The sequence below is a fragment of the Oratosquilla oratoria genome, unplaced genomic scaffold, assembly GCF_046742065.1.
Source record: "Oratosquilla oratoria isolate Oo_2021 unplaced genomic scaffold, ASM4674206v1 SCAFFOLD62, whole genome shotgun sequence".
In the NCBI taxonomy this organism is placed as follows: domain Eukaryota; kingdom Metazoa; phylum Arthropoda; class Malacostraca; order Stomatopoda; family Squillidae; genus Oratosquilla; species Oratosquilla oratoria.
Genome location: NW_027467726.1, coordinates 228,969 through 290,000, shown reverse-complemented (window position 1 = coordinate 290,000; position 61,032 = coordinate 228,969). Strand labels below are relative to the sequence as shown.

Below are 61,032 nucleotides of genomic sequence, written 5' to 3'. Positions count from 1 at the left end.
TAACGAAGGCAAGGGGCCTAGTGAGGGGAGACTAATAACAGTGTGGAGGTAGAGGTCCGACAGTGGTGGTGACAGTGGCGACAGGGTGGTGAAACCATGGCTTAATGGCTCCACGGCTCTACGGCTCCACGGCTCCACGGCTCCACTGCTCCACGAGTCCATTACTCCACGGCTACACGGCTCCACTTATCCACGGTTCTACGGCTCTACGGCTCCACGGCTCCACGGCTCCACTGCTCCACGAGTCCATTACTCCACGGCTACACGGCTCCACGGCTACATGACTCCATGACTCCACGACTCCACTTCTCCACAGCTCGACGGGTCTACGGGTCTACGGGTCTTTAGGTCTACGGGTTCACGGGTCCACGGGTCCGCGGGTCCACGGGTCCACGGGTCCACGGGTCCACGGGTCCACGGGTCCACGGGTCCACGGGTCCACAGTTCCACGGGTCCACCGCTCCACGGCTCAACGGCTCTATGGCTCCACGACTCCACGGCTCCACGACTCCACTGCTCTACGACTCCACGGCTCCATGACTCCTCGACTTCACTTCTCCAGAGCTCCACGACTTCACTTTTCCACGGCTCCACGACTTCACTTTTCCACGGCTCCACGACTCCACTGCTCTACGACTCCACGGCTCCATGACTCCTCGACTTCACTTCTCCAGAGCTCCACGACTTCACTTTTCCACGGCTCCACGACTTCACTTTTCCACGGCTCCACGACTCCACTGTTCCACGGCTCCACTGCTCTACGGCTCCACGGGTCCACGGGTCCACGGGTCCTCGGGTCCACGGATCCACGGATCCACGGGTCCTCGGGTCCACGGGTCCACGTGTCCACGGATCCACGGATCCACGGGTCCACGGGTTCACGGGTCCACGGTTCCACGGCTCCACTGCTCTACGACTCCACGGCTCCACGGGTCCACGGGTCCTCGGGTCCACGGATCCACGGGTCCGCGGGTCCACGGGTCCACGGGTCCACGGTTCCACGGCTCCGCAGCTCCACGACTCCACGGTTCCACTTCTCCACTGCTCCCCCGCTCCCCGGCTCCAATGCTGCACGACTCCACTTCTCCACGGCTCCACGGCTTCACTTCTCCACGGCTCCACGACTCCACGGTTCCACGGGTCCACTGCTACACTTCTCCACTTCTCCACAGGTCCACAGGTCCACGGGTCCACGGCTCCACGGCTCCACGGCTCCACGGCTTCACTTCTCCACTTTACACGGCTCCACGGGTCTACGGCTTCATTACTCCACTTCTCCATGTCTTCACGGCTCCACGGCTCCACTGCTCCACGACTCCACTTCTACACGGGTCCATGGATCAACGGCTCCACTTATCCATGGCTCCACGAATCCACGGCTCCACGGCTTCACGGCTCCACGGCTCCACGGGTCCACGGCTCCACGGGTCCACGGGTCCACGGGTCCACGGGTCCACGGGTCCACGGGTCCACGGGTCCACGGGTCCACGGGTCCACGGGTCCACGGTTCCACGGCTCCACTGCTCTACGGCTCCACGGGTCCACGGGTCCTCGGGTCCACGGATCCACGGGTCCACGGGTCCACGGGTCCACGGGTCCACGGGTCCACGGTTCCACGGCTCCGCAGCTCCATGACTCCACGGTTCCACTTTTCCACTGCTCCCCCACTCCCCGGCTTCAATGCTCCACGACTCCACTTCTCCACGGCTCCACGACTTCACTTCTCCACGGGTCCACAGGTCCACAGGTCCACGGGTCCACGGGTCCACGGCTCCACTGCTCCACGACTCCACGGCTTCACTTCTCCACTTCACACGGCTCCACGGCTCTACGGCTTCATTACTCCACTTCTCCATGTCTTCACGGCTCCACGGCTCCACTGCTCCACGACTCCACTTCTACACGGGTCCATGGATCAACGGCTCCACTTACCCATGGCTTCACGGCTTCACGGCTCCACGGTGTGTGTGTGTGTGTGTGTGTGTGTGTGTGTGTGTGTGTGTGTGTGTGTGTGTGTGTGTGTGTGTGTGTGTGTGTGTGCGTGCGTGCGTGCGTGCGTGCGTGTGTGTGTGTGTGTGTGTGTGTGTGTGTGTGTGTTGTTTCTTCCTCTTCTTCTTCTTCTTCTTCTTCTTCTTCTTCTTCTTCTTCTTCTTCTTCTTCTTCTTCTTCTTCTTCTTCTTCTTCGTCTTCTTCGTCTTCTTCGTCTTCTTCGTCTTCTTCGTCTTCTTCGTCTTCTTCTTCTTCTTCTTCTTCTTCTTCTTCCTCTTCTTCTTCTTCTTCTTCTTCTTCGTCTTCTTCGTCTTCTTCGTCTTCTTCGTCTTCTTCTTCTCCTTCTTCTCCTTCTTCTTCTTCTTCTTCTTTTTCTTCTTCTCCTTCTTCTTGGCGTTCTTCACGTTCTTCTTCTTGGCGTTCTTGGCGTTTTTCTTTTTCTTCTTTTATTTTTGTTTTTCTTCTTGTTTTCGTTCTTTTTTCCCTTTATATATTGGTACAATGTTTTCCTCTTTCCAGTCTTGTGGTACTTTTCCTTCTTTAAGCGAGCTTTTGATTATAGTGTGTATATTACCTTTTAGTTCCTCCACGCATTCCCTCAGTATCCAATTTCCAATTCCATCCGACCATGCGATTTTCTAACATCTATTTTTTTTTTCACTGATTTCCTTTTTTGTTACGGTTATTTCCTTTATTTGGGGGGTATTTCTACTTCTCTTTTCTTTCACAGATAGGTGAGTTCTCAATTGTGAAAACCGATTAGAAGTGGTTAATCATAACTTCTACCATTTCTTGTTCTTCTGTGTATTTATGACTTCCTTGGCGTAGTTTTTCTATTTCTCGCTTGTTTTTCCGTTTACCATTCACATATCTGTAAAATAGCTTCGGCTGATCCTTACATATTTCTATAATTTCCTTTTCATAATTCCTCTTTTCCTCCCTGCCTATTTTTACATAATCGTTTCTTAGTTTGATGTATGTTTCCATTTGCTCTTTTTTATGTCTTTTTTCCATTTTTCCCAGGCTTTCACTCTTTTATCCTTGGCTTCACTACATTTTTTGTCGTACCGGTTTTTTATGTATATTCTTTCTAGCTTTTGTTGTGGAACATATTTGAACACACCCTCATTATAAATTTCCTTTAGTATATTCCATTTCTCTTCGATCCTTGTTTCTTCACTAAGGATTTTTTCCCAGTTTGTGTTTCAAAAAAAATCTTTAAGTTTCTCAAATTCGTTTTGCTATACATTGGTCTTGCTATTCTATGTTTCGCATTTCTTCTTAGGTCCATTTGCTCTTTTAATTCAAATTCTATTTGCACATGGTCACACTTTCCTAATGATGTTTTGTATTCTGTTCTGTCTACAATTTCGGGTTCCGATGTGAGTACTAGATCCAGTTTCGAAGGTTCCTCACTGTTTCTGTATCTGTTTTTCTTTTTCTTTTTCCTTTATCCATAGGTTCAATGTGTATGCAATGCCCCCTGTATGGGTGGGCTTCCTATAAACTGTGAACGATAAAGACTCCGCATTTCTAATTATTAAGATGTCTAAAAAAGGTAATTTATGATCTATTTCCCATTCCACCTTGAATTTGGTGTTGTTCGTTAGGTGATTGAGTTTGCTGTAGAATTCTTGGAAGGAACCCCATTCATTCAAGATGTCATCAACATATCTGTGCCAAAACACTGCGGGTGGTTTAATTCCCGGTAGTAGCACTGATTCAAAATAATCCATATATAAATTGGCTAGAACTGGCGTGAGATTAGAGCCCATGGAACATCCGAATTTCTTTTTAAAATAAAGATATTTGAAATGAATATATATATATATATATATATATATATATATATATATATATATATATATATATATACATACACATATATATATATTTTTATATATATATATATATATATATATATATATATATATATATATACAAGCATATTTAGATAAAGAAAATATAAGAAAAAGAGGAAAAGAGAGAGAGTGAAAGAGATGTAAATAGGCAAGATGGAGATGCATAGATACACACATAGAGACACTAGGAGAGAGATATAGAGAGGAGAGAGAGTGGGTGTGGGTTTTTTCCAGCATCTTCTCACTGCCGGACTGTACGACTTCAAGGCTCCACGGCTCAACGGCTCCACTACTCAACGGCTCCACGGCTCCACGGCTCCACTTCTCCATGGCTCCCCGGCTCCACGGCTCCAAGGCACCACGGCTCCACGGCTACATGATTCCACTGCTCCACGGCTTCACAGCTCCACGACTCCAAAGCTCCACGGCTGCAAGGCTCCACGGCCCCACTTCTCCAGTTCTCCAGGGCTCCACTTCTCCACGGCTCCAAGGCTCCACGGCTTCACGGCTCCACGGCTCCACGGCTCTACGACTCCAGTTCTACACGGCTCCACGGCTCCACGGGTCCACGGGTCCACGGGTCAACAGGTCCACGGGTCCACGGGTCCATGGGTCCACGGTTCCACGGCTCCATGGCTCCACGACTCCACGGCTCCACTTCTCCACAGCTCCATGGCTCCACTTTTCTATGGGTCTACGGGTGCATGGTCCACGGGTCCACGACTCCACGGCTTAACCTCTTCACGGCTCCACGGCTCCACGGCTCCACGGCTCCACGGCTCCACGGCTCCACGGCTCCACGGCTCCACGGCTCCACGGCTCCACGGCTCCACGGCTCCACGGCTTCACAGCTCCACTTCTCCATGGCTCCACAGCTCCACGGCTTCACGGCTCCACGGCTCCACTTCTCCTCGGCTCCACGGTACCACGCCTCCACGGCTCCACGGCTCCACGGCTCCACGACTCCATTCCTCCACGGCTCCACGGCTCCACGGCTGCACGGCTCCACGGCTCCACGACTCCAATTCTCCACAGCTCCACTGGTCCACGGGTCCACGGGTCCACGGGTCAACGGGATCACGGCTCTACTGGTCCACGGGTCCACGGTTACACGGCTCCACGCCTCCACGACTCTACGGCTCCACGGGTCCACTGCTCCACGGCTCCACGGCTCCCAGGCTCCGCGGCTCCACGGCTCCACGAGTCCACGGGTCCACGGCTTCAAGGCTCCACGGCTCCACGGCTCCACGGCTCCACGTGTCCAAGGCTCCACTGCTCCACGACTCAACTTCTCCACGGGTCCACGGCTCCACGGCTCCGCGGTACCACGGGTCCACGGCTCCACTGCTACACGGATCTACGGATCCACGGGTCCACGGATCCACGGGTCCACGGGTCCACGGGTCCATGGCTCCACGGGTACACGGTTCCACGGGTCATCGGGTCTATGGCTCCACGGCTCCACTTCTACACGGCTCCACGGCTCCACGGCTCCACGGCTCCACGGCTCCACGGCTCCACGGCTCCACGGCCCCACGGCTCTATGGTTCCACGGTTCCACGGCTCCACTTCTCCATGACTTCACTTCTTTACGGCTCTAAGGCTCCACTTCACGGCTTCACGGCTCCACGGCTCCAAGGCTGAACTTCTCCACGGCTCCACGGCTCCACGGCTCCACGGCTCCACTTCTCAACAGCTCCACGGCTTCACGGGTCCACGGCTCCACTGCTCAACAACTCCACTTCTCCACGGCTCCATGGCTCCACGGCTCCACGGCTCCACGGCTCCACGGCTCCACGGCTCCACTTCTCCACGGCTGCATGTCTCCACGGCTCCACGGCTCCACGACTCCACGGGTCCACGGCTCCACGGCTCTACGGGTCCACAGGTCCGAGGCTCCACGCCTCCACGGCTCAACGGCTCCACGACTCCACGGCTCCACGGCTCCACGACTCCACAGCTCCACGACTCCACGACTCCGCGACTCCACAGCTCCACTTGTCCACGGTTCTACGGCTCCACTGCTCCACGACTCCACTTCTCCACGGCTCCACGGCTTCACTTCTCCACGGGTCCAAAGCTCCACGGCTCCACGGCTCCACGGCTCCACGGCTCCACGGCTCCACGACTCGACGGCTCCACGCCTCCACGGCTCCACTGCTCCACGGCTCCACTGCTCCACGGCTCCACGGCTCCACGGCTCCATGGCTCCTCGACTCCACTTCTGCAGAGATCCACGACTTCACTTTTCCACGGCTCCACGGCTCCACGGCTCCACGACTCCACGACTCCACGGCTCCACGGCTCCACGGCTCCACGGCTCCACGGCTCCACGGCTCCACGGCTCCACGGCTCCACTGCTCCACGGCTCCATGGCTCCATGGCTCCTCGACTCAACTTCTCCAGAGATCCACGGCTCCACGGTTCCACGGCTCCATTTCTCTACGGCTCCACGGCTCCACGGGCCCTCGGGTCCACGGATCCACGGGTCCACGGGTCCAAGGGTCTCAATAAACTTCCGAGTAGTTCAGTGATGGATTCTTGCAATAAGTGAATAGTTGGCTCATTACTTTGAAACATTAAATTTATTTTCTTAAATTTAGGAAGAATATAATTTAAGAATGTAAGATACATTTTCACTGAGGGATCTCGCATCTTTTCAATTATATTTTGAATTGAAAGTAACCTTAGTTCTGATTCTTTTTCGATGAAGTAAAGCCTTAGAGGTTGCCACTGCTCCAAGATGCGAGCTACAGCTTCATGGTATGATAGCCAGCGTGTTTGATAGGGGTGCAGGATCTTATGTGGCTTGACATTGCAAAAATTTTGAAAAATCTTTAAACTCGTGCTTCCTTTTGGCACTATGAGAAAAAGGAATATATGTATCTCTTAGCAGCTCTTCACATTTACGAGGAAGTTGTTTAGCTGCCTCTGATGCTGCAAGGTGGATGGAATGACATATACAGCGAAATACTGTTATGCCAGGCAAACTATCTTTGAGGCGGTTGGTTAAAGTGTTATTTTCTCCCATTGTGTTTGAGGCACCGTCCGCTGTAAATCCAATAAAATTACTCCTTGGGATGTTATGACTATCTAGTGTTTCCATTAACTTTTCATATAAGTTCTCCACTGTTGATCCCACAGAACTACTGCTATAAAGGTTGATCAAAGAGAAGAAACACGTGTTTGTTTTGTGGCTAGTCAAGTCAAAATACCTTACGAGTACAGCACATGTTTTGGTGCAACTGACATCGGTTGTCTCATCTATTATGATTGAGAATTTGTATATCCTCAGCTTCTTCACGAGATCTTCTGTGATGACGTTGGCCAGTGACTTCATGGTCTCGGTACATTTTGTCTTATACATGTGAATCCCCTGGGCAATTGCAGAGTCAGGAAACATAACTTTTATTAACTCCACCATTTGGTCAATGATGGAGAATGAAAGATTTTGCTCTGCAATGAATGCCATCAGGAGAGCCACAACTACAGCAACGCTGGCACCAACCTGAAAAGGATTTCAACTATGTTATACACGTATTTTTTACTCATTATATGTATAATTTTTGAGTTAACATTTATCCTTAAACTTGCTCTCTATTCATATCAAACAGATAAGTAAATAGGAAATTATATATAACCCTACAGGAGATGATGAAGTCTCTTGCTTGGGTAGATCTTCGAATTTTTGCGCATTGAGGATATGCATCTTTGTCTCCTTGTGCCTTGTTATGGCTGTCAAATGGGCCCCAAACTGTCTCTTGCAGAATACGCAGCTTGCCTTCTCAGGGTCTTCTATTACGGAAGACAACCATGGTTAGAAAGCAGGGTCAGCCATCCAGACATCTCTAAATTTCCTCTTAGGAGCCATATCAATCTGAAAATTACGTAAAAATAATAATTAACTACAATACCCACCTAATATAGAGATTACGTCTAAAATGAACACGTTTTAATGCAACAAAGGTAGAGTTATTACTGAAAAGAAAACAAAGACTTACCTGGTCAGTGGACGTGGGTGTAATAACAGCCATGGTAGAGAATGGTGACGAAGAAAACAAAACCCCGCCAAAATATGACGTCATGTTTAATACGCCATCTGTCACGATAAATTGTTATATTCTTGAAATCTTAGAAAATAAAAAAAATAAAAATACAGACGAAATACATACATACGTATACCAATGCTTTTTCCCCCTTACAAGGGAGGCAGCCAAAAAGGGAAAGGCATAAAATCATTTCCACCCATTCCATCCCTGAATACACTCCACAACCCTCTACCCTCCCTCTCATCTGAGCACCTCCTGGATGACGGGTCATCCCTGCACTTTGTCCACTGCCCTGGGTCAGAAGCAGTGTCGCAAGACACAGCACATCCACAGCAAGGCCGCTTCATTAAATCGGCGACCCCCCCCTCTCCGTCCTCCCATTGCATAAAAGGAGAGGCCGGGGAGAAATCCCTTCGGGCTGCGTCAAATTTTCCTCACACATACTACCTCACCCCACACACCCCCGCCCATTCCACCTCATGCAATCACAACATCATCCATATACAGCCATTCTCCATTCACACCTGTCTTCTGTCCTCTCTCGTCCTTCCTCAACAGACATTCCCCTCTTCCCCAAAGCCCCCTTCACCCCATCCATCCACCTCATCCTAGGACGTCCCCTCATGTTCACTCCCTCCACATCTGCCTTCCATACCTCTTTTACTAGTCTTTCTTCATTCATTCTTTCCATGTGTCCAAACCATCCTAATATTCTTTCATCAACCCTATCTCCCAGCTCCTTTTCCACCCCTGTTCTCCTCCTCACCTCCTCATTTCTCACTCTATCTAGCCTAGTAACCCCCATCATACTTCTCAGACACCTCATCTCAAACACATTCAAACTCCTTCTCTCTTCTTCTCTTATGTTCCATGTTTCTGCCCCATACAGTGTTGTTGGCACAATCACTCCTTCATACAGTCTCCTCTTAGCATCCATTCCCAAATGTCTATTCCTCATTACACTCTTTAATCCACCAAGGCATTTACTCGCTTCTCTCAATCTACATTCTACCTCGACCTTCACTCCACCTTTTCCTGCCACATTTACACCCACGTATCTAAAACTATCCACTTCCTCCAGTCGCTCTCCCTTAATGCTTACTTCCAGTCTACTGCCACTTTCACCCCTTGTACATCTCATCACCTTACTTTTACCCACATTTATCTTAACTTTCATCTATCACATACTCTCCCAAACTCTGCCACCAGCTTCCTCAATCCCTCCTCCGATTCTGCCACAAGTGCAGTGTCGTTCGCAAACAACAGCTGGTTCACCTCCCACTTTTCTCCATTTTCTTTAACCATCTCCAATCCCTGACCCACTACCCTTGCATTTACCTCTCACACCACCCCATCCATGTATAAGTTGAACAGCCAGGGTGACATAACGCATCCTTGACGAAGTCCCACCTTTACCTCGAATCACTCACTCTCTCCATTTCTAATCCTGACACAAGCTCTACTACTCTCATAAAAACTCTTGACAGCTTCCAGAAGCTTTCCTCCTATCCCGTATATCTGCATAACCTCCCACAGTGCCTTTCTGTCTACCCTATCATAAGCCTTTTCCAGATCCATAAAAGCCCAAAAAACATCCTTCGCCTTTCCTATAGCTTTCTCACATATCTGTCTTACCACAAAGATCTGATCTACACAACCTCTTCCTGTCCTAAATCCACACTGTTCCTCACCAATTACTCCCTCTATTCCTCTCCTAATCCTCTCAATCAAGATCCTCCCATAAGCCTTCCCAACTACACTTAACAAGCTAATCCCTCTGAAACTACTACATTCACACTTGTCCCCTTTTCCCTTGTAAAGTGGAACTATACAGGTACTCCTCCAGTCCTCCGGCACTCTACCCTTTCTCCAGCAAACATTAAATAACCTCACCAGCCAGTCCACCATCACTGTACCTCCTTTTTTTAGACATTCTGCATGGCATCCATCCAGACCAGGTGCCTTACCTACTTTCATCATCTTAACAACTGCGTTCACTTCATCCTTCCTTATTTTTCCTCCATTTTCCTCACTTATCACTCTCATTTTCATAGCATTTCCCAGTGCAACTATCTTTCCCTCCCTATCCTCCTTCACATTTAGCAACTCCCTAAAATATTCTGCCCATCTTCCCCTCACTGCCTTCTCTTCCATTATCATATCTCCATCTGCACCTTTTACCTTTTCTTCTCTACTTGATTCGCCTCCTCTTCCTCTCCTAATTTCTTTCCAAAACATCTTTCTATTACTTTCAAAATTTTCTGTCATACTCTTACCCCATTTCACATCTGCTCTCCTCTTTGCCTCCTTTACCTTTTTGCTTTACTTCTCTTTTCTTTTCTTTGTACCTCTCATATGTCTCCCTCGTCCTATTTTGTAACCAATCTGTGTAAGCTCGCTTCTTCTCTTCTACAACCTTCTTTGTTTCCTCATCCCACCATTCACTACCCTTTCTTCTATTTCCCCCTGTCCTTCTTGTTCCACACACCATCCTTGCACACTTTATGACTCCCTCCTTGAACCATCCCCATTCGTCCTCCACACCCAGCTCTACTCTATCCTTTACTCCCTCCCACTCCTCCTTCAGCTTCTTCTTGTACTCCTTCTCCTTTTCCTTTCCATTCAAAGAGTTCACTCTAAGAACCTCCTTACCTTTTGTCCCTTTCCTCTTTCTCCATCTATCCTCCACTCTCAACTTACCTTCCACCAAAAAATGATCTGATATTCCCCCACCCTCTCCCCTTAGCACATGTACATCCTTAACTCTTCCTATCATAATCCTATTTACCACTACATAGTCCATTAGCGCTCTGTCTACCACCCTTCCATCCACCACCCTCTCCTATGTGTACGTATGCTTGACTTTCTTCCGAAACACTGTATTTGCTATCATCAACTCTCTTTCTAGACACATTTCCACCATCAACTCTCCACTACGATTCTTTCCTGGAACTCCACATTTCCCAACCACTCCATCGACTGGATCATTTCCTACCCTAGCATTAAGGTCTCCCAGTACTATTACATTGACATTTCTTCCTAAATCGTCTATGCACTCATTTAAATCTATCCAAAAGGCCTCCCTTTCTTCTACACTCTTCTCACTGCCAGGCCCATATGCACTTACAAAAACCCACATCTCCTTTCCCAGTTTCACCTTTATGCATATTATCCTTGAGGAAACCTCCTTCCGCTCCACTACCCGTTTACCTATCTCTTCACTTAGTAGAATAGCCACCCCTTCCCTCCCTCGCCCTCTCTTCACTCCTGATAACCTCCCACTTACACTCCCAAACTTACACTCACCCTTCCCTTTCAACTTAGTTTCACTCAAAGCCAACACATCCATCTTTCTTCTCACAAACATACTACCTATCTCTTCCCTTTTACTCTCATCTGTACCACATCCACGCACATTAAAAGACCCAAACCTTAGGGTGCTGGTTCGAGAACTTCCAGACCCTCTTATGCCTTCTCTTTTTTGTTTAGGAATATCCCCTGTGGGGCTACAAGGAGAAGGATGCCTAGTCCCAATCCCCGTCCCTTTCTTCTCGCCTCTTACGATCCAAGTGGGAATACTTGGTGGCAGTATTCTTTTCCCCCACCACAGGGAATTCCCCCGTCATAGAAAAATAATACTCAGAGAAATGGTACAGGACAGCAACAAGGGGTTGGGGGACAGCATAACGGAGGGACAGTCGTAGTATAAAAGTGTCATCATTTCTCTATGAACAGAGTTTTCCTCTATCATAGACAAAATTATGTGTGGCTCTGGTCCGTAGGGGCGCCCCATATAGACCCTAAAGTATCAACTGCATGCCACTTTGCCACAATAACAAGCAGCCAATATCGCAGACGGACAAAATATATATATGAATATTAGATTCCGTTCACTTCGAACTGATGCGCATAGTAAAGAACTCAATTATCTAAAGTTTTCATTGTCTATATACATATCAATAGTAATAATGCCTTTAATAGTCTATATTAATATTTATTATAAATTAATTTTCATTAAATTCATTAGAAAACAGAAGAAGAATAAAATTCTACATTTACTCTACATATTCTACGAATTGTCGACACAGCGTCATCAGTAACTTTTGTTTTCCACAATAGCAGACGAATTCTACAATTCAACAGCACAAATGATCACCTGTGGCTATGAACTCTGGACTTGTGCATCATAGATGGGTTAGTTTGGTAGATGGTTATGAACAAAGTTGACTTTGACAAACTAGTAATTAGTTGTGGAGTAGTTGGGTCAGTTTTTTTTTTGTATGGACTAGCCCATCAGTTTCATCAGTATTTCCACCACCTGAAAACTATTATAATTATGATCGTAATGGCTAATGCCCCTCACCACCACCTTTCATCCTGTTATTCTATGCTCTATTTTGTAAAGGACGTTTTGTTGATTTCTGGAAACCAGGGTGTGGAAATTTGCAGTTCTTAGTTGTTTGGAGATCGTGTAAAACACATGATAAGCCACATATCAAATTCGTTGGTTGGGTGAAACTATGAATTGACCGTTGTAATTAATTTCTTGTTTAAAGCTTGCAATTTATTTCAACTTTTTCATTTGCAGATGGGAATGATTGATGCACTCATTGCTGTTGCTGCAACAATGAGGTATGTAAGGTTAATAGTCACAATCTTTTATTAGTGGCAGGTGAGTTTTGATCTGCATTAGAAAGCTATTGCCTAGGCCCAAGGTCCATTGTAACATCAGTATTTCTTGCATTTTGTCAGCCATCTCTCCCCTCCACTTCTAGCTGTGATGGCATAGAAACCATTTCACACCAATACAATAGGGATAGAAATACTAATTTTATTCCACAGAAGTCTGGGAATGAGGACAAATACCACCTGAAGTGGGTTTTACAATGATACATGAGGCAACAGCTATGGTAGTGGCATTGCAAGTTTTCAAATTATTCAGTCTATTGTTAATTTTTTATTCTTACATAATTCTTGTCAAACATGGTGGGAGTGGATTTTGTGCCTTTGTTTTTGGCTACCTCCCTTGTAAGGAGGAAAAAGCTGTTGGTATGTATGTGTTCTCCCTTCATCACATCACCCTTTCCCCCACTTAAGGAGATGCATATTAATTTTTACTTCCTTTTTGTGCAGAAACTTTTTGATTGGCTATGTGCTTTTTTTTTTTTTTTTTTTCCCAGACATTTCTTCTCTCCTTGCTCTTGTGCTTACATTCTCTTTTCTCCAGATTGAGAAAGGCTTTCACATACCATCCACATGACATGCACGTCATGGGTCATGGGTCATAACGTAGTGTCTCAAATGGTTCAGCTAGAAAATGCTGGATCCAAATTTTATATGATGAGAATATTGACAAGCATATGTCTGATAACATGATGCTAAATTTTTAACCTGAGTTAAGTGTTAGATTAAATTATGTTTGCAAATGTGTAGGAAATTTGACATTTGTAATCTTTGCAGCTCTGAATAGAACCTGGGACTCCTACATGTCATCAAGGTAAGCATAACCCATAGTATTTATACTAAATGTAGATGTACTGAATATTGGTCTCTTGGCATGGAAGAGTAGTATACTCTAGACCGGTGTTTCTCAACCTTTTTACCCTTGCGTAACCTTTAAAATAAATTACGTCTCAAGGAACCCTTGCGCCCAGCCCCCCAAAAAAAGAGTATATCTTTCTAATTTTATTGTCATTGTGATAATAGGTTAGATAGGGTGATGTCTGTATTACATTATTACAATAACCAAGAATATGTTGTGCATGTTTAATTATATTACGCATATGCATACATATACTAAGGCTTTTTCCCCTTTACAAGGGAGGTAGCCAAAAAGGAAAAGGCATAAAATCATTCCCACCCATTCCATCCCTGAATACACTCCACACCCCTCCACCCTCCCTTTTATCTTAACACCTCCTGGATGACGGGTCATCCCTGCACCTTGTCCACTGCCCTGGATCAGAAGCAGTGTCGCAAGACACAGCACATCCACACCAAGCCCGCTTCATTAAATCAGCAACCCCCCCTCTCCGTCCCCCATGCATAAAAGGAGAAGACAGGGAGAAATCCCTTCGGGCTGCATCAAATTTTGCTCACACATACTACCTCACCCCCCATCCCCCTGCCCAATCCACCTCATGCATCACAACATCATCCATATACAACCATTCTCCATTCACCCGTCTTCTGTCCTCTCCCGTCCTTTCTCAACAGACATTCCCCTCTTCCCCAAAGCCCCCTTTGCATTACGTATATGAAATTAAATAAAAAAAATAAAAAGTGCATTAGCTTATCTCGCTTGTTCTTGCGGAACCCTTAGGGTTCTGGGGAACCCTGGTTGAGAAACACTGCTCTAGACAACCAAAATCAAATGTGCCATGATCAGAGATTGAGACATTGATGGATGAAATGATGGTCTTGCTGCATTGCTTGTGATCTGGGGACAAGAATGGCCCTCCATCCACAAGATGTAATAAGTCATTCTTTTACCCTGTATGTTGATAACCCCAGAAAATGCGATCAAGCTTGTTCATGGAATATGGGGGTCCCTCAGATACAACTACAAATATAAAGAGGATGCTTGCATCCTTGTATACTTGGACCTTGTTATGCTAACGTCAGCATCATCATGTACTAGTTGATGTAAGATAAGGTTGTAAGAATGGTTGTAGTTGGGAGATGCTAGGAGTGTCGAGTTCCACAGGGAACTGGCCAGCAAGAATAAAGTGGGTGAGGAGGGTTTTGCTGTGGAGTTGCCCTTTTGATGCATTGTCTTAAACCCAAGTAGTGATGGGAGCAGGATAACTTTATCTGTAAGCATTGGTAAATGGTGCTTAACCCATCGCCCCTAATTCTAAAGAGGGAAAGTACCTTTGGTGCAAGTTATGCATATGTGAAGGTTGTGGAATATTGAGCCAATTTGATCTTAAATAAGGAGAGTATTGACAAGCATATGTCTGACCATATGATGCCAAGCATAGTCCAAGTTTAGCATTTAGTAAGATTGTGGAAGTGGATGTGTAAAAGTTTTAACAGAATGAAATCTGCAGGTTTGGAGTGATGAGAATGGGAAGCAATCTGTAGTTTACACAATACAAGTATACTAGAATCCACTAACTTTACTTGAAATAGTCTTGAGGCATGGAATAGAAATCTCGCTGCCAATATTTTTTTTCCCCACATAAGGGAGGTAGCCAAATCAAAGGCGTGTACCCGCTTTCATCCACCACCCTTTCCCCTCCTCACATAATAGCTCATGAGTAAATAAAGAGTTTCATAAATCTTCCAGATCTCCCAAAACCGTTCAGTTCATTATCCCACAATTTGTTGGTTGTAGTCCCAAAGCAGCTGGCAGTGGGTCCTTGGTACCTCCATTGATTATATACTAGAGAGAAGCGTGTTACATTAGTCGCTAATTGGAGGAGGCCTCTTGATACCTGTCAGCTCTTGCATTCAAAGGTAGAAGAAATGCAGAGCAAATTGATGAGATCTTGGGACAAGTCTGAAGAAGTTGAAGATAGCAGGGAAGTGACTCTTAGGTCCTTGTAGGCCATTGTTGACCCCACACCTATTGATACCACTGAACAAATCCTAAATTGTAATAGTTACATGATGTGTGTAGGTTGCAATACTAGGCCATTTGCTTTTTATACCAAAGTTGCACTCAAATTTCACTAGCATATTTTTTCCTTTCAGAATGTGGGTAGTCTTCAGTCTGCAATAAGGTTTGTACTTGTGCTGTGGTTTAATTTTATTGCATCTCTAATAATAATGATAATTGAAATCCTTTGATTTCACTGAGAGTAAGTCAAAAGGATTCTGACAAGATTACATAATGTATTATGTGAAGTATTAGTACTGTGGCCTCAATTTGTCATTGGTTTGTTTCAGGTTGCTTGGAGAAACAAAAGAGTGCTGGTGAGCAACTAAGGGAAAAATACCAGACAAACCACAAGAGAAATATGGGAAGCTGTGAAGGATAAGAGAAGCTAGACGAAGAATGGGTACGTTTCAAGATAGTACAGTACACTAAAATGGGTTGAAAGTGGGAGGGAGCAGTTGGTGGGATTAAGTTTGATGGCAGAGTAGAACTAAGATAACATACAAGATGTACAGATGAGGGAAGTGAAACTAGAGGACAGGGAGGCTGAGAATGAAGTAGGGTGGGCCATTGGTGAGGAATTTGAATTGTTTTTGGAAAGGAGGGAAGAATGAACAGGGGTAAGTTGGGTTGAGAGAAGGTAAAGGATGCTGTTGGACAGGTATGACGGTGAAGAGAGATGGATAGAGTATTGTGGGGTTCTTAGATTTAGAAGGGGATAAGGTGGTTTAGTGGCAGTAGTTGGTAGGAAAGGAGGGTAGCACTGTAGAAGGTGGGAGAGGAGAAAAAGCATTGATAGCTGCAAAGTTGTCAGTTAGGTGTCTGAGGAAGGGTGTAGTTGTGTAATGGGTGGTGAGGACTTGTACTTAGGGTAGAGAAGTGTGGAGTAATGGATGTAGTTCCCCTGCACAAAGAAAATGGGAAATGTGTTGACTTGTTGGTGGTAAGGTGTGCAATTGAATGTTTACTAGGGAGAATAGTTAGCAATTGGGGGGGGGGTAGGAAAGGGTGTGTGTAAAAGTTAATGCAAGTTTTTGTAATAATGATTTTTACCACAGACCTGTTCTGAAAAAAGTGTGGAATAATATTGGTATCTGACATTTTGATCATTGAAGATTGGTAATTTATAGAAAGTTTTTTTTTTTTTTTTTTAACATTACCATTTTCTTAATTTCAGAGATAGAACAGTCTCTGCATTAATATTTTTGGCTTGGAGATCAAAGTGAAGTGGATTTGTTTCCATTTTGCTCATCTTGGACAACCATGGCCAAAAGGTAAGTTTGTGTGAAAGTGGAATGCTGTAAGAGAGTTGGTCTGTGGTAGTTGGAAGCAAACTTGAGAACTGCATGGAGAAATGTAGGTGGAAGCAATGAAAGGAATGGACAATGTATTGGTATTGATTTTGTATAGAATTGAGGATTAATAACTAGTAAATGCGAGGATTAGTAATGGACAGATTGAATGGTCTCGGATGGATGTGGGGATGCACCAAGGTCGTGATTTTGCCCTCCATGTTGCACTTGATGTGGCTTAATGTCTTGATGGATTGCTTAGAATTTAGGTGAAGACTGGATTGATATATTGATAAGATGCTTGAAAGCTATTTGTATTGCATTGTAGGTTCTGCAGAAAATTTATCCTTTGAGTGGAGGTGTGGATTATGTGATGCATTGGAGTGGTTAAATGTGAATGGTGTTTTTATGCAGCCCATAGGGCATGAGGGGACAGTGGTGGGGGGGGTGTTGCAGAGTAAATGAAACAGCCTTGCTGTTGATGTGCTGTCTTACAGCATTGTTTATGACCCAGGGCAATAGGCGAGATGCATCGATAACCTATAATATATATACAGGTAGTCGTCGACTTATGACCTATGCGACTTACGACTGATCGACTTTACGACTTACGACTGATCGACTTTACGACCACGAGATAGTGCAATAATATTTAACATTTAATAGAGTAATAGAATTGCAATGTTATGCCTGGCAGTGCAGTACAATTACTTTGCATGCCGCGAGACGCGAGTACGATAGTTTTGGCAGGTTACCGGCAGCGTCAGCTTCCCTCTCATTCAGGAGCATGTGGTATTTCTGACTTCATTATGACAAGAATTATATCTTTAATTTTTTTTGTGCTTCAAACCCCCATGAAGATGTCTAAAAGAAAATTATCTTTCAATATTTCCAAGCCTGCCAAGAAACAAAGAAAGGTTATTGATCTTGACACGAAAATGAAAGTGATAAAACATTATGAAGGAGGGAAGAAAGTTAATGTGATAGCACGTGAACTTCAATTATCACATTCTACAGTGTCACTAATTTTAAAAGACTAAGAGAGGATCTCAATTTTGCCTTGGATTTTATATTTTAATATGTTTTGCAATTAATAAAATGTAACAGTAAAACTTTTTTATGCCTAGTCTGTTGTCGATAACAATATGTTCGGTACAGCATTTTGTATTTTTATGTTTTGCAATATTTTCGGTACAGTACGTAAACGAAAAGAATGTTTTGAAATATTTTTTTCCTAATTTTGCCATGCATTATGTATTTTTATGTTTTGCAATTAATAAAATGTAACAGTAAACTTTGTTTAAGCCTAGTCTGTTGTCAATAACAATATTTTTGGTACAGTATGTAAACGAAAAGAATGTGTTTTGAAATAATTTTTTTCTCTTAATTTTGCCTTGCATTTAGTATTTTTAATGTTTTGCAATTAATAAGATGTAAATTATACAGTACAATGATTTTAATTTAACCAACAAAAAAGTATTAGTAGGTCAAAGATGACAGGACTTTATTCAGTATGCGTAGGCCTAGGCTATGTTTCCTAACGACAATTATAAAAAGAATAATGAATATTAAACAACGTAGCTCAAAGATAAGATTTTATTCAGTATGCATACGTTTCCTAAAGAAAGTCTGATGATAGAATAATAAAAACGTTAAAAAATACAGTATTAAATATCATAGGTCAAAGATGATAGGATTTTATTCAGTATGCTACGTTTCTCAAAGAAAATCAGATAAAATTATAAAAAAAAAAGGTTTAAAAAATACTATACAACATAGTTCAAAGATGCTAAGATTATTTCAGTATGCTAAATATAATATAGAATATACATGTATACAGTAACAAAAATAATATTTAAAGGGTAATATATACTGTATATATATAAAGTCCAATTTGCGTCCAGATCGACTTACGACCTGTCTGTCGGAACCGAACTCGGTCATAAGTCGACGACTACCTGTATATATTTGTAATGATGATTTTTACCACAGACCTATTCTGAAAGAAATGTAGAAATATATAGGTATCTGCTAAATTGGTTGTAGAAAACTAGTACTTGTTAGTGATATTTTTTTACTGAAAGTTTTCTTAATTGCAGTAATCGAACATCAGCATTGTTGGTTTGAAGTTCAGATTGAGTGGATTTCTTTCCTTGGCCCATCTTCTGCACACCTGAAGACCCCCAAGATAAAATTGTCCAGGATTTGAAGAAGATTACTTGGAGGTGAGGAAAGTGGGGTTGGAAGAGCAGATAGGGATGATGTAAGTATTGGGATGGTTTGGACATGTGGAAAGAATGGGTGTAGAAAGCTGTGGATGGAGTGAACTTGTGGGGATGATGGAGGATGAGGTAAATGGGGGCAAGGAAGGGAGAGGCAGGAGATAGGGGTGAGTGGAGAATGGCTGTGTATAGTTGAAACTTGGATGGGAGGAGGGGGGGTTGAGTAGGGAATATTTGAATGTTTTGACACAGCCTGAGGGGATCCCTGTCTTTATGTGCTGCATGATGAGATGGAGAGGATGTTGCCAGTTGAAGCAGCCTTGCTGTGGATGTACCGCATTGTTGCTGCTGAACCAGGGTGGTGGGTGGGGGACAAAGGTATAGTTAGCTCTGCCTGAATGTAGGGGATGGTAATGTCGCTTATGATGAGCCTATCAGGTATGCATGAGGGGTTGTTCACATCTGCAGTGGATGAAGGTTAGGTGATTTGTCACGTGGACCAGTAAGGATGAGCCTAGTTTGGCTGTTAGACCCTGTTGTGGGTGAGTAGTCTTGCCAACCAATCTCTGTTTTGGTAATACTGGTGAAGCTTTCTTCAAGGTTGTATGTCCAATGTTTGGATGAAGCTGGGGATGGGGGAGTGACGATCAGTCTTGCTCAGGTCCAGGTGTCTTACAAGAGACTTGTACCCTCGGCCACAGTAGTGTGTTGTCAAGGTTGACCACCTCTTTGAATGCATGTTGTGTTGCTGTTTAAACATCTGAACAGGGAAGTGTAGGTGTTTGAGAATGGGAAAGGTGTGGTAGATATATAATTTAAAGGGATTGTGCTGCACAGTTGAGCTGTTGACCTAAATGATGAAGTTCTATTGTGAACCCCAGGATTGCAACAGAGTCAGCAATGGCAGAACCCACTGTTGTGGATCCTGGGAACTGTGCTTACCTGCCACAAGGCTGTCGGAAGCTGGGATTGTTGAACTCCTTAACTGGTTGAGATTCATTTATGTACATCGTGTTTTCTTTATTTCAGGAAGTAGTTCGAAGAGCTGGGTAAAATAAATCGTAGTGATGTTGGCTAGGTCCTCAAATGAATCTCCCAATGTGTGGTGCATAAGGGACTGGGCTTTACCATCGGTAGGTAAGTTTGAGTAATGTCAATTCTTTGGAGGGCTATATGAATGCAGACCTGTATTCTACAAGTGTTGTAATGCTGAAAAACTAGTATGTGTTGGAGGTTTTCAATTGTATGATGAAAGCACTTTCTTTCACATTTGCGGTTTCCAGCAGAGGTTTATCCCATGAAGACCAATGTGTTGTCTGATTATACTGTTAGTTAAGACGTTCTAATTGTTGGCAATTTTTGCTACATTATTTAATTATTGGAGGTCCTAATACTGGAAGATCACTTCCTGCTTCAGCATGACATTTTGCAAGTGGTAGAGGTTGCATTGAACACCAGTGGATACTGTTGTTGTTGTCGTTCCCTAGACTGTCCGAGCAGTCCCGTCTCCCCAAGGAAGGCCACAGCCGAAACTGGGTTATCCCACAGATACTTTATAGAGTGTATGTTGTGTTGTTTGCATGCATGATTGTGTATAATGCAGTCTTCCATTATGTGTTGTATGGTATGGGGTGAAGTGTTGCATCCTGGGCAGCTGTTCACAATGTGGTCATCCAGCCTCTTCTGGTAGCTTAGAAGTGCTGGGTGGTGGCCACACTGCAGTCTGGCCAGGTGGACTCTGTCCTTTCGTGGGAGAGAGGATTCAGAAAGTTGGATATCAAGGGGCCTGGCATGCAGCAGTGTGTTGTCTTTCAGTGTGTTAATGGAGCGGTGAGTGATATGATTATGAATATGTTTCCGGAGGCTGGTATTTGGTGGTTGTGGAGGAAGAGAAGAGAGTATCTGTGTGTGATACAGGTCTTTGGGTGTTGTTTTAATGTTTCTTGGTGTGTGTGGGTATTCTGCTATGTAGTGTAGCGGGTGTGATGTGTTTGTGGTGGCTGCGGCAAGTGTTTGTGTGCCTCTCATGTCGAGGTGGTCCTTGACTTTGAGGACTTTTGTTTCATGGTGTAAATGGTCTGTAGGTGTTGTATTTGTGCAGCCTGTAATTGTTTTTAGGGCTTTGTTTTGTATGATTTGAAGGGTGTTGTGGTGTGTCTCACTGAGATTAGGAGCCCATGCAGGACTCGCATAATTCATCACTGAGCGTATGCATTGTTTGTATATTGTTGTATTAGTTTCTTTGTTTTGTCCAAATGTTGTTCCAGTGATTGACTTAAGTGTGTTAAGTCTAGGTGTGCATTTGTTTTTTATGTTTGTGATGTGTTGTTTGAAAGACATGGATGTATCGTATGTTACACCAAGAATTTTTGGTGTGTTTGTGTGTGGTATTAGAGTGTTGTTGATCCAGAGATGAGGTATGTATTTGTGTTCTTTTGTCCAGTTGGTGAGAAGTGTTGCTGTAGATTTGGTTGGAGCTATTTTGAGTCTGTTTGTGATGAACCATGTGTTGAGTGTATCAAGGTATGGCTGGATTATTTCTGCAGCTTTGTCTGTGTTACGATGTGTGCATGTGATTGTTATGTCGTCTGTGTAGGAAGAGATTTGTATTTCTGAGGTGTCTGGTGTGGGTTAGTCATGCATGTATAGATTAAAGAGCGTGGGGGATAGAACAGAGCCCTGTGGTATTCCATTCTTAATGTTTCTGATGTGTGATGATTGGCCATTATATGACATGTAAGCATTCCTACCTGCCAGATAATTGGCCAGCCATCTTTTGGTGTTATTGTGCATGTCTGTGTTATATATATTTTATTTGTTAGGTTGTGGCGGGGGATAGCATAAAAAACTTTACCAATGTCTAATGTCATAAGAAGTGTTCTGTGGTGGGGCCTATCTGAATTGATGCCATCTAAAATTCTTTGTGTGAGGTTTATCAGAAGAGTGTTTGTGGAGTGTAGTGGCCTAAAACTGTGTTGTGAGTCAGCAGGTGACAAGTTTAAGTATTAGGCGTTCAGTGACTTTAGAGGGGGTGCAGAGAAGTGTGATTGGGTGGTGCGATGTTGGGTCTTTGTTCGGTTTTGGAATTGTGATTATTTTACCATGCTTCCTGATGTCGGGTATAGTGTTGTGTGAATAGCAGTAGATTGCAATGTTTGTGAGTGCGTGTATACCTTGTGGTCCAATGTGTTTTAGGTGGATGTTACTTATGTTATCAGGGCCACAGGCAGATGAGTGCTTGAGATTATGTATTATGTGTTTTGTCTGACTGTCTATGAAGGGTGTATAGTCTGAGTCTGTGGGAAAGTCTTTCTTACGTCAAACAGTGCGTCGGTCGTCAGGGTGAGAAGTGAGATGGCTTGTCTGTGCAAAATGATTTATGAGTGTGTTTGCTTGTTGTCTGTTTGAGGGTAGATTGTCTGTTGTTGTGATTATTGCTGCGTGAGAGCGTGTAGTGTTACTGTTGGATAGTGTAATGCTGTTGAGTGTTTTGTACAATTTGCTGGTGTTTGTTTTGTGATCAAGTGTATTGATAAAGTTTTGCCAATTTTGTGTTTTTTGTTCGTGTATTTTATTGGCAATCACAGTGTTTAGTGTTTGTATTTGGTCTGCTATGTTTTGAGGAATAGGTGTGGGGTATTGTGTTTAAGTGTGTCTTGTTGTCTGATGAGGCCTTGGATTTCTGGTGTGAAGTTGGGGTTGTGTGATTTTCTGTTGCCTCTAGGGATGTATCTCTTGTCTGCACTTTGTATGATTGTATTAAAAGTGTGCACAGCATTGTTTATGTTTGTGATTGGTGTACTGTTAAGTGTTTCAAAATGTTGTTCTGTCTCTTCAGTAAAAGCTTCCCAGTTAGCTCTCTTGTATTTGGTGTATGTGTGTCTGTGGCCAACTGGGGTGCATCTTGTTTTGGTGGTGATGATGATTGGAAGGTGGTCAGAACCAAGGGTTCCGACCACTCTCCATGATGTTGTTGGGGTTAGGCAGGGGGAGCAGAAGGTGATATCAGGAGAGGAGGGAGTGTAGAGGGCTTGGTGTGGGATATGTGTATGATTATGTGTGTTGTTCATGATAGTCAATGAGTCAAACTGAGTCTGTATATCAAGCCCTCTGTCTGTGTCAGGGTTGTTGACATACCAGGCAGACGACTTGGTGTTGAAGTCACCATCCATAATCAGGTTGGGGATTGAGGCTAGTTGGCTAAATTGAGGCCTGAAGGTGTTTGGAACTGTGGGGGATGATTGGGGGCGAATGTACATGTTAACTATTGTCCGTGTTGATTTGTTGCCTGTGCGAATTCGAATGGATTGGATTTCTGTAGTGTTATTTGTGGTAGGGAGGAGAATTTTGGTTGTGGCACTTGTGTCCACAAAACAGATGGAATGGTGGATCAGGGTGATGAATTCACTGCCATTGCCATCGGTCCGGTCTTGTCTGATGGTGGTGTAATTATGAAATGATGGTGTTTTGTGAGTGTCTTAGTTTTGTTTCTTATATAATTACAATGTGCATGTTGTGTTGTTTAAGAAAGTGTTCGAGTTCATGTTTTTTCATGTTAATACCGTCAATATTGTGTTGTAATATGTTGATGTTGTGTGTTCTGTATGTGTTGTATGTTGCCGTTTGGGGTTGAGGTTGGGGTGTTAATGGGGAAGGTATAGGATCTGGGTTAGAGGCGGGGCAAGGAGAGATTGGGGACAAAGGAAGGGGAGTACTGATTGGGGATATGGGCAAAGGGAAATTGGGAGTGGGTAAGGGTGCTGGCTGTGGTTGGGGAGGTGGGAGTGGGATTACTGGAGGGCAGGTAGAACATGTCCAAGTGTTTGTGTATTGGTTTGTGTCAGCAAGTGTTGTACAAGTGAGGTGGGCCCAGTTTTTGCACATATTGCACTGAACTGAGCCCTTTGTCTGTCTGCTCGAAGTAATGGGTTTAGAGCATGTTGGGCATGTGTATTTTGTGGTGGGCCCAGGATTGCTCTCTACATCTCCGGCTAAAAGTAGAAGACGAGGGGTGATCGCCGGAAAATCACCCCTCGGTGCAGAAAAAACGTAACATTGCATGTTGAGAAAAAGGATTGTGGTACAGTAGAAGCCCAATTTAACGAACTAATTCAGCCAAGGTCCAGTCCGCTAAATTGAATTTTCCGTTAAATTGAGCGAGTGAGCATTGGTGTAACAGTGTTGCCAGAGCGGATTATAAAAATGATACGTACCTAAAAATTCCCTAGTGTACACACACACATACAGTATATATATTATTGTAAGTGAATTATAGGCAGCACAATCGTGAATTGCAAACGAACAGCAACATGCAGTAATTTGTTGCAACATGTATGTGTGTGTGTATTTACCTAGTTGTATTTTGCGGGAAGGGGAGCTATGCTCGTGATGTCCCGCCTTTGTATCTTGCAGTGTCTAGTTTGTTTTTAAACTCATGAATGGTTTTTGCGCATACTATTTCATTGTCCAGTTTGTTCCAAGTGTCCAAAACTCTATGAGGAAAACTGTTTTTCTTCAGTTCTCTTCTATAGCTATGTTTTTTTATTTTCTTTCCATGTCCTCTTGTGTTTCTTTTGTCCCAGTTAAGTAAGTTCTCTCTATCGAGTACCTCTGTGCCTCTCATGATTCTGTAGATGGTCAATAGGTCACCTCTCTCTCTTCTTTGCTCCAGTGTCGGTAACTCCAGTTTAGCCAATCTCTCCTCGTATGATAGGTTTGCAAGTGCAGGTGCCATTTTTGTAGCTGCTCAAAAAAATGGCACCTGTGTGTGTGTGTGTGTGTGTGTGTGTGTGTGTGTGTGTGTCGTGTAACAATGATATGAGCTGTCTGTGAATTTCGCGAAATATTAGTCATAGCTTCGTGTTTGGTTCGATGTACATAATTCTAGCGATTATTGTTGTGTTGTTGTGTTGTTGTAGAAAACATAGTTCGTTGTTATAGAAGTGTTTTTCGTGGTGATTACTCTCGCGTACTGATTTTGAATTTTCCCATTAACTTACTGTTTCATTATTTTGTTTTCCTATTATACCGTCTATTTCTACTTGAATATATTTCTGCTACAATTATACTTTATACATATACTGAATTATATATTATTGATTTTGAATTTTCCCATTAACTTACTGTTTCATTATTTTGTTTTCCTATTATACCGTCTATTTCTACTTGAATATATTTCTGCTACAATTATACTTTATACATATACTGAATTATATTATTGTATATATATATATATATATATATATATATATATATATATATATATATATATATATATATATATATATATATATATATATATATATATATATATATATATATATACCTCCAAAGTACTAAATTATAAAAATTTCCTTGACTCTACCACCACAATCTGGTAACATCTGGTAACATTGGACTCTGAGACACGCATGTGGCCATTTGACGGAAAATGCTCAACTTAGCTTACCATTCCTGCTAAATTGAGCTATTTCTGTAGACGCGCATCTGGCCAGCTAGCGGAAAATGGTCAACTTAGCGGACCATTTCCGCTAAGTTGAGCATTTTCATTATTGCTATTTGCAGTTCGCTAATTTGAGCTTCCGCTAAATTGAGATTCGTTAAATCGGGCTTCTACTGTACTCCCCAAGGCAGTCGTAGCTCCTCTTGGGGATCGGTGCCACCTGCGTAGAGCCGGTGGCCAGGGCTGGTTGCCGCCGTTTGGCCCCCAACTCTTGGGGTTGGGGGTTAGTCCCACGACGTAAACGCTGCGGCTCCAGGACCATGGATACTGTTGTCATGGAGGTTGTACAATTGATGCTGGTACCTTGGATTGGATGTTGGTGCTGCCAGGTGCTGATGGAGAGGTTAGTTTGATCCTATTTAATGCAAAAGGTCTTTAAGAAATGATGATTGTTATCCCTGTCTCAATAACTGCTGTGGACACAATTCCTCGTTACTGAAAACCAAAAGTACATCTTCAATAATAACTTTGTTTGCATGTAAGTGAAGTTTGTTTAATTGACAGGTCCATGCACAAGAGGTGTATAAATGAACCTCTTTTATAGATACTGGATTAGCACATGCAGGTCAGTTAAGTTTTTTTTGGTTAGATATGATGTTTTGAAAGAAATGTAATTATTTTGGACTTAGATAAATGATGAGTTAGATGACGAGACCTAAGACAGGCTTACCCGCATGTCGTTTGGTGTAATCAAGAAAAGACAGGAGAAGTGTGATGAAGGTGTTTTAGAAGTTTTAATTTTCCAGACAAGACTTGTGGTATTGAATTGTAAAGAAAGATGTTGGCCATTGTTTAAGAGTATATGTACATGATCAAGATTGAAAGCACATCAGGACTACGGTACATCACTATGGTAGGTTTACCTGCTTTGGTACTTGGAAACTGCATTTGCAATAATGATGAGAATGTATTTGCTACTCTTGACTGTTGTATGACGACTATAACCACCAAGATCTCTTAATATTTGACCTCTTAGGACTGTATAGCAAGAGATGGAGCAGAATACATTTATGGTTTCTTCCTCCAGGGGTCAACACATTCATCAGTAGCCTGGCCATACAAGATCTTTGCTAGGTCTAGGCAACCTTGGGTTTTACAAAGTTGCACCAGATTTAGATGACCCTGAGCTGGTAATGGTAAGATTGCATTGTCATTTGAATTTTTGAATATGATGGCCCATCATATAGGACACTGTAGGAATACCTGTTGGCAATGTTAACCACTTGGGTACAATGACACTTACATAGGTGTCATGAGGCGTGGATGTGTTCGCAAGGATGCCGGTGTCAGTTTTGATTACGTATATCTTTGTAGTTGTACACGAGTTACCCCCGGATTCTATGAACTGGTTTGATCATGTTTTCAGTGTTTATTACTGAGTAAAAAAGAATGAGTAATGCAGTAGTGACTATTTTATAATGCAAATAGTGTGATGCATTGTTCCTATGATAGGCCATGCTGCGCGTGAGAGTTTGACTCGTACTGAAGTGGTTAATAATGTGATTGACCAGTTGGGTACTATATTGAGGTAGTTTGAGTAGGGATAGGTAGTTTTAAAATAATCATTAACAGCCAGGAAATCTTTGAACAGGGGAAGAGGGAAGGGGAACAAATGTATGGAACTTGAACTTTGAAAATGTGCTTGGTAAGGAGTTGAAATATGAAGTCTGTTATGGGGATGGAAAGAAAGCTGACAGATCTAGTTGCCCAAACTATGCTAGGTGGAAAGAATGACTTGGAAGCAAATACCAAAAATGAAGTAGATTAATGGGGTGCAGAGGTGAATTGAATGATAGAACAATGTCTGTTTAGCAAGGAAAAGTGTCCATGATGAATATAGAATAGTAATTGATGGATTAAGTAAATAATTGATCCCAGAGTCACTGATATTGAGTATATGCTATGTTGGTGCTAAGGTGAATCAAAGATCAGTCTGCTCCCCTTATGCCCCAGTTGTAATGTTGCTTCAGGTTACCGGGCTGCAAACATTTATGAATGCATTTCTTGGTTTATGAGGAAGGTTAAACAAGACCAAGACAAGTTTGATGTGGAGCAGTGGCTCCCAACCATTTCTGGCTTGAGGAGGCACCCTTGCCAAGCCTTTCAGAAGTCCCCGGCAGCACCCTTATTAGAAAATCTAAATTCTAGTTTGTCAGTATTTTGTTGATTCAACATCAATGTAACAAAATTATGTCCCAGGATAATATGAAAATACTCATCTTTACACTGATGTTGCTTTAATGAACAAAAATGGATGACGATACAAATATATAATTGACAGTAATTTTTGCCCTGAATTTTGGAGGCACCCTCAGTTGATCTTGCTTCACCCTTTGGTGTCATGGCATACCGGTTGGGAACCACGGATGTAAAGAGTGTTGTTGGTTTGTCAGTTGGTGTATGGCTTTGTTGCATTGTAATGTTTACATTTTCAGTTTCGAGTTTGTAGGATGACCTGTGGTGGTGGTGTGCTTTAGAGCCAGTAGTGAGTATCGAGTTATTGTATTGTGGTTGTACTTCAAATAATGATGACAAAAAATATCTCCAGAATTACTGTGTTGGCAAGCTCAACAGGGCTGACATTGCTTATAGTGTACACCTTGCATTGGATCAAGAGCCATTGTTTGCAAGTGGTCTTTTTTCAGGTAAAGGCCTGGAGCATTCCTCAGCTGCATTAAGGTTGGTACTTGTTTTGGACAGAAGATGGGACTGAATGGAGAATTGCTGTGTATGGATGCTGTGGCATGAGGGGGAGTGGATGGGGGGGGTGAGGCAATGTGTGAAAAATGCAGCATAAAAGGGATTTCTCCCCATCTGCATGAGGTGACTGAGAGGAGGGGGTTGCCAGTTTATTTAATCTGCTTTGCTGTGGATGTACGTTCTTAAACTGCTTCTGACCCAGGGCAGTGGGTGAGATGCAGGGATGACCCATCAGCCAGGAGCCAAGATGAGGGAAGGGAGTGGAATTTTTTTATTTATTTTTTTTTATTTTTTTTTTTATTTTACCCCATTTCACTTCTGCTCACCTCTGCCCTCTTATGCTTTATTCTGCTTTTCTTTGTACATTCTTGTGATTCATCCTATTTTGTAATCAATCTTTGAATGCTTGCTTCTTTACAATCTTTGAATGCTTCATCCCACCACTCGCTACCCTTGTATATCCTCCTGTTGTCCTTGTTCCACAACTTGAACCATCCCCATTCCTCCTCTCCTAGTTATACTCTAACCTTCACTCCCTCCCACTCCCATTTCTTCTTGTACTCCTCTTTTTCTCTCATTTAAGCAGTTTACTTTAAGTACCTCCCTACCTTCTGCCCTTTACCTTTCTCCATCTATCCTTCACTGTCAACTTCCAAAAAATTGTCTTTTCCCCCACTCTCCCCGTAGAACATTTACATTCAAAAATCCTCCCATTATTCTCCTGGTTACCACTATGTAGTCCATTAGTGCCCTATCTACCACCCTTCCATCCACCACCCTCTCCCATGTACTTATGGTTGATTTTCCCGTTGACAGGTTTTCAAGTGGACAGTGTACCAGTTTGATCAAGTTTGGACATTAATGTCCATTCATCTGTTCAGTACAGGTATAGATACCTACAGGCTGCTAGCCAGAGTAGTACTATGATGAGAATCTTACTTTCAACATGAGTAACAAATGATATAGTATTTGTACCCTGATTGCCTAGGCGATGGGTGGTCATTTTCATTATATATTTAACTGATGAGGAATATTTTCAGGTGCTGTGAGTTTAAGCAAAGCGGATAAGGGAACAGGTGAGTGGAGTATGACTGAAGAAACATGTTTTGACTTGGCTACCTCCCTTGTGAAGGGGAAGAAGCCTATGGTATGTAGATAGATATTGTTATGCATTAGGAATGTTTGCTAACACAATTGTTGTTGATTGCAGAATTTCAGTGTTTGCTATTTTCTGAAGTTGGTCCAAAGAAGTGAAATTTGTTGCAGCTGGTGACCAAATAAATGTGGTGGTAAAGGAGTTAACTTTGTCCATTTTTATCATATTTGCTAGTGTTTATCTCCATGATGGCCCATCACTTAGAACACCTTAGGATTGCCTGTTGGCAAAGTGCTAAAGAAATGTGATTCTGACCATTCTATTGATCATACTGTGAGGTTCATTTTGAGTTGGGATTAATGTTCAGTTGTTTGCAGGTGATGTCGGAGCGAGACTGAAGGACAAGATCGTGATCACTGGTAAGATGTTTTTATTTCTTCTCGTTAATACTGTATACATGATGGCCCATCACTTAGGACACTTTAGGATTGCCTGTTGGCAAAGTGCTAAAGAAATGTGATTTTGACCATTTTACTGATCATACTGTGAAGTTAATTTTGAATTGGGATTAATGTATAGTTTTTTGCAGGTGACATCAAAGCTAGACTGAGGGGAGATCATGGACACTGGTAAGAATGTTGGTATGTCTTGTTAATACTGCATACATGATGGCCCATCACTTAGGACACCTTAGGATTGCCTGTTGGCAAAATGTTAAAAATTGTGATTCTGATCACATTGTGAAATATACTAAACCTGTTTTATTGAATTATGATTAATTCCCTGGGACGGGGGAAAAGAATACTGCCATCAAGTAATTCCACTTGGATTGTAAGAGGTGAGAAGAAAGGGATGGGGATTGGGACTAGGCATCTTTCTCCTTGTAGCCCCACAGGGGACATTCCTAAAAGAAAAAGCAAAGGCATAAGAGGGTCTGGGAGTTTTCCAACCAGCACACTAAGGTTTGGGTCTTTTAATGTGCGTGGATGTGGTACAGATGAGAGTAAAAGGGAAGAGATAAGTAGTATGTTTGTGAGAAGAAAGATGGATGTGTTGGCTTTGAGTGAAACTAAGCTGAAAGGGAAGGGTGAATGTAAGTTTGGGAGTGTAAGTGGGAGGTTATCAGGAGTGAAGAGAGGGCGAGGGAGGGAAGGGGTGGCTATACTAGTAAGTGAAGAGATAGGTAAACGTGGAGTGGAAGGAGGTTTCCTCAAGGATAATGTGCATGAAGGTGAAACTGGGAAAGGAGATGTGGGTTTTTGTAAGTGCATATGGACCTGGCAGTGAGAAGAGTGTAGAAGAAAGGGAGGCCTTTTGGATAGATTTAAATGAGTGCATAGACAATTTAGGGAGAAATACTAATGTAATAGTACTGGGAGACCTTAATGCTAGGGTAGGAAATGATCCAATTGATGGAGTGGTTGGGAAATGTGGAGTTCCAGGAAAGAATCGTAGTGGAGAGTTGATGTTGGAAATGTGTCTAGAAAGAGAGTTGATGATAGCAAATACAGTGTTTCGGAAGAAAGTCAAGCATAAGTACATATGGGAGAGGGTGGTGGATGGAAGGGTGGTAGATAGAGCGTTAATGGACTATGTAGTGGTAAATAGGTTTATGATAGGAAGAGTTAAGGATGTACATGTGCTAAGGGGAGAGGGTGGAGAAATATCAGATCATTTTTTGGTGGAAGGTAAGTTGAGAGTGGGGGATAGATGGAGGAAGAGGAAAGGGACAAAAGGTAGGGAGGTACTTAGAGTACATACATACATATACCAAGGCTTTTTCCCCCTTTCAAGGGAGGTAGCCAAAAAAGGAAAGACATAAAAACACTCCCATCCATTTCATCCCTAAATACACTCCACACCCCTCCCACCCTCCCTCTTATCTGAGCACCTCCTGGATGACGGGTCATCCCTGCACCTTGCCCACCGCCCAGGGTCAGAAGCAATGTCGCAAGACACAGCACATCCACAGCAAGGCCGCTTCATTTAATCGGCGACCCCCCCCCTCTCCGTCCCCCCTTGCATATAAGGAGAGGACGGGGAGAAATCCCTTCGGGCTGCGTCAAAATTTACTCACACGTACTACCCCACACCCCCGCCCATTCCTCCTCATGCAATCACAACATCATCCATATACAACCATTCTCCACTCACCTCTGTCCCCCGTCCTCTCCCTTCCTTCCTCAACAGACATTCCCCTCTTCCCCAAAGCCCCCTTCACCTCATCCATCCACCTCATCCTAGGACGTCCCCTCATGTTCACTCCCTCCACATCTGCCTTCCATACCTCTTTTACTAGTCTTTCTTCACTCATTCTTTCCATGTGTCCAAACCATCCTAATATTCTTTCATCAACCCTATCTCCCAGCTCCTTTTTCACCCCTGTTCTCCTCCTCACCTCCTCATTTCTCACTCTATCTAGCCTAGTAACCCCCACCATACTTCTCAGACACCTCATCTGAAACACATTCAAACTCCTTCTCTCTTCTTCTCTTATGTTCCACGTTTCTGCCCCATACAGTGGTGTTGGCACAATCACTCCTTCATACAGTCTCCTCTTCGCATCCATTCCTAAATGTCTATTCCTCATTACACTCTTTAATCCACCAAGGGATTTACTCGCTTCTCTCAATCTACATTCTGCCTCCACCTTCACTCCACCTTTTCCTGCCACATTTGCACCTAAGTATCTAAAACTATCCACTTCCTCCAGTCACTCTCCCTTAATGTTCACTTCCAGTCTACTGCCACTTTCACCCCTTGTACATCTCATCACCTTACTTTTACCCACATTTATCTTTAGCTTTCTTCTATCACATACTCTCCCAAACTCTGCCACCAGCTTCCTCAATCCTTCCTCCGACCCTGCCACAAGCGCAGTGTCGTCTGCAAACAACAGCTGGCTCACCTCCCACTTTTCTCCATTTTCTTTAACCATCTCCAATCCCTGACCCACTACCCTAGCATTCACCTCTCGCACCACCCCATCCCCATGTATAAGTTGAACAGCCAGGGCGACATAACGCATCCTTGACGAAGTCCCACCTTTACTTCAAACCACTCACTCTCTCCATTTCTAATCCTGACACAAGCTCTACTACTCTCATAAAAACTCTTGACAGCTCCCAAAAGCTTTCCTCCTATCCCATAAATCTGCATAACCTCCCACAGTGCCTTTCTGTGAACTCTTTAAATGAAAATGAAAAGGAGAAGGAGTACAAGAAGAAGCTGAAGGAGGAGTGGGAGAGAGTGAAGGATAGAGTAGAGCTAGGTGTGGAGGAGGAATGGGGATGGTTCAAGGAGGGAGTCACAAAGTGTGCAAAGATGGTGTGTGGAACAAGAAGGACAGGAGGAAGTAAAATAAAGGGTAGTGAATGGTGCGATGAGGAAACAAAGAAGGTTGTAGAAAAGAAGAAGCGAGCTTTCACAGATTGGTTACAAAATAGGATGAGGGAGTCATATGAGAGGTACAAAGAAAAGAAAAGAGAAGTAAAGCACAAGGTAAAGGAGGCAAAGAGGAGAGCAGATGTGAAATGGGGTAAGAGTATGACAGAAAATTTTGAAAGTAATAAAAAGATGTTTTGGAAATAAATTAAGAGAGGAAGAGGAGGCGAATCAAGTAGAGAAGAAAAGGTAAAAGGTGCAGATGGAGAGATGATAATGAAAGAGAAGGCAGTAAGGGGAAGATGGGCAGAATATTTTAGGGAGTTGCTAAATGTGAAGGAGGATAGGGAGGGAAAGATAGCTGCAGTGGAAAATGCTATGAAAATGAGAGTGATGAGTGAGAAAAATGGAGGAGAAATAAGGATAGAATGAAGTGAAGGCAGATGTTAAGATGATGAAAGCAGGTAAGGCACCTGGTCTGGATGGATGCCATGCAGAATGTCTAAAAAAAGGAGGTACAGTGATGGTGGACTGGCTGGTGAAGTTATTTAATGTTTGCTGGAGGGAGGATAGAGTGCCGGAGGACTGGAGGAGTGCCTGTATAGTTCCTCTTTACAAGGGAAAAGGGGACAAGTGTGAATGTAGTAGTAGTAGTAGTTAAGTGTAGTTGGGAAGGCTTATGGGAGGATCTTGATTGAGAGGATTAGGAGAGGAACAGAGGGAGTAATTGGTGAGGAACAGTGTGGATATAGGACAGGTAGAGGTTGTGTAGATCAGATTTTTGTGGTAAGACAGATATGTGAGAAAGCTATAGGAAAGGGGAAGGATATTTTTTGGGCCTTTATGGACCTGGAAAAGGCTTATGACAGGGTTGACAGAAAGGCACTGTGGGAGGTTTCGCGGATATACGGGATAGGAGGAAAGCCTCTGGGAGCTGTCAAGAGTTTTTATGAGAGTAGTAGAACTTGTGTCAGGATTAAAAATGGAGAGAGCGAGTGGTTCGAGGTAAAGGTGGGACTTCATCAAGGATGCGTTATGTCACCCTGGCTGTTCAACTTATACATGGATGGGGTGGTGCAAGAGGTAAATGCAAAGGTAGTGGGTCAGGGATTGGAGATAGTTAAAGAAAATGGAGAAAAGTGGGAGGTGAGCCAGTTGTTGTTTGCAGACGACACTGTGCTTGTGGCAAGATCGGAGGAGGGATTGAGGAAGTTGGTGACAGAGTTTGGGAGGGTGTGTGATATAAGAAAGCTAAAGATAATTGTGGGTAAAAGTAAGGTGATTAGATGTACAAGGGGTGAAAGTGGCAGTAGACTGGAAGTGAGCATTAAGGGAGAGCGACTGGAGGAAGTGGATAGTTTTAGATACTTGGGTGCAAATGTGGCAGGAAAAGGTGGAGTGAAGGTGGAGGTAGAATGGAGATTGAGAGAAGCGAGTAAATGCCTTGGTGGTTTAAAAAGTGTAATTAGGAATAGATATTTGGGAATGGATCCTAAGAAGAGACTTTATGAAGGAGTGATTGTGCCAACACCACTGTATGGGGCAGAAACATGGAACATAAGAGAAGAAGAGAGAAGGAGTTTGAATGTGTTTGAGATTAGGTGTCTGAGAAGTATGATGGAGGTTACTAGGCAAGATAGAGTAAGAAATGAGGAGGTAAGGAGGAGAACAGGGGTGGAAAGGGGATTGGGAGATTGGGTTGATCAAAGAGCATTAGGATGGTATGGACACATGGAAAGAATGAGTGAAGAAAGACTAGTAAAAGAGGTATGGAAGGCAGATGTGGAGGGAGTGAACATGAAGGGACGTCCTAGGATGAGGTGTATAGATGGGGTGAAGGGGGCTTTGGGGAAGAGGGGAATGTCTGTTGAGGAGGGATGGGAGAGGACAGAAGACAGGGGTGAATGGAGAATGGATGTATATGGATGATGTTGTGATGCATGAGCTGGAGTGGGTGGGGGGATGGGGGGTGAGGTAGTATGTGTGAGCAAATTTTGACGCAGCCCAAAGGTATTTCTCCCCGTCTTCTCTTTTATGCATGGGGGGACGGAGACGGAGGGGTCACCGATTTGATGAAGCGGCCTTGCTGTGGATGTGCTGTGTCTTGTGACACTGCTTCTGACCCAGGGCAGTGGACAAGGTGCAGGGATGACCCATCATCCAGGAGGTGCTAAGATGAGAGGGAGGGTGGAGGGGTGTGGAGTGTATTCAGGGATGGAATGGGTGGAAATGATTTTATGTCTTTTCCTTTTTGGCTACCTCCCTTGTGAGGGGGAAAAAGCCTTGGTATATGTATGTATGATTAATGTAGGTTCTTGTTTCCAGAATGGAAGACTGGCAAGCCTGTGAGCATTGTCGTACATAGAAATTTAAGAAACCTAGTTACTGAACATTTGGCAATGCTAATGTGTAATTACATAGGAGGAAGATGCATTTCATGATGATAACCATTTCTATCACATTCGCAGTTTCCACCGGAGGGTGATCCTATGAAGGTTAATGTGTTGTCTGATTGTTGGAATTGTCTTGTACTTGGTTGTTAAGTTTAAGTGGATATTATATCAGTTGCTTGTTTCAGGTCAGACTTGTTTCATCTGGACTGTTTTGCATTAACAAGGTTGTTCGTAGTACCCTTTTGCAGAGGGAATCCAGTGGGTTCAAGCAGAAGCTTTTTAGTAAGTATTGATAGCAACAGGTTGGTTAGCCATAATGCTGGTGAGAATTTTTATCTTTGTTTAATCCTGGGCCTACGAGAGTTTAGTAGTTAGCCAATCCTGGATTTTGTGATATGAAGTGGAGGGCTGTTAAGACACTGATGAAAAGTTATTGGGATGGTTTAGGTACATTGAAAGAACGAGTAGACCAAATTTTTTTCACAGGAGGGTCTATTGGAGATTGCTTCTGCGGGCCTTTGTCTTGTGTTATCATCCCCGTGGTAGTGCTTGTATGGTGTGAAGGATGAAAGTGTAAGGGCTCTTGCATGGAATTGCTAAATACATGACATTCTATGGGGAATGTTTGGTATGTTCAGATGTCATATTGGTGCAGGAAGTTAGTGTTAATTAAACATAGCTTTTAACTACAGATGTAGAACTTCTGGTGTCTGATCTTGTTACATACATACATATACCAAGGCTTTTTCCCCCTTACAAGGGAGGTAGCCAAAAAGGAAAAGGCATAAAATCATTTCCACCCATTCCATCCCTGAATACACTCCACACCCCTCCACCCTCCCTCTCATCTTAGCACCTCCTGGATGACGGGTCATCCCTCCACCTTGTCCACTGCCCTGGATCAGAAGCAGTGTCTCAAGACACAGCACATCCACAGCAAGGCCGCTTCATTAAATCAGCGATCCCCCCTCTCCGTCCCCCTATTGCATAAAAGGAGAAGACGGGGAGAAATCCCTTCGGGCTACGTCAAATTTTGCTCACACATACTACCTCACCCCCATCCCCCCGCCCATTCCACCTCATGCAATCACATCATCCACATACAACCATTCTCCATTCACCTGTTTTCTGTCCTCTCCTGTCCTTCCTCAACAGACATTCCCCTCTTCCCCAAAGCCCCCTTCACCCCATCCATCCACCTCATCCTAGGACGTCCCCTCATGTTCACTCCCTCCACATCTGCCTTCCATACCTCTTTTACTAGCCTTTCTTCACTCATTCTTTCCATGTGTCCATACCATCCTAATATTCTTTCATCAACCCTATCTCCCAGCTCCCTTTGCACCCCTGTTCTCCTTCTCACCTCCTCATTTCTCACTCTATCTAGCCTAGTAACCCCTATCATACTTCTCAGACACCTCATCTGAAACGCATTCAAACTCCTTCTCTCTTCCTCTCTTATGTTCCACGTTTCTGCCCCATACAGTGGTGTTGGCACAATCACTCCTTCATACATTCTCCTCTTAGCATTCATTCCCAAATGTCTATTCCTCATTACACTCTTTAATCCACCAAGGGATTTACTCGCTTCTCTCAATCTACATTCTACCTCCACCTTCACTCCACCTTTTCCTGCCACATTTGCACCTAAGTATCTAAAACTATCCACTTCCTCCAGTCGCTCTCCCTTAATACTCACTTCCAGTCTACTGCCACTTTCACCCCTTGTACATCTCATCACCTTACTTTTACCCACATTTATCTTTAGCTTTCTTCTATCACATACTCTCCCAAACTCTGTCACCAACTTCCTCAATCCCTCCTCCGATCCTGCCACAAGCACAGTGTCATCTGCAAACAACAGCTGGCTCACCTCCCACTTTTCTCCATTTTCTTTAACCATCTCCAATCCCTGACCCACTACCCTTGCATGTACCTCTCGCTTCTTGTTGCAGAAGAATAAATCTGCCAGTTTTGTATTTTTCACTTCAAGGTTTAACATTTCTTTGCAGTTATGCATTAACAGCATGTGGATACGTCACATCATAATTTCAAAACTCCAACCAGAGTAAGAATTGGTGGATACGTACATAAGTAATGCTGTACTTTAGTTAGTCAAAACCTTTCTAAATGGAACAAGTAACTACTCAAATATGCTCCCCCTGACCACCGTGGAGGAAAATAACTTCCATGGCAAACAAATTAGACAAGTCCATCAACAGCTATAGTACCATTGATCACTGACATAAGACAATATCCTGCATTCACACATGGACAGCAATGCAATAATGGGATTGTTGTGGAGAACTGGAGACTGCTACAGCAGTGTGGAGATTGAGACCATTGGAAAGATGGTGAAAATGAGTTATACATGCATCACTCCTCTCCATTCACCCTTATCTTCTGTCCTCTCCTGCCCTTCCTCCACAGACACTCCTCTCTTTTGTAATGCCCCTTTCACCCCATCCATCCATCTCATCCTAGGACGCCCCCTCATATTCACTCCTTCCACCTCTGCCTTCCACACTTCTTTTACTAATCTTTCTTCACTCATTCTTTCCATGTGTTCAAACCATCCTAATATCCTTTTATCAACCCTATCTCCCAATTTCCTTTCCACCCCTGTTCTCCTCCTCACCTCCTCATTTCTCACTCTATCTAGCCTTGTAACCCCTATTATACTTCTCAGACATTTCATCTCAAACACATTCAAATTCCTTCTCTCTTCCTCTCTCATGTTCCATGTTTCTGCCCCGTACAATGCTGTTGGCACAATCACTCCTTCATATAACCTCCACTTAGCATCCATTCCCAAATGTCTATTTCTCATTACACTTTTCAATCCACTCGCTTCTCTCAATCTACATTTTACCTTCGCCCCCACTCCTCCCTTTCCTGCCACATTCGCAGCCAAGTATCTAAAACTATGCACTTCCTCCAGTCTTTCACCCTTAATGCTCACCTCCAGCCTGCTGCCAATCTCTCCCCTTGTACATCTCATCATCTTACTTTTATCCACATTTATCTTCAGCTTCCTTCTTTGATACACCTTCTCAAACTCTGTCACTAACTTCCTCAATCCCTCCTCTGATCCTGCTACAAGCGCAGTGTCGTCCATAAACAACAACTGGCTCACCTCCCACTTTTCTCCATTTTCTTTAATCATCTCCAACCCCTGACCCACTACCCTTGCATTCACCTCTCGCACCACCCTATCCATGTAAAGATTGAACAGCCAGGTCGACATAACACATCCCTGATGAAGTTCCACCTCAAACCATTCACTCTCTCCATTTCTAATCCTAACACAAGCCCTACTACTCTCGTAAAAACTCTTGACTGCTCTTAACAGCTTTCCTCCTATCCCATATATCTGCAGTACTTCCCACAGTGCCTTCCTGTCTACCCTGTCATATGCCTTTTCCAGATCCATAAAAGCCCAAAAAACATCCATACCTTTTCCTAAAGCTTTCTCACATATCTGTCTTACCACAAAGATCTGATCTACACAACCCCTACCTGTCCTAAACCCACACTGTTCCTCACCAATTACTCCCTCTGTTCCTCTCCTAATCCTCTCAATCAAGACCCTCCCATAAGCCTTTTCAACTACACTCAACAAGCTGATCCCTCTGAAACTACTACACTCACACTTGTCCCCCTTTCCCTTGTAAAGAGGAACTATACAGGCACTCCTCCAGTCCTCCAGCACTCTACCCTCTCTCAAACAAACATTAAACAAACTCACCAGCCAGTCCACCATCACTGTACCTTTTTTCTTCAGACATTCTGCATGGCATCCATCCAGACCAGGTGCCTTACCTGCTCTCATTATCTTAACAGCTGCTTTCACTTCATCCTTCCCTATTTCTCCTCCATTTTCCTCACTCATCACTCTCATTTTCTTAGCGCTTCCCACTGCAACTACCTTTCCCTCCCTATCCTCATTTACATTTAGCAACTCCCTAAAATACTCTGGCCACCTTCCTCTCACTGCCTTTTCTTCCATTATCATCTCTCCATTTGCACCTTTACCTTTTTTTCTCTACTTGATTCGCCTCCTTTTTCTCTTTTAATTTCCTTCCAAAACATCTTTTTATTGCTTTCAAAATTTTCTGTCATACTCTTACACCATTTCACATCTGCTCTCCTCTTTGCTTCCTTTATCTTATGCTTAGCTTCCCTTTTCTTTACTTTGTACCTCTCATACAATTTCCTCGTCCTAATTTGCAGCCAATCTGTGAAAGCTCGCTTCTCTTCTACACATTTCTTTGCTTCCTCATCCCACCACTCACTACCCTTCCTTCTTTTTCCTCCTGCCCTCCTTGTTCCACACACCATCTTTGCACACCTTATGACTCCCTCCTTGAACCATCTCCATTCCTCCTCCACTCCTAGTTCTACTCTATCCTTTACTCCCTCCCACTCCTCTTTCAGTTTCTTCTTAAACTCACTCTCCTTTTTTCCTCATTTAAGCAGTTCACTCTAAGTACCTCCCTACCTCCTGCCCATTTCCTCTTTCTCCTATTCTCCACTCTCGTTTTACCTTCCACCAGGAAATGATCTGATATTCCCCCACTCTCTCCCCTTAGAACATGTACATCCTTAACTCTTCCTACCATACTCCTGGTCACCACTATATAGTCCATTAATGCTCTATCTGCCACCCTTCCATCCACCACTCTCTACCATGTGTACTTATGCTTGACTTTCTTCTTAAATACTGTATTTTCTATCATCAACTCTCTTTCAAGACACATTCTCCACCATCATTTCTCCACTACAATTTTTACCTGGAACTCCATACTTCCCAATCACTCTGTCTATTGGTTCATTTCCTACCCTAGCATTAAGGTCTCCCAATACAACTATATTGACATTTCTCCCTAAATCGTCTATGCATTCATTTATATATACCCAAAAAGCCTCCCTTCTACACAGTTTTCACTACCAGGTCCATACGCACTTACAAAAACCCACATCTCCCTTCCCAGCTTCACCTTCATCCACATCAACCTTGATGAAACCTTCCACTCCACTACCCGCTTACTTATCTCTTCACTTACTAGTATAGCCACCCCTTCTCTCCCTCGTCACCTCTTCACTCCTGAGTACCTCCCAGCTACACTCCCAAACTCACAGTTGCCCTTTCCTTTCATTTTAGTTTCACTCAAAGCCAGCACATCCATCTTTCATCTCACAAACTTACTGCCTATCTCTTCCCTTTTACTCTCATCTGCACCACATTCACACATATTAAAACACCCAAACCTTAGGGTACTGGTTGGAAAACTCCCAGACCCTCTCATGCCTTTTCTTTTCTTTTTAGGAATGTCCCCTTCTGGGGCTACAGGTAGTAGGACTCGTAATCCCATCCCCATCCTGTTTTTTGTCGCCTTCTACGACTCCAGTGGAAAGACTTGGTGGTAGCATTCTCTTCCCCTACCACAGGAACAGCAAAAACAGAAAATGAATACTCAGAGAAATGGTACAGGACAGCAACAAGGGGTTGGGGGACAGCATAATGGAAGGACAGTCCTAGTATAAAGGTATCATCATTTCTCTATGAACAGAGTTTTCCTCTATCACAGACAAAATGATGTGTGGCTCTGGTCCGTAGGGGTGCCCCATATAGACCCTAAAGTATCAATTGCATGCTACTTTGCCACATTAATATGCAGCCAATACCACAGAGTAAATAGTGTATAAAATACACAAAATGGAGAAAGAAAAAGAAGAAAAACTGAACCAATAAAGAGAGGTTTGGACATGAGCAGAGTCGAGTCACCGCTGGGGCTGATACCAAAACAATCATGCATGATTGATACCCCGAAATCAACTCAGAGGTAGGACACCAATATTTTTTCAGGATATCCAAAAGAAAGGATTATTAGGTAGAGGTTTAGATGTGGAAAGAGAAACTAGGTATAAAAATGTACTAAAAAATTGGGATATTGCTGATTTGATGGAGGAATTAATACATTTGAAAGATGAATATAGGGCAATGTACAGAGAGATAAACCAACAATGAAGAGCTAATGACAAGATTAACAAAGAGCTTAATGATCTAAAAAACGAATTGAATATGGTCAGAAGTGATATTGAAAGAAGGAAAAATGAAGATAAATTTAAAAATGAGGCATAAAAAAAGAAGTCAAAGAAGAAATAAAAACAGTGACTGAGAAAGTAGGAGACACAATTAAGGAGACGGATTTCCTAGAAATAAAGAATCAATGGAAACTAGAACAAGAAAATCAGAAAATAACCTTTAAAGAAATAGTACAACAGCAGGTAGAGGAAAATGTTAAACAGTAATTAAAGAAAAGGAAATCTGGGTAATGGATAAAAAAAAAAGTGCATTGTAGTGTATGGTATTAAAGAAAAACGTAGTGTACACAGATACCAAAGAGAAAAAGAAGAGAAGTAGCAAAAGCAATTCTGAAGGAGATACAAGAGGAGGGACAGGTAATGGATAAAGCAATAAAGTACATATATAGGTCAGTACTCTTGAAAAAAATAGTATAGATCACTAAAAAGCAATCTAATTGTCTCAAATGATAGCTGAAGAAGTACTATGAATTTGTTTTACAAAAATGTTTGGATAAAAAAAAAAAGTGATGAGGAAAAAGAAAGAAAAGACACTTAGAAATGAAGCAAATAAAGAAAAAATAAGGGAAGAATGGAGACTGAAAAGAATAATTTTTTTTTTTTTTTAGAGTACTGGACCTGAGGCTGAGAAAATGGTACATAAAAAGAAAAAAAAAAAAAAAATTAGGAATAACATTTACTAAGATAGATGGCATGATTTCAGGACTAAACGAATTAAATTACTATCTGTCAGTAGAGAAACCAGACATAATGGGAATTAAAGAGACAAAATTAAGAGGTCCACTATCATCAAATACTGTGGGACAAGGTCTATACAACCATTAGGTGAAAAATAAAAAGGAGAAACAGGGTGGAATCATATTTTTGACTGAGAAAGGTTTAAATGCGAAAAAGATAACATACATATACCAAGGCTTTTTCCCTTTTAAAGGGAGGTAGCCAAAAAGAAAAAGGCATAAAATCATTCCCATCCATTCCATCCCTCTTATCTTACCACCTCCTGGATGACGGGTCATCCCTGCACCTTGTCCACTGCCCTGGGTCAGAAGCAGTGTTGCAAGACACCACATCCACAGCAAGGCTGCTTCATTATATTGACCCCCCCCCTCTCCGTCCACCCATGCATAAAAGGAGAAGACAGGGAGAAATCCCCTCGGGCTGCGTCAAATTTTGCTCACACATACTACCTCACCCCCTGTCCCCCCACCCACTCCAGCTCATGCACCACAACATCATCCATATACAACCATTCTCCATTTGCCCGTCTTCTGTCCTCTTCTGTCGTTCCTCAACAGACATTCCCCTCTTCCCCAAAGCCCCCTTCACCCCATCCATCCACCTCATCCTAGGACGTCCCCTCATGTTCACTCCCTCCACATCTGCCTTCCATACCTCTTTTACTAGTCTTTCTTCACTCATTCTTTCCATGTGTCCAAACCATCCTAATACTCTTTCATCAACCCTATCTCCCAACTCACTTTTCACCCCTGCTCTCCTCCACACCTCATTTCTCACTCTATCTAGCCTAGTAACCCCCATCATACTTCTCAGACACCTCATCTGAAACACATTCAAACTCCTTCTCTCTTCCTCTCTTATGTTCCATGTTTCTGCCCCATACAGTGCTGTTGGCATAATCACTCCTTCATACAGTCTCCTCTTAGCATCCATTCCCAAATGTCTATTCCTCATTACACTTTTTAATCAACCAAGGCATTTACTCGCTTCTCTCAGTCTACATTCTACCTCCACCTCCACTCCACCTTTTCCTGCCACATTTGCACCCAAGTATCTAAAACTATCTACTTCCTCCAGTCACTCTCCCTTAAGGGGGTACGCGACACCTGGAGGTCATTTTCTAAAAATATTTAGAGTAAAGAGCTGAAACTTCTCAGGTAAATAGGTATCCATATTGCCTACATTTTAGGTGAAGCAGAATGATGTATGTACACATGTACATATACCAGTAGCGACATTTAAAAGTGCACAGCACCATAATACGTGGACCAATTTGTTTTATATTTTGGCTATGATTAGTCAGTAGGCACACCTAGGGCCGGTCATTGAGTAATTGAACAATTTCCTTTATACTTTTGCATACAGGCATTTCAATTTTAATGTCTGGCAAAAATCGTGAAAAATACAATTTTTTTGCTCTTGTTTCCATTATTACTCCAAACTCTTTCATCCTATTCAAAATATTCGAACGATCGGCCCTAGCAGTTAATAAAAGTAATATTCCCTGTAAGTTTCATCTAAATCTGATGTATATTAGATTTTTTTTTATTTAAAAAAAGTAGAAAAATATCGAACGGAGATATGGCAACTTGAAATATGAATATATCTGTAACTTGCTTATAGTTTCACCAATTTGACTGATTTTTTCATGGCTTAATTCTTATTATATAATAAGTAAGTACAGTAAAAATTATCAACATATTTTAATTATAAGTACTTTAAATACTGAAAAACTAAAGTATAAGTATGTCACAGTAGTGACGACGCACAGACGACAACATCATATAATTTGCTTTTTTGCACCTTTGGCGGTTTCTTCATATGAAACCTCTCTGCTGGGGGTCTTCAGGGTATCTAAATCATTGGAAAGAGGTTTATTTTCCAGTAGTGGGCGCCTTCTCTTTCCTCATCAGATTCCCCTCGCCAATCTATGTTGGTAGGGCACCCCCTCCAGCATCATATTATGTCCCTTCTTCTTTCTTCTTCCTGTATAGCCTTGATCTTTTTCCTCTTGCTTTCTTCTTTGGATTTAATCTTCCTCTTTGAATTGTTTAGTCTAATGTTGTCCTTTACCTCTGTCACCGTCACAGAGGTGCAGGTGAGGGCGGTGGTGGAGTGAGAGGTGGTGAGATTTTTAGTCGTCTTTGACTGCTTGCCATCTTTAACTGCTGTTTTTTGTCATTGTGATGTTCATTTGTTCTTTTTGCTACCCATGATGACTGTACTAAAGAGTAATATGTACCAGCTAAAGTAATAGATTGCAATGAGAGCTCATGAGACATGCGTACTTCCCTTTTCAGTGCTAGCCGGGAACTAACGCTTAGTTTCGCACAAAGTTGGCGAAATATTCTCCCTCCACCTTCCTCCCTTCCCCTCCACAATCGTATTGGCCGTTGATACACTGGGCGAGTGTAAATTCAATCAAATTTCAACGTTATTTGCTGCGCCTGAAGGTCCTAAGTGGCACGCCTCCCTCTAGTGTGGGTTGCGCCTTTAAATCTGTCCCTTTAAACCTCACCCAGGACCTTTAAATTGTGCGCGGCTGGAAAATTATTTGTCGGGATTTATTTCTAAGTGGTATACGAACATTTTGAACACAGTTTTGAAAAATGCCATATCTTGACCAAATTCACCCCCCCAGGTGTCGCGTACCCCCTTAATGCTCACTTCAAGTCTGCTGCCACTTTCACCCCTTGTACATCTCATCACCTTACTTTTACCCAAATTTATCTTCAGCTTTCTTCTATCACACACACTCTCAAACTCTGTCACCAACTTCCTCAATCCCTCCTCCGATCCTGCCACAAGTGCAGTGTTTTCTGCAAACAACAGCTGGCTCACCTCCCACTTTTCTCCATTTTCTTTAACCATCACCAATCCCTGACCCACCACCCTTGCATTTACCTCTCTCACCACCCCATCCATGTACAAGTTGAACAGCCAGGGTGACATAATGCATCCCTGACAAAGTCCCACCTTTACCTCGAACCACTCGCTCTCTCCATTTCTAATCCTGACACAAGCTCTACTACTCTCATAAAAACTCTTGACAGCTCCTAGAAGCTTTCCTCCTGTCCCGTATATCCGCAAAACCTCCCACAGTGCCCTCCTGTCTACCCTGTCGTAAGCCTTTTCCAGATCCATAAAAGCCCAAAAAACATCCTTTCCCTTTTTCTATATCTTTCTCAAATATCTGTCTTACCACAAAAATCTGATCTACACAACCTCTACCCGTCCTAATTCCACACTGTTCCTCACCAATTACTCCCTCTGTTCCTCTCCTAATCCTCTCAATCAAGATCCTCCCATAAGCCTTCCCAACTACACTTAACAAGCTAATCCCTCTGAAACTACTACATTCACACTTGTCCCCTTTTCCCATGTAAAGTGGAACTATACAGGCACTCCTCCAGTCCTCTGGCACTCTACCCTCTCTCCACAAAGCATTAAATAACCTCACCAACCAGTCCACCATCACTGTACTTCCTTTTTTTAGACATTCTGCATGGCATCCATCCAGACCAGGTGCCTTACCTGCTTTCATCATCTTAACAACTGCCTTCACTTCATCCTTCCTTATTTCTCCTCCATTTTCCTCACTCATCATGGTCATTTTCTTAGCATTTCCCACTGCAGCTATCTTTCCCTTCCTATCCTCCTTCACATTTAGCAACTCCTTAAAATATTCTGCCCATCTTCCTCTTACTGCCTTCTCTTCCATTATCATATCTCCATCTGCACCTTTTACCTTTTCTTCTCTACTTGATTCACCTCCTTTTCCTCTCTTATTTATTTCCAAAACATCTTTTTATTACTTTCAAAATTTTCTGTCATACTCTTACCCCATTTAATATCTTCTCTCCTCTTTGCCTCCTTTACCTTGTGCTTTACTTATCTTTTCTTTTCTTTGTACCACTCATATGACTCCCTCATCCTAATTTGTAACCAATCTGTGAAAGCTCGCTTCTTCTCTTCTACAACCTTCTTTGTTTCCTCATCGCACCATTCACTACCCTTTCTTCTATTTCCTCCTGTCCTTCTTGTTCCACACACCATCTTTGCACACTTTGTGACTCCCTTCTTGAACCATCCCCATTCCTCCTCCACTCCTAGTTCTACTCTATCCTTCACTCCCTCCCACTCCTCCCTCAGCTTCCTCTTGTACTCCTCTTTTTCCTTTTCATTTAGAGTTCACTCTAAGCACCTCCCTACCTTTTGTCATTTTCCTCTCTCTCCATCTGTCCTCCACTCTCAACTTACCTTCCACCAAAAATGAACTGATATTCCCCTACCCGCTCCCCTTAGAACATGTACATCCTTAACTCTTCCTATTATACTCCTATCTACCACTACATAGTCCATTAACGCTCTATCTACCACCTTTCCATCCACCACCCTCTCCCATGTGTACTTATGCTTGACTTTTTTCCGAAACACTGTATTTGCTATCATCAACTCTCTTTCTAAGCACATTTCCACCATCAACTCTCCACTACAATTTTTTCCTGAACTCCACACTTCCCAACTACTCTGTCAATTGGTTCATTTCCTTCCCTAGCATAAAGGTCTCCCAGTATTATTACATTGACATTTCTCCCTAATTCCTCTATGCACTCATTTAAATCTATCCAAAAAGCCTCCCTTCTACACTCTTCTCTCTACCAGCCCCATATGCACTTACTAAAACCCACATCTCCTTTCCCAGGTTCATCTTCATGCACATTAACCTTGAGGAAACCTCCTTCCACTCCACTACACATTTACCTATCTCTTCACTTAATAGTATAGCCACCCCTTCCCTCCATCGCCCTCTCTTCACTTCTGATGACCTTCCACTTACACTCCCAAAATTACATTCGCCCTTCCCTTTCAACTTAGTTTCACTCAAAGCCAACACATTCATCTTTCTTCTCACAAACATACTACTTATCTCTTCCCTTTTACTCTCATCTGTACCACATCCACGCACATTAAAAGACCCAAACCTTAGTGTGCTGGTTGGAAAACTCCTAGACCCTCTTATGCCTTTACTTTTTTTAGGAATGTCCCCTGTGGGGCTACAGGGAGAAGGATGCCTAGTCCCAATCCCCATCCCTTTTTTCTCACCTCTTACAATCCAAGTGGAAATACTTGGTGGCAGTATTCTTTTGCCCCCACCACAGGGTAGGTAGGCGAAAAAGGAAATGAATATTCAGAGAAATTGTACAGAACAGTAAGAAGGGGTTAGGGGACAGCATAATGGAGGGACAGTCATAGTATAAAAGTGTCATCATTTCTCTATGAACAGAGTTTTCCTCTATCACAGACAAAATGATGTGTGGCTCTGGTCTGTTGGGGCACCCTATATAGACCCTAAAGTATCAACTGCATGCTACTTTGCCACAATAACATGCAGCCAATACCCCAGACCCCAAAAGGAAAAATAATGTGGAATTGATTATGATTAAAGTTGAAAACGGAGACATGAAGTGTAGAAAATTTGTAGTTATATATGTGCCCCAGTCTTGGAGAAATAGTGATCATTCCAAAATGTTGGAAGACACAAAGAATGCATTAATTGAATTAGTGAAAGAAGGAGGAAACATAGTAATTATGGGTGACTTTAATTCAAAAGAAATATGTTTGGAAGAAATGACAATGAAAGTTGTAGAAGACCTTTGGGGAAATATTCTACTGGATATGACCATTAAATACATGTTGACTCAATGGGTAAAGGAAAATACTAGGTATAGAAACAATGAAAAATTGTTGAGATTAGATTTGATATTTACATCAGAGCCTGAAATCGTGGATAAAATGAAATACAAGACACCAATTGGGAAGAGTGACCACATACTAATAGAGTTCGAACTAAAAGAACAGATTGATTTTAGAAGAAATAAGAAACATAGAAAAGGAAGACTAATGTACAACAAAATGGATTTTGAGAAACTTGGAAAATTCTTTCATAATGCAAACTGGGAAAACTTAAATGAAGAAACAAAGATGGAAGAGAAATGGAACATATTAAAAGAAAATGACAATGAGGGAATAGACAAATATGTACCAAAGAAGAAACAAGAATGGGTGTACATAAAGTGCTGGTACAACAAAAAATGTAACGAGGCTAAAGATAGAAGAGACAAAGCCTTGAAAAGATGGAAAAAAGACCAAAAAAGAAAGAAAAAAAAAAGAGCAAGTGGTAAATATACATCAAACTAAGAAATAAATATGTAAAAATACACAGGGAAGAAAATATAAACCATGAAAAGGACATAATAGAAAAATGCAAGGACCAACCTAAACTATTCTACAGGTATGTGAATGACAAACTAAAAGGTAAACATGAAATAGTGAAATTGCATCAAGGGAATAATGAATATATATAGAAGATGTAGAAATGGCTGAAATTATGAAGAAACATTTTAGATATGTATTCACAATTGAAAGTACACAAAATTGGGAGGAAGGACAGAAAGATGCCCCCAATGAAAGAAATAACTGTGACACAGAAGGAAATAAGGGACCAAATTAAAATCACATGGGCTGGATGGAATTGCAAATTGGATATTAAAACAATGTATAGATGAACTAATGGACAAAATACACAATTCATTTCTCACTCAAAGAAGGAAAATTACTACAAGATTGGAAAAATGCAAATATTGTACCAGTATACAAAGGAGGGGACAAGGGAAATCCAACTAAATATAGACCAGTCTCCCTTATAAGCACAATAGCAAAAATTTGTGAAAAAGTTATCAAAAGTAAATGGATTAAACATTTGAAAGAGAATGATATATTAAATCCAAAACAATTTGGATTTAGATGTGGAAGATCATGTGCCATAAACTTGATTTGCTTTTACTCAAAGCTAATAGAAATAGTACAAGAAATGGACAGATGGACAGACTGTGCCTTCTTAGATCAACAAAAAGCATTTGATAAAGTACCACACAAAAAGCTACCAAGAAAAATTGAAACAAGTGGAGTATAAGGAAAGTTATTTGAATGTATGGAAGATTTCTTGAATGGGAGAAAAATGAGGATGGTACTTAGAAACAAGAACTCAACCTGGGAAGAAATTATAAGTGGAGTCCCACAAGGTTCTGTGTTGGGTCTGATAATGTTTGCTATGTATGAAGGTGTGGAATGTTATATGAACTTCTTTGCAGATGATGCAAAACTACTAAAGAGAGTAAGTACAGAGGAAGATTGTAAATCACTACAAAAAGACCTGGATAAAGTCTGGGAATGAAGTCAAAAGTGTGAAATGAACTTCAACATCAAGTAATGTATAATGGAATTTGGATAAAGTAAAAATAGAATATCGGGACAATACAAAATTGGTACAAAGGAAGTTAAAAAAAAAAGTCAACTTGGAAAGGGACCTAGGAGTAATTATCAGCACTGACACGGCACCAGACAAACATGTCGACAAAATAGTCGGAGAAACCTCCAATTTCCTAAGATCAATGAAAGTGGCCTGTGACTACTTGGCTTATAGTAACATAGATGGATTGATTTCAGTATTAAATGAACTAAGTGATTACCTGTCAAAAGAAAAACCAGATAATGGGAATTGCAGAGGGGTCCACTACACCAAATATTGTTGGACATGGATTATATAAACATTGGATCAAAAATAGAAATGAGAAACAGGGCGGAGGAGTCATGTTTCTGGCCAAGAAAAACTTGAATGTGATGAAGGTTACAGAGGGTATAAACAATGTGGAAGTGATTATGATAAAAGTTGAAGATAGCGACATGAAAAGTAGAAGTTTGTAGTGATTTATGTGCCTCCAAAAATGGGGTCTTGGAAAGAGGGCAAGCATTCAAAAATGTTCAACTCTGTATTTATGTACAACACCCCTTTCAGAATTGTTTCCCTTCTCCCTGTGGACTTTAGTATAATCATTTCTAGCTTGTTTGTAAGCTTCTTCTGTTTTATTGTTTCTTATCTTCAATTTTCCCCAAGCTATATTCCTTACTTTTGCTCTTTTTTTTTCCACACTTTTGGTTGAACCAGTCTTGTTTCTGATTCTTCCATCCACTAATCATTGGCCCATGTTTGTTCATTCCCAGGTTGTAAATGTAAAGATTTCCTAGTTCCTCATTATCCCAGTGGTATTCATGAATATCAGTCAGCTTTTTCAAAGAATTCAAGCTGGAGTAATTCCTTCCCAATATTGAATCCCTGGCCTGTATAATTTATTCCTTAGGTTTATTTCTTCATTCACCTGCTGAAATTCAGTTGTTATATGGTCACTTTTTCCTTTGGGGCTAAGGTAGTTCATAGTTCTAATGATGTCTGGCTCTTTGATAAGTACATACATACATATACCAAGGCTTTTTCCCCCTTACAAGGGGGGTAGCCAAAAAGAAAAAGGCATAAAATCATTCCCACCCATTCCATCCCTGAATACATTCCACACCCCTCCACCCTCCCTCTTATCTTAGCACCTCCTGAATGACGGGTCATCCCTGCACCTTGTCCACTGCCCTGGGTCAGAAGCAGTGTCGTAAGACACAGCACATCCACAGCAAGGCCGCTTCATTAAATCGGCGACCCCCCCTTTTCGTCCCCCCATTGCATAAAATGAGAGGACGGGGAGAAATCCCTTCGGGCTGCGTCAAATTTTGCTCACACATACTACCTCAACCCCCATCCACCCGCCCATTCCACCTCATGCTATCCCAACATCATCCATATACAACCATTCTCCATTCACCCCTGTCTTCTGTCCTCTCCCGTCCTTCCTCAACAGACATTCCCCTCTTCCCCAAAGCCCCCTTCACCCCATCCATCCACCTCATCCTAGGACGTCCCCTCATGTTCACTCCCTCCACATCTGCCTTCCACACCTCTTTTACTAGTCTTTCTTCACTCATTCTTTCCATGTGTCCAAACCATCCTAATATTCTTTCATCAACCCTATCTCCCAGCTCCCTTTCCACCTCCTCATTTCTCACTCTATCTAGCCTAGTAACCCCCATCATACTTCTCAGACACCTCATCTCAAACACATTCAAACTCCTTCTCTCTTCTTCTCTTATGTTCCATGTTTGTGCCCCATACAGTGCTGTTTGCACAATCACTCCTTCATACAGTCTCCTCTTAGCATCCATTCCCAAATGTCTATTCCTCATTACACTCTTTAATCCACCAAGGCATTTACTCGCTTCTCTCAATCTACATTCTACCTCCACTTTCACTCCACCTTTTCCTGCCACATTTGCACCCAAGTATCTAAAACTATCTACTTCCTCCAGTCGCTCTCCCATAAGTAGCAGATCTAATCTCATGGGAATGTCATCTCTTACCTGAGTCACTTCCTTTACCTACTGGGTCATTGCATTCTCCATTTCTATATTTAACAGGGCTGATGAATGAGTATTGGGATGATTTGGACTCATGGAAGGAATTAGTAGAGAAAGATGAGCAAAAGAGGTGTAGAAGGCAGAGGTGGATGGAATGAAGCTGAGAGGATGACTGAGGATGAGATGGATGATGAGTTGGTGACATATACTAAAGGGTGCATTGCTTCACTTACATGCCGGCACCAGTCCCCGTTAGTCTCTGTGAACAAACTCTCATGCAGCCACTCTTCCCTCTCCAAACAACTCTTGATCAATTTGCCTCAGCCATGAATTGTTCATCTCCTGCATCGAGGATTGTGGAGACAATCCTGTGAGTAGGATCAACATCATGGAAATGTGCCACATGCATATATAGCCAAAGTTAACATTAATGAATTATGCTGATAGCTGGCCTATACTGAGTCTCACAGTACAGTTTCTGGTTTCATACAGTCATTCCAGCAATATCCCATAATTCTCTGAAGGAACCTAGTACCACATAAATTGAGACTCCTCTTTAAATCAGCATTCAGTGTCCATATCTCACAGTCATACAGCAAGACAGGGAGCACAAGTGACTTAAAGATTAGAGTCTTAGTCTTGTATAAATAATGTCAACACCATGTACTCGAGTTGAGAGAATTCCTAACACCATGGGCAACACCAATCCTTCAAAGTACTTCCTGAAATGACCAACCACTATTATGCACTACATTATTACATCATACATACATATACCAAAGGCTTTTTCCCCCTTACAAGTGAGGTAGCCAAAAAAAAAAGGCATAAAAACCATTCCCACCCATTCCATCCCTAATAAACTCCACTCCCCTCCACCCTCTACCCTCCCTCTTATCTTGGCACCTCCTGGATGACGGGTCATCCCTGCATCTTGCCCACTGCCCTGGGTCAGCAGTGACTCAAGACACAGCATATCCACAGCAAGGCCGCTTCATTAAATTGGTGACCCTCTCTCCGTCCCCTCATGCAGAAAAGAAGACGGGGAGAAATCCCTTTGGGCTGCATCAAATTTTTCTCACACATACTACCTCATCCCCCATCCCCCCATCCATTCCACCTCATACATCACAGTTTCCAAGACTACTGTCCTCACCACATGCATGAACCATGTCATCCAGTAAGCCCCCAAACACCTGAACTTTGGTCTTGGTCCAGGAGACCTGAGGACCAATCAGTCTTGCCTCCCTGTGTGCAGTGACTTGAGGGCTGCAACCAGGACCCCCAAAAAAACTGTCCAATACCCTGTCCCTGCAGGTATACTTTACAGCACTCTCTGTCCCAGAGTATAAGCCAAGTATCAAGTCAATAATCCTTGCAGGAATCCTATGGATCTGCAGAAGATTTTAGAGCATTCCATGATACGCCAAGTCAGACACCCTCTTGAGATCAACATAAGTTGCAAGAAACCCCAGATGAAACTCGTATCAGTGTTCCACAAGAATACAAAGTACAAAGATCTAACAGTTGTTGACCTACCTGGCGTGAACCCAGATGGTTCAGGCCTCTGAAACTTTAGCAGATGTGAACAAACTTGTGTCAGCAATAGATAGTCAAACACCTGGCACACTGAGCAGTGTAATGCTCCAGTAGTTGTTGCAGTCCAACCAGTCCCCAAAGTACTTGGCAAAGGGGTTACACCCCTCCACACCTGACACTAGCTCATCATCATCTGTTTGGCTTGTGCTCCTCTGAGCTCTTTTCTGTCATTTCTGAACCCTGTATTGGTCCAGGTCCCTAGCCACTCTGGCATCACAGCCCAACTCTATCTTCTCCAGTGTCTCCTACGATGCCACACCACCCCTTGACCTTGGGCACATTCCAATGTATTCCGTAGCAGCTTTCAGAGTTTCATATGTAAAAGTATCCCTCACTTCTTCAGGTGATGGGAGAGGAAAATGAAGGACAAATAAAAAAAAATAAAAAAAATAAAAAAGTGCAAATAGCTCTTAAAATGATGAGAACAGGTAAGTCACTTGGGTTAGATGGGTGTTATGCAGTGTCTGAAGAAAAGAGGCACAGTAATAGTGGACTGGCTAGTGAGGCTCTTTAACTTTGTCTAAAGGAGGGTAGAGTGCCTATATAATTCCACTTTATAAGGAAAAGGGGACAGCTGTGAGTATAGTTTCAGAGGGATCGGTTTGTTGAGTGTAGTTGGGAACGCTTATGGGAGGGTTTTAAGTGAGGGGGTTAGGAGAGGTACAGAGGGAGTAATTGGTGAAGAACAGTGTGAGTTTAGGAAAGGTAGGGGTTGCATGGATCGGATTTTTGTGGTAAGGCAGGTGTGTGAAAAAGCTTAAGAAAAGGTAAAGATTTTTTTTTAGCCTTTATGAATTTGGAAAAGGCTTATGGCAAGGTAGATATTGCAGGTATATGGAATTGAGAGAGAACTGTTAAGGGCAGCCAAGAGTTTTTACATAAGTAGAGCCTGTGTTAGAATAGGAAATGGAGAGTGTGTGGTTTGAGGTAAAGGTGGGACTATGTTAGGGATGTGTCATGTTGCCATGGCTGTTCAATGTGTACATGGATGGGGGGGGTGCATGAGGTAAAGGCGAGGGTAATGGGCAGGTGACTAAAGATGTTAAAAGAAAATGGAGAAAAGTGGGAAGTGAGCCAGTTGCTGTTTGCTGACAACACTGTTTTTGTGGCAGGATCAGAGGAGGGATTAAGGGAGTGAGTGACAGAGTTTGGGAAGGTAAGCAATAAGAGAAAGTTAAAGGTAAATGTGGGTAAAAGTGAGATGATGAGATGTACAAGGGTAGAGAGTGGCAGTGAGTTGGAAGTAGTCTAAAAGGTGAGAGCCCAGAGGAAGTGGATAGCTTTAGGTATTTGGGGTCACATGTGGCAGGAAAGGGAGGAGTAGAGCTGGAAGAAAATTGTAGATTAAGAGAAGCAAGTAAATGCCTTGGGGGGGATTAAAAAGTGTCATGAGAAATAGGCATCTGGGAGTGGCTGCAAAGAGGAGATATATGAAGAGGTGATTGTGCCGACGGCATTGTATGGAGCAGAGACTTGGAATTTAAAAGAGGAAAAGTTTAAATGTGTTTGAGATGAAATATCTAAAAAGTACATACATACATACATATACCAAGGCTTTTTCCCCCTAACAAGGGAGGTAGCCAAAAAGGAAAAGTCATAAAATCATTCCCAGCCATTCCAGGGCAGGAAAGGGAGGAGTAGAGCTGGAAGAAAATTGTAGATTAAGAGAAGCAAGTAAATGCCTTGGGGGGGATTAAAAAGTGTCATGAGAAATAGGCATCTGGGAATGGCTGCAAAGAGGAGATATATGAAGAGGTGATTGTGCCGACGGCATTGTATGGAGCAGAGACTTGGAATTTAAAAGAGGAAAAGTTTAAATGTGTTTGAGATGAAATATCTAAAAAGTACATACATACATACATATAACAAGGCTTTTTCCCCCTAACAAGGGAGGTAGCCAAAAAGGAAAAGTCATAAAATCATTCCCACCCATTCCATCCGTACATACACTCCACACCCCTCCACCCTCCCTCTCATCTTAGCACCTCCCGGATGACGAGTCATCCCTGCACATTGTCCACTGCCCTGGGTCAGAGGCAGTGTCGCAAGACACAGCACATCCACAGCAAGGCCGCTTCATTAAATCGGCGACCCCCCCTCTCTGTCCCCCCATGCATAACGGAGAAAACGGGGAGAAATCCCTTCAGGCTGCATCAAAATTTGCTCACATATACTACCTCACCCCCCCCAATCCCCCTGCCCATTCCACCTCATGCATCACAAAATCATCCACATACAACCATTCTCCATTCACCCCTGTCTTCTGTCCTCTCCCGTCCTTCCTCAACAGACATTCCCCTCTTCCCCAAAGCCCCCTTCACCCCATCCATCCACCTCATCCTAGGATGTCCCCTCATGTTCACTCCCTCCACATCTGCCTTCCATACCTCTCTTACTAGTCTTTCTTCACTCATTCTTTCCATGTGTCCAAACCATCCTAATATTCTTTCATCAACCCTATCTCCCAACCCCCTCCCACCCCTGTTCTCCTCCTCACCTCCTCATTTCTCACTCTATCCAGCCTAGTAACCCCCATCATACTTCTCAGACACCTCATCTCAAATACATTCAAACTCCTCCACTCTTCCTCTCTTATGTTCCATGTTTCTGCCCCATACAGTGCTGTTGGCACAATCACTCCGTCTGAAAAGTATGGTAGGGGTTACTAGGCTGGATAGAGTGAGAAACGGGGAGGTGAGGAGGAGAGTGGGAGTAGAAAAGGAGATGGCAGCACCTCCGTCCAAGCTCCCGGTTCATTTCTCCCGAGCCACGACCACCAATAAACCCCTAATCGCTCGCAAATCGCCCGGTGGCAATAGCCCTCTTTTATACGCTACTATCTTTTCATTTTCTTACAGACATTCTTCCCCTCCCACAAAACCCGATCCCGCGCAAGCGGGTGGTTTTTCCTAGAGTGCAAAGGGAGCTGGAAGATAGGGTTGATGAAAGAATATTAGGATGGTTTGGACACATGGAAAGAATGAGTGAAGAAAGACTAGTAAAAAAAGTATGGAAGGCAGATGTGGAGGGAGTGAACATGAGGGGATGTCCTAGGATGAGGTGGATGGATGGGGTGAAGGGGGCTTTGTCCTCTCCAGTCCTTCCTCAACAGACATTCCCCTCTTCCCCAAAGCCCCCTTCACCCCATCCATCCACCTCATCCTAGGACATCCCCTCATGTTCACTCCCTCCACATCTGCCTTCCATACCTTTTTTACTAGTCTTTCTTCACTCATTCTTTCCATGTGTCCAAACCATCCTAATATTCTTTCATCAACCCTATCTTCCAGCTCCCTTTGCACCCCTGTTCTCCTCCTCACCTCCTCATTTCTCACTCTATCTAGCCTAGTAACCCCCATCATACTTCTCAGACACCTCATCTCAAACACATTCAAACTCCTTCTCTCTTCTTCTCTTATGTTCCATGTTTGTGCCCCATACAGTGCTGTTGGCACAATCACTCCTTCATACAGTCTCCTCTTAGCATCCATTCCCAAATGTCTATTCCTCATTACACTTTTTAATCCACCAAGGCATTTACTCACTTCTCTCACTCTACATTCTACCTCCACCTTCACTCCACCTTTTCCTGCCACATTTGCACCCAAGTATCTAAAACTATCCACTTCCTCCAGTCGCTCTCCCTTAATGCTCACTTCCAATCTACTGCCACTTTCACCCCTTGTACATCTCATCACCTTACTTTTACCCTCATTTATCTTTAGCTCTCTTCTATCACATACTCTCCCAAACTCTGCCACCAACTTCCTCAATCCCTCCTCCGATCCTGCCACAAGTGCAGTGTCGTCCGCAAACAACAGCTGGCTCACCTCCCACTTTTCTCCATTTTCTTTAACCATCTCCAATCCCTGACCCACTACCCTTGCATTTACCTCTCACACCACCCCATCCATGTATAAGTTGAACAGCCAGGGTGACATAACGCATCCTTGACGAAGTCCAACCTTTACCTCGAACCACTCACTCTCTCCATTTCTAATCCTGACACAAGCTCTACTACTCTCATGAAAACTCTTGACAGCTCCCAGAAGCTTTCCCCCTATCCCACAGTGCCTTTCTGTCTACCCTATCATAAGCCTTTTCCAGATCCATAAAAGCCCAAAAAACATCCTTCCCCTTTCCTATAGCTTTCTCACATATCTGTCTTACCACAAAGATCTGATCTACACAACCTCTACCTGTTCTAAATCCACACTGTTCCTCACCAATTACTCCCTCTGTTCCTCTCCTAATCCTCTCAATCAAGATCCTCCCATAAGCCTTCCCAACTACACTTGACAACCTAATCCCTCTGAAACTACTACATTCACACTTGTCCCCTTTTCCCTTGTAAAGAGGAACTATACAGGCACTCCTCCAGTCCTCCGGCACTCAACCCTCTCTCCAGCAAACATTAAAAAACATCACCAGCCAGTCCACCATCACTGTACCTCCCTTTTTCAGACATTTTGCATGGCATCCATCTAGACCAGGTGCCTTACCTGCTTTCATCTTAACAACTGCCTTCACTTCATCCTTCCTTATTTCTCCTCCATTCTCCTCACTCATCACTCTCATTTTCTTCGCATTTCCCACTGCAACTATCTTTCCCTCCCTATCCTCCTTCACATTTAGCAACTCCCTAAAATATTCTGCCCATCTTCCCCTTACTGCCATCTCTTCCATTATCATCTCTCCATCTGCACCTTATACCTTTTCTTCTCTACTCGATTCGTCTCCTCTTCCTCTCTAAATTTCTTTCCAAAAGATCTTTTTATTACTTTCAGAATTTTCTGTCATACTCTTACCCCATTTCATATCTTCTCTCCTCTTTGCCTCCTTTCCCTTTTGCTTTACTTCTCTTTTCTTTTCTTTGTACCTCTCATACGACTCCCTCGTCCTATTCTGTAACCAATCTGTGAAAGCTCGCTTCTTCTCTTCTACAACCTTCTTTGTTTCCTCATCCCACCATTCATTACCCTTTCTTCTATTTCCTCCTGTCCTTCTTGTTCCACACACCATCTTTGCACACTTTATGACTCCCTCCTTGAACCATCCCCATTCGTCCTCCACACCTAGCTCTACTCTATCCTTCACTCCCTCCCACTCCTCCTTCAGCTTCTTCTTGTACTCCTTCTCCTTTTCCTTTTCATTCAAAGAGTTCACTCTAAGAACCTCCCTACCTTTTGTCCCTTTCCTCTTTCTCCATCTATCCTCCACTCTCAACTACCTTCCACCAAAAAATGATCTGATATTCCCCCACCCTCTCCCCTTAGCACATGTACATCCTTAACTCTTCCTATCATAATCCTATTTACCACTACATAATCCATCAACGCTCTATCTACCACCCTTCCATCCACCACCCTCTCCCATGTGTACTTATGCTTGACTTTCTTCCGAAACACTGTGTTTGCTATCACCAACTCTCTTTCTAGACACATTGCCACCATCAACTCTCCACTACGATTCTTTCCTGGAACTCCACATTTCCCAACCACTCCATCAATTGGAACATTTCCTACCCTAGCATTAAGGTCTCCCAGTACTATTACATTGACATTTCTTCCTAAATCCTCTATGCACTCATTTAAATCTATCCAAAAAGCCTCCGTTTCTTCTACACTCTTGTCACTGCCAGGCCCATATGCACTTACAAAGACCCACATCTCCTTTCCCAGTTTCACCTTCATCCACATTATCCTTGAGGAAACCTCCTTCCATTCCACTACACATTTACCTATCTCTTCACTTACTAGAATAGCCACCCCTTCCCTCCCTTGCCCTCTCTTCACTCCTGATAACCTCCCACTTACACTCCCAAACTTACACTCACCCTTCCCTTTCAACTTAGTTTCACTCAAAGCCAACACATCCATCTTTCTTCTCACAAACATGCTACCTATCTCTTCCCTTTTACTCTCATCTGTACCACATCCACGCACAATAAAAGACCCAAACCTTAGGGTGCTGTTCCGAAAACTCCCAGACCCTCTCATGCCCATACTTTCTCATTTAGGAATATCCCCTGTGGGGCTACAAGGAGAAGGATGCCTAGTCCCAATCCCCGTCCCTTTCTTCTCGCCTCTTATGATCCAAGTGGGAATACTTGGTGGCAGTATTCTTTTCCCCCACCATAGGGAATTCCCCCACCACAGAAAAAGAATACTCAGAGAAATGGTACAAACAGCAACAAGGGGTTTGGGGACAGCATAACGGATGGAGAGTCGTAATATAAAAGTGTCATCATTTCTCTATGAACAGAGTTTTCCTCTATCATAGACAAAATGATGTGTGGCTCTGGTCCATAGGGGTGCCCCATATAGACCCTAAAGTATCAACTGCATGCTACTTTGCCACAATAACAAGCAGCCAATACCCCAAAAAATTGAGGTTTGATAAATATAAGAATACATTTGAGAACTTACCGGTCGCTGTTTTATACCAGGTTGGTTTCTCAGATGGTGGTATCTTGAAATTTTAAGATCTTGGAAGCCTAAAAAAAACGAAGATGTAAGGTCCTTTGCCAAGAGGTTTCTAAATTACAGATCTGTCTGGAACCAGAGCTCTGGGATGTCTGTCTTGACGTTGGTGCGGACTGTATTCGGAGGGACTCTTATGAGTTCAAAAAGAGCTTAAATGGCCATGGGTTTATATTCACTTTAAGTAATTTCTCAAAGTTAATCCCCGAATTATCAAACTAAATTTATTACATAGATTTAACAAATAAACATAGAGAGGGGGAGTTAAATCATATCTTATTTAAAGTTACAATAGGCATGGTTAGAAGTTTCAGGAAAGACTCTTGAATCAAAATAAATAAGCACTGAGGGAAAGTTTCCCGAATGAAGGTAAGCACTAAGATTCCCAATAACAATTACCACAACCTCCCTGACAACAAAAAGAAAGTGTTTAATGAATACAACACTTTAGAAGAAAATTGACAATAATCCTTATGCAGCTAGAGACCTTACTTGGTCTCTAGAGGCTAGCCCAGTCTTACGAGAAGGTTTCAAAGAGGTAGGTTCTGAATCAACATAGTCGTCTTCCAAAGAAATAACCTCCTTCAAGTTTGAGGCCTCTTCAAAGGGCTCCAACTCACTAGCCTGCAAAGTAGGATCCACAGGGAATTCATCCTCATGCAAGGAATGTAACTCAGCATGGAGCTCTAGTGGGATTAAAAGTCTAACATTAACCTTAACAGAGTTTCCATCAGGGTTAATGACAGAGATCTGTACGAATCACTTGATCTTGGTCAGGATAAGTGTCAACAACACGAACCAAGGGCCAGAAGTATCTGGTCTAAAAGGGCAGTTTCAAAAAGGCAATGTCACCCTTTTCTTAGTTTCTAGAACTGTTGTAGGCAGCTCTGTGCCTTTCTCTTAAGCTGACCAAGTACTCTGTCAGCCAACGTTTCTTAAACTCTTCATAAAAAAGATCCCTAGAGTTCATGACTAAGAAGAGAAGGATAGTCTTCTCCTAATTCCCATTCAGGGACTTGTTCCAAGTCACCAAACATCAAGGAAGGAATGGCCCTTCCTATAAGGAAATGATTAGGGGTAATAACATCTACTTCATTTTCACAGGAATGATAAGTTAGAGATCTATTCTTCAAAATTTTTAGAACATTGGACAAAGGAGTGGCACTCTCTGCCAGGGAAGGAACAGACCTATCCAAAACCTTATAGAGACATTGTTTCACCATCTGAATCAACCTTTCCCAAGTAGCACCACCATACTATTCAGCATAAACAGGGATGGTTGTGTGCTGAACAAGGGAAGTTTCAAACTTCTCTTCAAATTCAGAAGATGATAGAATTTGTCCAATAATACTTCCCGCTTGTAGAAAGGATTTGGCATTATCCAAATAAACTACTGAAGGAATTCCATATTTGTTTGTAAATCTAACGAAAGTGAAAATAAACTCAGCAGTGGAGTTAGAATCCACAACCTCCAAATGGACAGCTCTTGTATTAAAACAAGTAAATATCAAAATGTAAGCCTTGACCTTATCTCCATTCCTGTCTCTAACTCATGAATGTCCCATGTAATCCACACCAGTATGGGCAAAAGGCACACTTAAATCTACTCTAGAGGCAGGTAAAGAAGAAGGAGAAGGATAGGTAACAACACGAGAATTATATTTCTTACAGACTATACAATCCTTCAAAGTGTTTAAAACTGCTTGTCTGGCCTTA

At 42.9% G+C, this 61,032-nt stretch overlaps 2 long non-coding RNA genes and 1 pseudogene across 12 annotated transcripts; all 3 read left to right on the top strand.

Moving 5' to 3' along the window:
* Positions 1 to 12,020: 12,020 nt before the first annotated feature.
* On the top strand, positions 12,021 to 29,296 carry LOC143023815 (uncharacterized). Of its 11 annotated transcripts, none has more exons than XR_012966215.1 (16): positions 12,021 to 12,094; positions 12,489 to 12,532; positions 13,361 to 13,397; positions 15,599 to 15,627; positions 15,794 to 15,906; positions 16,681 to 16,777; positions 18,895 to 19,020; positions 20,051 to 20,154; positions 25,647 to 25,862; positions 26,024 to 26,084; positions 26,266 to 26,372; positions 26,547 to 26,655; positions 27,955 to 28,004; positions 28,165 to 28,198; positions 29,036 to 29,105; positions 29,260 to 29,296. It is a non-coding gene; the product is annotated as an uncharacterized LOC143023815 (long non-coding RNA). The 11 variants fall into 11 exon arrangements; XR_012966212.1 differs by having other exon boundaries at positions 20,047 to 20,150; positions 25,651 to 25,862; XR_012966211.1 differs by having other exon boundaries at positions 20,047 to 20,150.
* Positions 26,412 to 26,484, top strand: LOC143023819 (small nucleolar RNA SNORD24; annotated as a pseudogene).
* A 60-nt stretch (positions 29,297 to 29,356) lies between the features above and the next one.
* Positions 29,357 to 30,005, top strand: LOC143023801 (uncharacterized). The gene is made up of 3 exons (XR_012966206.1): positions 29,357 to 29,508; positions 29,693 to 29,734; positions 29,905 to 30,005. It is a non-coding gene; the product is annotated as an uncharacterized LOC143023801 (long non-coding RNA).
* The last annotated feature ends 31,027 nt before the right edge of the window (positions 30,006 to 61,032 follow it).